The 72089-nt window shown below is 42.1% G+C and overlaps 1 protein-coding gene across 4 annotated transcripts; it reads right to left on the reverse strand.

Moving 5' to 3' along the window:
* Positions 1-21532: 21532 nt before the first annotated feature.
* LOC118385303 (T-box transcription factor TBX3-like) lies at positions 21533-31002 on the reverse strand. 4 transcript variants are annotated; one of them, XM_035772334.2, is made up of 7 exons: positions 29862-31002; positions 28652-28934; positions 28019-28183; positions 26943-27019; positions 26183-26340; positions 24612-25258; positions 21533-23439 (listed from the first exon to the last, which is right to left on the reverse strand). In XM_035772334.2, exons 1-7 carry the CDS (start codon positions 30260-30262, stop codon positions 22999-23001), a joined length of 2172 nt encoding a protein of 723 aa, XP_035628227.1. In that variant the 5' UTR covers positions 30263-31002; the 3' UTR covers positions 21533-22998. The 4 variants fall into 4 exon arrangements, with proteins under 4 accessions (XP_035628227.1, XP_035628228.1, XP_035628229.1 ...); XM_035772335.2 differs by having other exon boundaries at positions 28667-28934; positions 29862-31000; XM_035772336.2 differs by having other exon boundaries at positions 28019-28165; positions 29862-31000.
* Between the last annotated feature and the right edge of the window lie 41087 nt (positions 31003-72089).

Raw genomic sequence — 72089 nt, forward strand, 5'->3', positions numbered from 1 at the left:
AACCAGTTTATAATAGCAATAAGGCACTTCTGGGGTTTGTGGTATATGGCCAATATACCATGGCTCCGCGTTGTGTCGTGCATAAGAACAGCCCTTAGCCGTGGTATATTGGTCATATACCACACCCCCTCTTGCCTTATTGCTTAAGTATAAAGTATGCATGTGTGTCATCAGTAATTTTGAGGAAAAGGAAGATAAGTCACTATTTATAGATGCCAATTTATATATATTTCTCTCTGTTTTGCATTTAAATTCAGAAAAGGTTATGTTTTTTCACTTCTACACATGGTTTTGCTTACCTGAGGAATTCATGATACCAGATGCTCATTACACATCACATTACTATGCATTCAAGATGTCAACGTAACCAGACCGATTCAGCTATCTTCTCTGGTTGCATTTAGGAGGGAACGAAAGTCCAAAACAAGAAACAGCTTACCCACACTAAACACATCCATTTTCCATTCTCTGCTTGTTAGTGAAAATGTTTATAATCAACATAATACAATATGTGTTTTATTACTCTGACTAATCAAGCAGGTGTGAAATTAAGTTGAATTGTGTCAGTCTAAACAAGTAATCAGCAATGTAAAAACGATATAGATAGAACAACTGTCTCTATGGTAAAAACAACCTATTATTGACTCTAGCCTGAACCCCTCCTGAGGTCTCTTTAATGATTTGTTTGGACATATCTGTGACCATTTTTTTTGTTACTGTTTCCATCTTTATTTTTATGGCCTACAGGTATCACTTAAAGATGCATGTGTGACTTCATGCCATCAGCTGGTTAAGGAAGGTCAGAGGATCATGATCGTGCTGCTGAGCGCATTCTCTGATAGGATGTCATGAGGAACAATTGTGCTTCATATATTCTATTGCGATTATAATTATGGCCTTACATTCAATTCAAATCAAATTATATGCTGAATACAACAGGCGTAGACTTTACCGTGAAATACTTACTTTTACAAGCCCTTTCCCAATAATGCAGAGTTAAAAAGTAGAAAGAATTTGCACACAATAAAAAATGAAATAGTGAAACAATAAAATAACAATAACAAGACTATACACAAGGAGTACCAGTACCCAATCAATGTGCAGGAGTATGAGGTAGTTGATGTAATTGAGGTAATATGTACATGTAAGTAGGGGTATAAGGGACTAGGCAATCAAGATAGACAATAAACAGAGTAGTAGCAGCGTATGTGAAGAGTGTGAAAGTATGTCTATGTGTGAGTGTGTGTGACGTCAATTGCATGTGTGTGAGTGTGTTTTGTGTGAGCGTATGTAGTGTGTGTGTATGTACGTGTGAGTTGGAGTGTCAGTGTAGTATGTGTGACTGTGTGGGTAGAGTCCAGTGAGTGTACAGAGAGCCGGTGCAAGAGAGTCAGTTCAAATTAAAAGGGGTCAATGCAAATAGTCATGGTAGCCATTTGATGAACTGTTCAGCAGTCTTTTGGCTTGAGGGTAGAAGCTGTTCAACAGCCATTTTGGTCCCAGACTTGGCCATTTTTTGGACCTTCCTCTGACACCGCCTGGTGTAGAGGTCCTGGATGGCAGGGAGCTCGGCCCCAGTGATGTACTGGGTCATACGCACTACCTCTGTAGCGCCTTGCGGTCGGATGCCAAGCAGTTGCCATACTAAGCAGTGATGCAGCCAGTCAAAATGCTCTCAGTGGTGCAGCTGCATAACTTTTTGAGGGTCTGAAGGACCAAGCCAAATCTTTCAGCACCCTGAGGGGGAAAATAAGTTATCGTGCCCTCTTCACGACTGTGTTGGTGTGTTTGGACCATGATAGGTCCTTAGTGATGTGGACACCGAGGAACTTGAAGCTCTCGACCCGCTCCACTAAAGCCCCGTCACTGTTAATGGGGGCTTTCTCGGCCCTCCATTTCCTGTTGTCCATGATCAGCACCTTTGTCTTGCTGACGTTGAGGGAGAGGTTGTTGTCCAGTCAGCACCCTGCCAGGTCTCTAACTTCCTCCCTTTAGGCTGTCTCATCGCCGTTGGTCAGAGAGAGGTTGAAAATGTCAGTGAAGACACTTGCCAGCTGGTCAGTGCATACTCTGAGTATGCATCCTGTTAATCCGTTTGGCCCTACGGCCTTGTGAATGCTAACCTGTTTAAAGGCCTTACTCACATCGGCTAAAGAAAGCGTGCTCACACAGTCGTCCGGAACAGCTGGTGCTCTCATGTGTTGCTAGTCTCGATGCGAGTATTGAAGGCATTTAGCTCTTCTGGTAGGCTCGCGTCACTGGGCAGGCCTCGGCTGCGTTTCCCTTTGTAATTCATAATAGTTTGCAAGCCCTGCCACATTCGACAAGTGTCAGAGACTGTGTATTACAATTCAATCTCAGAAACTAATGTTATGCGCAGAAGATTGCGTACCTTCCCACGATTGTCAATATCATCAAAGCATCAAAGCCTTTCTCCATCATTTCCCTCGTGGGGTAATACTGTGCAACACTGACAGGTACATTTGCATAATGCTAGTTCGGTTCCTTTGAACTCCTGAGCTTTAACGTCACATTCTCTCTGATGTTCTCATACCTCGCCCAATCATTTTCTTTCTTCTCTAAGGCAAGGAGTACTATCAGTTGCCAGTGTTCTGTACATCTAGAACACCATAATACATGACCACTTATCACTATTTAACCTGGTTTTGCTTTGTCAAGACTACAAATGATCACCTTAGGGCTTCAGGAAAAGGCCTCTGCTGTGAATCTTGAACACAAGTTGAAATGAAGATTTTTTTCCCCCCTTTACAACCATTTTATAGTGTTTCTTCAAAATGTTCAAAAATGTTCTCAAACAAATATGAAGCTTGAATTTTTTAATCTTTTTTTTATTTTTATCCTACATCAATGTCAATTGGGTTCTCATCAGTTTAGACACTGTTTCCTGCGTTAGTGTTCCCTTTTTGTCAATCAAAGCAAAAAATAGTGTGGTGGGATATAGGAAAGGTACAAGGAGTTACATGTAGAAAGAGTCAGGCATGTGAAAACACAACACTTAGGCCCTAGGGCTCAAGGGGTTAATTCCATTCTCCTTATCTTGGCTTATATCAGTGAAGGTTTTCTTATGTTGATGTGCTGCCAGATGCAGCTGAGTGGATTGGGTGAGTCACTAGCGATGATAGATATTGTATCTAAGTGATCCATCAACCACTGTTGTCATGAGGGAGAGAGAACTTGTTTGTGTTGCTTATGTTGGCCACAAGTTAAGGTGCAGTCAAATCAAATCAAATTCAAGTCTATTGGTTGCGTACACAGATTTATAGATGCTATCCAACAGCGCAGTAATAACTAGAAATAAAAAAACGAAACAATACACACATAATGTAGAAATTAAGAAATATCAGAACGAGAAATGTCAGAGACCAGAATATCAATATATATACATATAATGGTGTGCGAAAATAGTAACGACAGTATATGAAAAGAAAAGGTATGTACAGTAGTAGTTACATACTGTAGGATGAGCCATGACTAGATTAAGCAACAAGGCACAAGGAGGTGTGGTATATGGCCAATATACCACAGCTAAAGGCTGTTCTTATGCATGACACAACGCGAGATGCCTGCATACAGCCCTAAGCTGTGGTATATTGGCCACATATCGCAAGCCCCCCCCCGAGGTGCCTTATTGCTATTATATTATATTTGGGGCGGCATGGTAGCCTAGTGGTTAGAGTGTTGGATTAGTAACCGGAAGGTTGCAAGTTCAAACCTCCGAGCTGACAAGGTACAAATCTGTTGTTCTGCCCCTGAACAGGCAGTTAACCCACTGTTCCTAGGCCATCATTGAAAATAAGAATGTGTTCTTAACTGACTTGCCTGGTTAAATAAAAATAATAATAAACTGGTTACCAACATAACTAGAGCAGTAAAAATAAATGTTTTGTCATACCCGTGGTATACTGTCTGATATACCACGGCTGTCAGCCAGTCAGCGTTTGAACCACCCAGTTTATAATACAGTATATACAGTGCATTCGGAAAGTATTCAGACCAATTTACGTTTTCCACATTTTGTTACGTTACAGCCTTATTCTAAAATGGATTAAATAGTTTTGTCCCCTCATCAATCTACACACAATACCCCATAATGACAAAGCAAACCAGGTTTTTAGAATAAACTGAAATATCAAATTTACATAAGTAGTCAGACTCTTTACTCAGTACTTTGTTTAAGCACCTTCGGCAGCGATTACAGCCTTGTGTCTTCTTGGGTATGACGCTACAAGCTTGGCACATCTGTATTCTTTTCTGCAAATCCTCTCAAGCTCTGTCATGTTGGATCGGGAGCGTAGCTGCACAGCTTTTTTCAGGTATCTCCAGATATGTTTGATCGGGTTCAAGTCGGGGCTCTGGCTGGGCCACTCAGGAACATTCAAGGACTTGTCCCTAAGCCGCTCCTGCGTTGTCTTGGCTGTGTGCTTAGCGTCGCTGTCCTGTTGGAGAGTGAACCTTCGCCCCAGTCTGAGCTCCTGAGTGCTCTGGAGTAGATTTTAATCTCTCTGTTCTTTGCTATGTTTATCCTTCCCTTAATCCTGACTAGTCTCACAGTCCCTGTCGCTGAAAAACATCCCACAGCATGATGCTACCACAACCATGCTTTACCATAGGGATGGTGCCAGGTTTCCTCCAGACGTGACGCTTAGCATTCAGGCCAAAGAGTTCAATCTTGGTTTCATCAGACCAGATAATCTTGTTTCTTATGGTCTGAGAGTTCTTTAGGTAACATGTTAAATTAGCCAACATATTTGACAACTTCTCTAATCCACTAACTAATTGTTTGGATTCAAATACCAGCACAGATCTTCCCACATTCTCATGTTATCTCTCCTTATCTCATCTCCCATCTACTGGACCAAAGGCTGGACCAAAAGATACAGAAATGCTATCACTCGCTACAACCAAGGATTCCTCAGAAGTTTTGAACATATTAACTCAACGCTGTGCAGTCAGCTGAAGAACAGCGTTATGCAATACGGGATCCTCCGGAAAAAATTCAGACGGCGAGGATGATGGTAGGAGACTTATTAACAAATGGAAGTGTGTTTGTGCACTCGCAATGCGAGCAGTACATCATGCACACCGGAGATGGAGGATAAAGGACACTGGTCTGTTCTGCAGGCTGCCACTCAGGCAACTTCCAAAGTCATTCAACTGCAACTTTTAAATGCAAGATCCATAAAAAACAAAAGCTTACTACTGATTGACATCATCACTGATAGAGGTCTAGACTTTCTCTGCCTACTAACACTTGGCATCAGCCGAAAAAGTACATATCCCTCAACCAATGCACTCCATCTGGCTACACCTATGTGAACTGTCATCGCAAATCCGGACTGGGTGGCGGATTGGCTGTATTATGCAGGACTGACTGTACTGTGAAGTTGACTCCAGTACCAGCTGTCTCATCTTTTGAATGCATGACTTCAAGATCACTTGATCCGTATCAGTACTGGCTGTGCTGATTTATCGGCCTTCTGAACTCAACTTTGACTTTCTTGATAAACTATCTGAGCTACTAACACTCCAGAGCCTCCTCTGCTATGCTGGCGCTTGGTGATTTCAACACACATGCTGACTCCCCTGAATGCAGTCTCTCTACTGGCCTGGTTGATGTCCTGGACAACTTTGGACTCCAACAGCAAGTGGACTTTGCCATCCACAGCGAAGGCCATACACTGGACCTGCTCTGTACCACAGGTGTGGATCTCGACACATTGGAAGGAACTGTGTCAAGGCTGTCCGACCATAAACTCACCATCCATCTTCATCCTAGATATTCCTCTTCCCACTCGGCTCAAGAAATTCTCCATTCAGTTTAGGAATCTGAAAACAATAAACACTGCTCGGCTTACTCAATCCATCGTCTACTTCTACTTCAGCAGTACTGTATCATTTTAATCATTTTAGTCAATAAGATTCTTACTACGTAAGCTTAACTTTCTGAACATTCGAGACGTGTAGTCCACTTGTCATTCCAATCTCCTTGCATTAGCGTAGCCTCTTCTGTAGCCTGTCAACTATGTGTCTGTCTATCCCTGTTCTCTCCTCTCTGCACAGACCATACAAACGCTCCACACCACGTGGCCGCGGCCACCCTAATCTGGTGGTCCCAGCGCGCACGACCCACGTGGAGTTCCAGGTCTCCGGTAGCCTCTGGAACTGCCGATCTGCGGCCAACAAGGCAGAGTTCATCTCAGCCTATGCCTCCCTCCAGTCCCTCGACTTCTTGGCACTGACGGAAACATGGATCACCACAGATAACACTGCTACTCCTACTGCTCTCTCTTCGTCCGCCCACGTGTTCTCGCACACCCCGAGAGCTTCTGGTCATCTCTCCCAAGTGGTCATTCTCTCTTTCTCCCCTTACCCATCTGTCTATCGCCTCCTTTGAATTTCATGCTGTCACAGTTACCAGCCCTTTCAAGCTTAACATCCTTATCATTTATCGCCCTCCAGGTCCCCTCGGAGAGTTCATCAATGAGCTTGATGTCTTGATAAGCTCCTTTCCTGAGGACGGCTCACCTCTCACAGTTCTGGGCGACTTTAACCTCCCCCGCGTCTACCTTTGACTCATTCCTCTCTGCCTCCTTCTTTCCACTCCTCTCCTCTTTTGACCTCAGCCTCTCACCTTCCCCCCTACTCACAAGGCAGGCAATGCTCGACCTCATCTTTACTAGATGCTGTTCTTCCACTAACCTCATTGCAACTCCCCTCCAAGTCTCCGACTACTACCTTGTATCCTTTTCCCTCTCGCTCTCATCCAACACTTCCCACACTGCCCCTACTCGGATGGTATCGCGCCGTCCCAACCTTCGCTCTCTCTCCCCCGCTTCTCTCTCCTCTTCCATCCTATCATCTCTTCCCTCTGCTCAAACCTTCTCCAACCTATCTCCTGATTCTGCCTCCTCAACCCTCCTCTCCTCCCTTTCTGCATCCTTTGACTCTCTATGTCCCCTATCTTCCAGGCCGGCTCGGTCCTCCCCTCCCGCTCCGTGGCTCGACGACTCATTGCGAGCTCACAGAACAGGGCTCCGGGCAGGTGTGGAGGAAAACTCGCCTCCTGCGGACCTGGCATCCTTTCACTCCCTCCTCTCTACATTTTCCTCCTCTGTCTCTGCTGCTAAAGCCACTTTCTACCACTCTAAATTCCAAGCATCTGCCTCTAACCCTAGGAAGCTCTTTGCCACCTTCTCCTCCCTCCTGAATCCTCCTCCCCTCCTCCCTCTCTGCAGATGACTTCGTCAACCATTTTGAAAAGAAGGTCGACCATCCGATCCTCGTTTGCTAAGTCAAACGACACCGCTGGTTCTGCTCACACTGCCCTACCCTGTGCTCTGACCTCTTTCTCCCCTCTCTCTCCAGATGAAATCTCTCTTGGACGGCCGGCCGCCCAACAACCTGCCCGCTCGACCCTATCCCCTCCCTCTCTTCTCCAGACCATTTCCAGACCTTCTCCTTACCTCACCTCGCTCATCAACTCATCCCTGACCGCTGGCTACGTCCCTTCCGTCTTCAAGAGAGCGAGAGTTGCACCCCTTCTGAAAAAACCTACACTCGATCCCTCCGATGTCAACAACTACAGACCAGTATCCCTTCTTTCTTTTCTCTCCAAAACTCTTGAACGTGCCGTCCTTGGCCAGCTCTCCCGCTATCTCTCTCAGAATGACCTTCTTGATCCAAATCAGTCAGGTTTCAAGACTAGTCATTCAACTGAGACTGCTCTTCTCTGTATCACGGAGGCGCTCCGCACTGCTAAAGCTAACTCTCTCTCCTCTGCTCTCATCCTTCTAGACCTATCGGCTGCCTTCGATACTGTGAACCATCAGATCCTCCTCTCCACCCTCTCCGAGTTGGGAATCTCCGGCGCGGCCCACACTTGGATTGCGTCCTACCTGACAGGTCGCTCCTACCAGGTGGCGTGGCGAGAATCTGTCTCCTCACCACGCGCTCTCACCACTGGTGTCCCCCAGGGCTCTGTTCTAGGCCCTCTCCTATTCTCGCTATACACCAAGTCACTTGGCTCTGTCATAACCTCACATGGTCTCTCCTATCATTGCTATGCAGACGACACACAATTAATCTTCTCCTTTCCCCCTTCTGATGACCAGGTGGCGAATCGCATCTCTGCATGTCTGGCAGACATATCAGTGTGGATGACAGATCACCACCTCAAGCTGAACCTCGGCAAGACGGAGCTGCTCTTCCTCCCGGGGAAGGACTGCCCGTTCCATGATCTCGCCATCACGGTTGACAACTCCATTGTGTCCTCCTCCCAGAGCGCTAAGAACCTTGGCGTGATCCTGGACAACACCCTGTCGTTCTCAACTAACATCAAGGCGGTGGCCCGTTCCTGTAGGTTCATGCTCTACAACATCCGCAGAGTACGACCCTGCTCACACAGGAAGCGGCTCAGGTCCTAATCCAGGCACTTGTCATCTCCCGTCTGGATTACTGCAACTCGCTGTTGGCTGGGCTCCCTGCCTGTGCCATTAAACCCCTACAACTCATCCAGAACGCCGCAGCCCGTCTGGTGTTCAACCTTCCCAAGTTCTCTCACGTCACCCCGCTCCTCCGCTCTCTCCACTGGCTTCCAGTTGAAGCTCGCATCCGCTACAAGACCATGGTGCTTGCCTACGGACTGTGAGGGGAACGGCACCTCAGTACCTCCAGGCTCTGAAGGCCCTACACCCAAACAAGGGCACTGCGTTCATCCACCTCTGGCCTGCTCGCCTCCCTACCACTGAGGAAGTACAGTTCCCGCTCAGCCCAGTCAAAACTGTTCGCTGCTCTGGCTCCCCAATGGTGGAACACACTCCCTCACGACGCCAGGACAGCGGAGTCAATCACCACCTTCCGGAGACACCTGAAACCCCACCTCTTTAAGGAATACCTAGGATAGGATAAAGTGATCCTTCTCACCCCCCTTAAAATATTTAGATGCACTATTGTAAAGTGGCTGTTCCACTGGATGTCATAAGGTGAATGCACCAATTTGTAAGTCGCTCTGGATAAGAGCGTCTGCTAAATGACTTAAATGTAAATGTAAATGTACAGTTCCTGGCTCTGTGACTCAATACAACAACACTGCCGTGGCTTCCATACTGGATGATGTTGCTCCTTTCAAAACCCGCCTGGTGTCTGTCTCCAAATCTTCTCCCTGGTACACTCTCTCAAAGTAACTGGCCGTCGTCTAGAGTGACAGTATAAGAAAACTGGTTATGCGCAGATGTATGAGCGACATCAGAAAGACTACAATCAGGCCTTAAATGCAGCTCAGACATCCTACTACTCCTAACTAATCAGCATCAGCACTGGTAACTCTACTGTGAACAAGCTCCTCCAACCTGTGAACAATTCCGCTACCTCATCCTCCCCGGAACGGTGCAATCAATACTTGTGCCTCTTCCAAATAAAAATGTTAAACATCAATAACACCACCCTGTCCTCTCCAGCCGTGGTATTTGCTGCTGATGTAACCAAGCTAGTTAGGACAAAGAGGCCCACCACTTGCTCAATTTACCCTATCCCCACCTCCCTTGTAAAGACCCTATCCCCTCCTCAGATCAAACTGGCGGCAGTCACACCAGTAATTAAAAGCCTGAATTTGACTCTGACAATGTCCAGAACTACAGGCCTATTTCCAACCTGCCATTCCTGAGTAAGCTTCTCGAACAAGCTGTTTCTAGCCAACTCCAAAACCATCTGGCCACTCACACCCTACTTGAGCCCTTCCAGTCGGATTTCAGACCTAGACACAAAACCTAGACTGCCCTGGTAAGGGTCACCAATGATCTCCACATGAATGCTGACTCTGGGACTGCCAGCATCATCATACTGCTGGACCTCAGCGCAACATTCAACACGGTCAGCCACACCATCCTGCTGGACCGCATGGAGAAGCTCCTGGGCCTATCAGACACTGTCCTGGACTGGTTCAGGTCCTATCTCACTGATCGCTAACCAGTTTGTAGTAATCCGTCCTAGTAGGTAAGACAGATTTGTGGTCCGACAGAGGCTCGGTCATGGGGCCACCACTGTTTTGTATCTACATGCTACCACTGGGAAACATCTTGAGGAAACACTGACTGGGCTTTCACATTTATGCTGACGACACTCAGTTGTATGTCTGCATAAACACTGCCAATGTCACTGCACTTCTGGTAAGCTGTTTGCAGGACATCAAAGTGTGGATGCAGTTGAGTTTCCTGCAGTTAAACTGCAAAAAGACAAAGGTTGTGCTGATTGGCACTCACACCATCATAAATGGCAGGGTAGCCTAGTGGTTATAGCATTGGACTAGTAACCAAAAGGTTGCAAGTTCAACTCCCTGAGCTGACAAGATACAAAATCTGTTGTTCTGCCCTTGAACAGGCAGTTAAACCCACTGTTCCTAGGCCATCATTGAAAATAAGAATTTGTTCTTAACTGACTTGCCTAGTAAAATAAAGGTTAAAAAAAACAAACAACAACAACATCAGAGGTCACAGCCTGAATACTGATTGCGTCAACATCTTCTCCTCCAGTCTGCTCTTGTTTGAAGCCCACATCAAGAGTGTGACTAAAGTAAACATTTTCCATCTTCGGAACATTGCTAGGCCACGACCTATGCTATCACAACCTGCAGCTGAGCGACTCATCCACTCCTTTATTTCAGCCCGTCTGGACTATTGTAAGGCCCTTTTTGTTAGGACATCTGCCAAGTGTCTAAACAGGCTACATTACTGTATGTCCAGAACTGCGTTGCACCTGTCCTCACCAAACCTCCCTCGGGAGGTTGAAGATGTTTGGCATGGGCCCTCAAATCCTCAAAAGATTCTACAGCTGTACCATTGAGAGCATCTTAACTAGCTGTATCACTGCTTGGTATGGAAATAGGACCTCCCTCGATCGCATGGCAATACACAGGGTGCTGCAGCCAGCCCAGTACATCACTCGGAGGGAGCTCCCTGCCATCCAGGACCTCTATATCAGGCAGAGGGAAAGGAAAGACCAGAAAATCATTAAAGACTCCAAACACCTACATTTACATTTACATTTAAGTCATTTAGCAGACGCTCTTATCCAGAGCGACTTACAAATTGGTGCATTCACCTTATGCCATCCAGTGGAACAGCCACTTTACAATAGTGCATCTAAATCTTTTAAGGGGGGTGAGAAGGATTACTTTATCCTATCCTAGGTATTCCTTAAAGAGGTGGGGTTTCAGGTGTCTCCGGAAGGTGGTGATTGACTCCGCTGTCCTGGCGTCGTGAGGGAGTGTGTTCCACCATTGGGGAGCCAGAGCAGCGAACAGTTTTGACTGGGCTGAGCAACTGTACTTCCTCAGTGGTAGGGAGGCCCAGAGGTGGATGAACATGTAGGGCCTGATCAGAGCCTGGAGGTACTGAGGTGCTTCCCCTCACAGCTAAACCATGGTCTTGTAGCGGATGCGAGCTGGAAGCCAGTGGAGAGAGCGGAGGAGCGGGGTGAATGCGGCGTTCTGGATGAGTTGTAGGGGTTTAATTGCACAGGCAGGGAGCCCAGCCAACAGCGAGTTGCAGTAATCCAGACGGGAGATGACAAGTGCCTGGATTAGGACCTGCGCCGCTTCCTGTGTGAGGCAGGGTCGTACTCTGCGGATGTTGTAGAGCATGAACCTACAGGAACGGGCCACCACCTAAGCCATAGACTGTTCTCTCTGCTTCCGGCAAGCGGTACCAGTGCAGCAGGTCTGACACCAACAGGCTCCTGAACAGCTTCTACCCACATGACATAAGACTGCTAAATAGCTAACAAAATGGCTACACAGACTTGTTGACTCTTGTATTTTATTCTTATTTTTGCACTGTCTCTATGTAATCACAGCGCCCTACACACTTACGCACACTGACACTCACTATCATTTGCTCACACACACGTAATATGCACGTACATTTATAATGACTCTACACACACACACACACACACACACACACACACACACACACACACACACACACACACACACACACACACACACACACACACACACACACACACACACACACACACACACACACACACACACACACACACACGCTGCTACTCTGTTTGTCATATATCATGATGCCTAGTCACCTTACCTCTATACATATCTACCTCTATTGATCCAGGATCCCTGCACATTGTAAATATGGTGCTGGAACTGACCATGTATGTAGTATGCTTACTTACTTTATTGTGCTCTTCTTATTTCTTATTTGTATATCTCCTGTGTTTTTGTTCTACCTTGTTATTTTTAGTACTACATTGTTATTGATCACTGTATTGTTGGGTTTAGAGCTTCCAAGAAAGGCATTTCACTGTACTTGTAGATGTGACATCAAAGCTTGAAACTTGAACTTGAAACTTGAGCATATCACTGCAATGCTGTTCAACCTCCAGTGTCTCCGTATGCTCATGCATTGACTACAAAATCCTGGTTCACACTTATCAAGCCTTCCACAGCTCTGGACCAAGTACCTGTCTGACCTCTTTCTACCCTCCTGCCCCCTTTGCTCCTCCAAGTCCGTCTACCTTCAGCAGACTAAAAACTATAGGTGACAGGGCTTTCAGTTGCGCTGCTCTGCGGCTGTGGAATGCACTTCCAGACGCTACTAGGTCTGCAGACTATGTCCTTCTTTAATGCACAGCTCAAGATTATGCTGTTCAGAAAATCTTTCAAGGACCTCTGGTAATTCGGTTCTCCTGTCCACTGGATGTGACAAGACCTGTTGTTTGTGTTCTGTGTTTTGGATTGTTTTTATTATAATGAATATACAGTACCAGTCAAAAGTTTTTCTTAATTTGTTTACTGTTTTCTACATTGTAGAATAATAGTGAAGACATTAACACTATGAAATAACACATAAGGAATCATGTAACCGAAAAAGTGTTAAACAATTTATTTTAATTTTATATTTGAGATTCTTCAAAGAGGCCACCCTTTGCCTTGATGACAGCTTTGCACACTCTTGGCATTCTCTTTTCAGCTTCATGAGGTAGTCACCTGGAATAATTTTCCAACAGTCTTGAAGAAGTTCCCACATATGCTGAGCACTTGTTGGCTGCTTTTCCTTCACTCTGCGGTCCAACTCATCCCAAACCATCTCAATTGAGTTGAGGTCGGGTGATTGTGGAGGCCAGGTTCTCTGATGCAGCACTCCATCACTCTCCTTCTTGGTCAAATAGCCCTTACACAGCCTGGAGGTGTGTTTTGGGTCATTGTCCTGTTGAAAAACAAATGATAGTCCCACTAAGCACAAACCAGATGGGATGGTGTATCACTGCAGAATGCTGTGGTAACCATGCTCGTTAAGGGTGCCTTGAATTCTAAATAAATCACAGACAGTGTCACCAGAAAAGCAACGTCACACCATCACACCTCCTCCTCCATGCTTCCCGGTGGGAACCACACATGCAGAGATCATCCATTCACCTACTCTCTGTCTCACAAAGCCACGGAGGCTGGAACTAAAAAATCTCAAATTTGGACTCATCAGACCAAAGGACAGATTTCCACCGGTCTGATGTCCATTGCTCGTGTTTCTTGGCCCAAGCAAGTCTCTTATTATTATTTGTGTCCTTTAGTAGATGTTTCTTTGCAGCAATTCGACTATGAAGGCCTGATTCACGCAGTCTCCTCTGAAGAGTTGATGTTGAGATGTGTCTGTTACTTGAACTCTAGGAAGCATTTATTTGGGCTACAATCTTAGGTGCAGTTCATTGATAATTTCTGATAAAATTATCCTCTGCAGCAGAGGTAACTCTGGGTCTTCCTTTCCTGTGGCGGTCCTCATGAGAGCCAGTTTCATCATAGCGCTTGATGGTTTTTGTGACTGCACTTGAAGAAACTTTCATATTTTCCAGATTGACTGACCACTTATTTTGTTATTTTTTTATTTAACAAGTCAAGTCAGTTAAGAACAAATTCTTATTACAATGAAGGCCTACCCCGGCCAAACCCTAACGACGCTGGGCCAATTGTGCACCACCCTATGGGACTCCCAATCACGACCGTTTGTGATACGTTTGTCATCAAGGCAAAGGGTTGCCACTTTGAAGGGCAGGTTAGTGATATTATCTCAAGAGCCTGTGTGTGGCGTGTGTGTGTGTGTGTGTGTGTGTGTGTGTGTGTGTGTGTGTGTGTGTGTGTGTGTGTGTGTGTGTGTGTGTGTGTGTGTGTGTGTGTGTGTGTGTGTGTGTGTGTGTGTGTGTGTGTGTGCGTGCGTGCGTGCGTGCGTGCGTGCGTGCGTGCGTGTTGATAGATGTGCCGATGAATCTCGCAAAAGGATAAGGCAACCTTTTGTCTGTGTGTGCAAGTGTGAATCATCTATCAGCAATGCCATAAAAATGTCTCAATGTTTACGGACGGCAACCAGCATCATTGGAAACAATATGTGCAAGTGTGGTTTGAGCAGCTGGCTGCAACATGGTCTCAGAGCTTTTTGTATTATTATGTATGTACATTCTCCATTTAGTATGATATCAGTGGAGGCTGCTGAGTGGAAAACGGCTCATACTGTAATAATGGTCGGAACAGAGCAAATGGATTGGCATCACACACCTGTTTGTTTAATGTACCAGTCAAAGGTTTAGACACCCACTCATTACAAGATTTTTTCTTTATCTGTACTATTTTCTACATTGTAGAATAATAGTGAAGACACCAAAACTATGAAATAACACACATGGAGTCATTTAGTAACCAAAAAACTGTTAAACAAATCCAAATATATTTTATATTTGAGATTCAGCCACCCTTTGCCTTGATGACAGCTTTGCACATTCTTGGCATTCTCTCAACCAGCTTCATGAAGTAGTCACCTGGAATGTATTTCAATTAACAGATGTGCCTTATTATATGTTAATTTGTGGAATTTCTTTCCTTCTTAATGCGTTAGAAACAATCAGTTCTCAAGGGACGACCCTGGGAGAGATGAGAAGCAGTTACAGGGAGTGAACATTTAATTATCAACGGAACAGGACAGGACAGCGTCTGGACATGAACACATAACGACATTAATGCAGACACAGGGAACAAACGGGGGAGCAGACAGTTATAGAAGGGGCAATCAACAAAGGGAAGGCGTCCAGGTGAGTCCAATGAGCGCTGATGCGCGTAATGATGGTGACAGGTGTGCATAATGAAGGGCAGCCTGGCGCCCTCGAGTGCCAGAGAGGGAGAGCGGAAGCAGGCATGACACAGTTGTGTTGTGACAAGGTAGGGGTGGTATACAGAAGATAGCCCTATTTGGTAAAAGGACAAGTCCATATTATGGCAAAAACTAGCTAAGCAAAAATAAGCAAAGAGAAATGACAGTCCATCATTACTTTTAAGACACGAAGGTCAGTCAATACGGAAGATGTCAAGAACTTTTAAAGTTTCTTCAAGTGCAGTCGCAAAAACCATCAAGTGCTATGATGAAACTGGCTCTCATGAGGACTACCACAGGAAAGGAAGACCCAGAGATACCTCTGCTGCAGAGGATAAGTTCATTAGAGTTACCAGCCTTAGAAATTAAAGCCCAAATAAATGCTTCAAAGAGTTCAAGTAACAGACACATCTCAACATCAACTGTTCAGAGACTGCATGAATCAGGCCTCCATGGTCAAATTGCTCCAAAGAAACCACTACTGAAGAACATCGAAAAGAAGAAGAGACTTGCTTGGGCTGATGAGTCCAAATGTAAGATTTTTGGTTCCAGCTGCAGTGGCTTTGTGAGACGCAGAGTAGGTGAACAGATGATCTCCACATGTGTGGTTCCTACCGGGAAGCATGTAGGAGGAGGTGTGATGGTGTGGGGTTGCTTTGCTGGTGACACTGTCTGTGATTTATTTAGAATTGAAGGCACACTTAACCATCATGGCTTTCACATTATTCTGCAGCGATACGCCATCCCATCTGTTCTGCGCTTAGTGGGACTATCATTTGTTTTTAACAGGACAATGACCCCACACACCTCCAGGCTGTGTACGGGCTATTTGACCAAGGAGAGTGATGGAGTGCTCGACCTCAACCCAATTGAGATGGTTTGGGATGAGTTGGACCGCAGAGTGAATTAAAATCAGCCAATAAGTGATCTTCATATGTGGAAACTCCTTCAAGACTGTTGGAAAAGCATTCCCGGTGAAGCTGGTTGAGAGAATGCCAAGAGTTTGTAATGCTGTCATCAAGGCAAAGGGTGGCTAATTTGAAGAATCTAAAATCTAAAATATGTTTTGATTTGTTTAACACTTTTTTGGTTACTACATGATTCCATAAGTGTTATTTCATAGTTTTGATGTCCTCACAATTATTCTACAATGTAGAAAATAGTAAAAATAAAGATAAACCCTTGAATGAGTAGGTAAGTCCAAACTTTTGACAGGTACTGTATTTGATACCTTTCCACCGATTCTGCTCCAGTCATTACCAGGAGCCCGTTCTCCCAATTAAGGTGCCACCAACCTCCTGCTTATGATATGTTACATTTTGTGGGGTATGCAGTGGTGTAAAGTACTTAAGTAAAAATACTTTAAAGTACTACTTAATTTTTTGGGGGAATCTGTACTTTACTTTACTACTTTACTACTTTTATTTCACTACATTACTAATGAAAATAATGTACTTTTTACTCCTTGGATTTTCTCTGACTCCCAAAACTATTAGTTATATTTTAAATGCTTAGCAGGAAAGGAAAATGGTCTAATTCACACACTTATCAAGAGAACATCCCTGGTCATCCCTACTGCAAAGAAAAAAAAATTATGCCACTTGGTTTGCTTAATATAACGATGTTTTTGTTATTTATACTTGTACTTTTACTTTTGATACTTAAGTACATTTTAAACCAAATGCTTTTAGACTTTTACTCAAGTAGTATTTTACTGGTTGACTTTCACTTTTACTTGAGTGATTTTCTATTAAGGAATATTTTATTTTATCAAGTATAACAATCGGGTACTTTTTCCTCCACTGGTGGTATGTATTAATTTGTGTTTGTCCATCACCCATTTTGTATGATGTGTTACGAATTACAATTCATATTAATAGTTGTGAAATTGCTAAATGTATGTTATGTTACAAATTCTAGCTAGGTGGCTAATGTTAGCTGACTGGCTAATGTTAGCTAGCTGGCTAACGTTATCTAGGCTAAGGGTTGGGGTTAGGGGTTAGTGTTAAGGTTAGGGTTAAGTTTAGCAGTTTGGTTAAGGGTTAAAGTCAGGGTTAGGGGAAGGTTTAGCGAAAAGGGTGAAGGTTAGGGTTTGGGGAAGGGTTAGCTGAAAGGGTTAAGGTTACGGTTCAGGGAAGGGTTACCTAACATGCTAAGTGGTTGCAAAGTAGCTAAAAAGTAGTAAGTAGTTGAAAAGTTACTAATTAGATATAAGGCTAAAGTTGTCCATGATGAGATTCAAACTCACAACCTTTGGCTTGCTAGACATTCACATTATATGCACACCCATCCACCCCGAACAAACCTACTTTTGTTTTTGCCTGCCTTATGTAACCGTCAGTCTTATGTAACCATACCAAACATAACATATCATACTAATTTGAGTGTCCCAGATTTACATGTATTGTGTTACGTCTAGTCTATGAGACCAGGCTGTTGAGCTGGGTTTGCTTGTTACTGAGAAAATAATTCACAACTTCAAATAAACTTTATTGAGATTGCAAATCATTTTTATTCAAACAAAGACACAGAAAAGCAGCCTGTACTTTAATTGTACATAAAAAATAGGCACATTTCAAATATGTTTCAGTGTAAACATCAGTCATTAAATGACATCTTTAGTACAAGATTAGTGATTCTTATTGTTTATTGTTGTGGGCCATTTTTTTACGGTAGTTGTACAGGTCTAACTCTATAAATGTTAGGCTGCATAACTTTCATGATATGGGGAGAGTGATAATAGCTGTTATTCATACCCATTTACTCATGAGCACAACATGACTATAACTTGTTTGTGTTGTATGTGGTGTACAAAAGCCAATCCAGTTGTGCATGCTCAAGCCATGCTCAAAATAAAGCCAAAGTGTTGTGGAAAATGCCACTTCTACCTGATGAGGGAGACAGACACCATGTAAAATGTCTGACTGTCAGACATGAAATTATAGCCTACAGTATCAATAGCCTACAGGTAGGCCTATGTGGCTCAATAATTAATTGAACGGGTTTATGTTTCAACTCGATTTTATTAATTGGGAATTGGGAATGAATGGTTTATTCATAAATCCACGCAGTTGACTTGTGAATCTTTGACTTGATGCAATAAGTCTTATTGGGCCTACATAGCCACTGAGCGGCGCTATAGAACTGGGAAATTACTTTTTACGCACTCAGGCTCTTTAAGGCTAGTAGTTTGGACATCAGACTGTCGGCCCATTGGCAAATCACCAGATGCAATGGTCTCTCCTATATTGTAATCAAAACATTCATATTGATGGTAGCGAAATACCTGGTTATTTTGTAGGTCTGTGGGGCACGGGACATGACACTAAATCCAACATTGAAGTGACCAGTATCACAATAGAAAGGTAGGCTATAGGATAATAACAATGTATTGTCCTTTAGAAAATTAGCTTTGCCCATTACAGACATAGCACAGCCTTCAAAACAGACAGATATAAAGACATCACAAGACATTGGCTACTGACAAGGCATGATTACAATATAGTGGATGTTGTGTTTTGATGAATCAACTGTTTTGACAATATCCAGGAACGCGCCAGCTCGACAGAAGCCAGTTCCGCGCGGGCGCGCAACAGGCGTCTCGCAAGAGCAAAGTGCGGTGGCATGCGCTGCTGCGGTGGAAATGGCGTTAGCAAGGACACGCCCGGGGCAACTGTGCCCAAGCTGGCAGGTGCAGGAGTAATGGAGATTCTATAGTATTAAATGGGAATGTAAAAGAGATAGCTAAAGCATACTCTTCCAAGGTCTGACGATCCCATTCACAGATAATTGAAAGTGATATCCCAGGTCAATTGCCTCGAATACATGGATAGATAGGCCTACATGTGGATATATGTTTGACACTGTATTGTTGAAGATTTCTACTTGCAAATATATATGTTGAACATCTACCCCCCCCCCTCTCTCTCTCACACGTATGCAGAGAGAAAGAGATAGAGAGAGAGAGAGAGAGAGAGCGAGCGAGAGAGAGAGAGAGAGAGAGAGAGAGCCCATTGCCCTTTATGGTTGTGAGGTCGGGGGTCCGCTCACCAACCAAGACTTCACAAAATGGGACAAACACCAAATTGAGACTCTGCACGCAGAATTCTGCAAAAATATCCACCGTGTACAACGTAGAACACCAAATAATGCATGCAGAGCAGAATTAGGCCGATACCCACTAATTATCAAAATCCAGAAAAGAGCTTACTTTTAGGTGGTTATAGAATTTAATTCTATAACCACCTAAAAGTAAGCGATTCCCAAACCTTCCACAACAAAGCCATCACCTACAGAGAGATGAACTTGGAGAAGAGTCCCCTAAGCAAGCTGGTCCTGGGGCTCTGTTCACAAACACACCCTACAGAGTCCTAGGACAGCAGCACAATTAGACCCAACCAAATCATGAGAAAACAAAAAGGTAATTACTTGACACATTGGAAAGAATTAACAAAAAAACAGAGCAAACTAGAATGCTATTTGGCCCTACACAGAGAGTACACAGTGGCAGAATACCTGACCACTGTGACTGACTCAAAATTAAGGAAAGCTTTGACTATGTACAGACTCAGCGAGCATAGCCTTGCTATTGAGAAAGGCCGCGGTAGGCAGACATGGCTCTCAAGAGAAGAAAGGCTATGTGCTCACTGCCCACAAAATGAGGTGGAAACTGAGCTGCACTTCCTAACCTCCTGCCCAATGTATGACCATATTAGAGAGACATATTTCCCTCAGATTACACAGATCCACAAAGAATTCGAAAACAAATCCAATTTTGAAAAACTCCCATATCTACTGGGTGAAATTCCACAGTGTGCCATCAAAGCAGCAAGATTTGTGACCTGTTGCCGAGAAAAGGGCAACCAGTGAAGAACACGCACCATTGTAAATACAACCCATATCTATGCTTATTTATTTTATCTTGTGTCCTTTACCATTTGTACATTGTTAAAACACTGTATATATATATATATATATATATATATATATATATATATATATATATATATATATATATATATATATGATATTTGTAATGTCTTTATTGTTTTGAAACTTCTGTATGTGTGATGTCTACTGTTAATTTTTATTGTTTATTTCACTTTATATATTATCTACCTCACTTGCTTTGGCAATGTTAACACGTTTCCCATGCCAATAAAGCCCTTGAATTGAATTGAATTGAGAGAGAGTTGAGTCGGGGTGGATACTGCAGTTGTTGCTTATGAGATACTCCTCTCGGAGGCGATAGCTCACCCTTGTACGACAACTCGAAAGAAAAGTCCAAAATCAAAATGTAGAATCTAACACTTGCAATCGAATCAGTTTATTACTCCACCAATATTGGACAATGAAACGAGGCGAGGTAAACATGACACGATAAACCACACCTATAGGTGTTTAGACGCTTCTGAATGAATAAGCATTCAGTATGACATATTTGAATTACTATAAACATAAGGTTATTACATGTATATGCTCATTCTGCATAATTATATTGTATTGTTGGCCATTTGTTTGTAGTTTTGGTGGCACCAATTATTTCTTAATTTCCAGCAAACAAACACATCGACATATGGTTTGATTATTTTCATTTGGCCAAAATGTTAACTATTCTCCTCTTAAATGTTCAATGTCTGGTTGAAAACCTTCACCACACACTAGTCTACATCGTGTCAGGATCCACCACACTGTTCAAAGTAATCATCCCCCTGCAGTGCTTTGTCAAGTAATTGTGTAGTTTGTGTAGTGTTCACTAGGTGGCGTTGCGTCTGGCATGCCAACGTGAAAGTCCTGTTCAACATTATTGCAGACGCACCGCCCCTTTCTGTGCAATAAAGTCGAGTAAGATATCCAAGGCGCCAGGTGAGCAATAGACAGAGCAATTGAGATACTCTTTGTGTCATGTTTACTCCTATTCCCTAGCGCCACAGCCGTTACTTATTAACCATACAATATACAAATAAAGATATGATGTTGTTAAACTCATGGCTCTAGGCGCAGAGAGGGCAATCAAGTTATTTTACATTCTTTAGGATTCAGCTTGGTCGAAATAATCAGTCAATAGGCTACTCAGCAGTCCCATAAAACACAAGCACACAAGACTCGCTCTGTCGCGGTCTCGTGTCCAGGAAGGAATTCCAGGTATGATAGCTTAAAAGAGTTTGAGAGGATCTTAATAGCATTTCTCCACTTTTTGATCATAGTCTAAACGCCTCTATCTCCAATTGCTGAAGTGGACAAATTGTGGCAACACAGATTTGGTTGGAGCAATTACCCCACCTTGTAATTTGTCCATATAGTTTCACATAATATAGTTTACATAATCTAAATAAACTGACACATGGAAACGTATGAAGACTGCATTTCAATATTTTATTGAAACTTTCAAGAACACATTGTTGATGTTGTAAACTACACAAAAATCGAATACAACATAACCCAATGACAACTTTAGAAACACAAAATAAACCTTCATATTTCAATAAGATTCTGCACTTTTACTATCAGGCGGCAATGTTTTAAAAAGAAAATTATTTTGACACACGTTTCTTTTCTTTTGAGAGAAAATTATTCATAATTTTTTCAAGCCGTTGGTGCAGTGTGCTATTTTTGAATTCGTCTGAACAGTAGCACTTAACACACCCAGACAACAGGTATAGGTAAAATGGCACATGAGTGTGTCCGCTAAAATAACTAGCTCTGTGGATATTTGGGGTACAGGTAAATCCATATTCAGGGGATATAAAATGCAGATGGCAAAACAAGGATAATATCCCACAAACTATCTTTACACGTGTATATCAACAATAAATTAACGACAGATCCCCAAAAACAAACTACTCTGTTCTATTTACACGCAATATCAATATGAAATAATTACATAAATATTTGTATATATCACTATTTACATTTATTATCAATATCACCTTTTCAATGTTATTTCAGATTTCCTTTGCCAGTTGAATACTTATGCTGGATTCGGCATGCGATTTTAGGACAGTCTCAACCACTCGCACATGAAGTTTATAACCTCGGTTCTGTTTTGGCCTACTTCAAACAATTGCCAGCGTATGTATTTCCATAATCCTGTGTTTATAAATTGACATACAGAAAAATTCGTTCGTAAAATCAATAACCGACGGCCAATTTATTGAATCCTTAGCAAAAGGGGAGGGAAGGGGTTTAATATTTTTTTTCAGATTGGTTTTAAGATCAGCCTGAATCATGTTTTTATCCTTACTCGTCTCATTTCAATTTGGTGAAAATGAACCCCCCCCCCCAAAAAACTTGAAAAAACTACAGTCGTAAAAGAGACATGTATGTTTTTGTAGGGCATGCAAAGTGTCACCTACCCTATGAGCATAATGATAGGCTTCAAATGGATATGCAGTAATACCTCAAACACAACAGTCTATGATATAAAAGGAAATTAATTCAAATAATTATAACCAATTCAGAGTGCATATTAAATCAAACAAATGTTGTTAACTCAGTAACCCGACATAAAATAAACTTAGAGGACACAGCAGCAACTTATCAAAGATCTGTGAGTATCATCCATGCCAACCTTTCAGTTTCAATACTTGTATGGTATTCAAATAACAGGACAAATTCAAAAGTGTTGTTTAATTTAACAAAAAAGAAATATAGCATACATTAGATGTGTAGGCTATATAACCAAAGTGCATTTCAAAATCTAAACTGTTCAATAGATCCGTTTTCTAAACCCAGATCCGCTAGAAGGGTGTCGTCATACTCGTCCTTGTCATCCTTATCATCGTTATTACCACAACAACAACAAAAACAACAACATTAGAATCTAAGGGGACACGCTTTGTGTTCTGTCCTGTTTTTGATCGAGTCCGCTGACCAAGCGCTGAATGCTCTGCAAGTCGTTAGTGGAATCTTTCCCAGAGCAAGTTTTTGGGGACAGGGAGACCGAGCCGGACGATATGGTGGACGACCGGCTGGTGACCTCCGAGGTGGAGTCCTGGGTGGCCGAGACTGGGCTCATGGCCATGCCGTCCCCTTTCAGCTCGGTGGCGCTGCTTGCCATGGAGGGGATGGCGGTGGTGAGCAGAGTGCTATCCGGAACGCTCATAGGGATGGAGTAAGGGCTGTACCTGAGGCGAGGGCGCACTGCGTTCAGGAAAGGGTGTCGGTGAACAGAGGAGGAGGCTGCGGAAGAGGCTGCCGCTGCCGCTGCCATGTACGTGTAAGGGTAAGGGAACAGGCTCCCAAATGGAGACATGGCCAGGCCCTGTGGAGAGAGAAGGGGAAGGATAGAAGTTTAACTTTAGCCTGCATCATTTAATTCAACAGACGCTAGCTTTGACGCACCATAATAACACAACCAAACTGGAAAAATAGGCTACACTTTAATTTGTCGCAATGTACTTGACCTCTGTTTCTGTATATCTTGAATGGAGGTCATGTAGCGAGTGAGTGTGAATAATGAATCCAGACACGTGAGAGACCATGAGAAATGTTATGTACCGTAGGCTTACATGACAAAGACTACTTTCACTTTTCTCATAAAGCGATTTACACGATTATGCTTTTCTGTGGCCATGAGTATTATGGTTTAGGCCAATAATGAGAGTGTGGTGTAGGGCCTAAGCCTATTACCAATACATGTATAGAATTAAGCCTTAAAATAAGCACAATATAAAGTTCTATGCTCCCGTAAAACGATGAAATCCTTCCGAGAATCAAATTGTCAAAACATTTAGTTGTTGTAGTGTTATGCGATATCTTAGACCCACCACCATGTGATATCGTGTTTTCTGCAGCTTTGCAAATAGTTAATTAATTGTTCATGCAAATACAAATGATTTATAGCCTGTTGGCATATGATGCTGCCCATTACGTAGAATCGTTTCTGCAACAGGTTTTTTGAAAGTAGGCTTAGATGGTAAAACAGTAAATCTGTGTATTTCAGATAAGTTGTTTTCCCTCCCCGAACCTGTGAAGTATTTTAAACATTTGCCATGTTCCTCTAAAACACAGGTTTAATGACTGAGTTCATATAAACTCTATAGCCTAAAACTATTGTTGCAACGCTTAGGTGGTCTCTTCCTAAATCCCAACATATGCTTTAAACAATTGAGACAGATAATATCCACACCTTCCAGGTAAAATCCAAGTAAACTTGAGTCCATATAAAACACATTTGGTTATTATTTATAACACAATTGTCTACAATATGCTCACACTTGTTGTGCCATTTAACGCCACAAGGAAAAAGCTATTAAAGCTAAATGGAAATGAGCCTATACTTTTTTCGTTACATTTACACATAAACTAATGGAGACAAGAACATATATGCTGACATATATAGTCCAGTAGGCTATATTAGTCCAAATGTAACGAAAAACGCGAGCACATTGGCATTACTGTAGGTACTGCTGGTGGTAATTAAACAGGTTTTACCTGTGATGCCAAGACATGTTGCTGCAGATGAAAAGGCAGTCCATGAGCTCCCGTCAGGCTTTGCGAGGGTGACGCCATACTGGCCGTGTCCATGGTGCTAACCCCTCCGGAGGACACCGCTGCCAGTAAGGGGCCCATGCCCGCGGCCATATTCGAGAACGCGCCTCCCATGTTAAACTGACTGGGGTGCAAAAGAAAGGGATGCGCGCCGCCTAAGTGATTGAAAAACTGCTGTCCCGCCAAACCCGGTGGAAATCCAAAATGATGCATGTGACTCTGGCTTAAGTGCGGACTGCTGTCAGTTTGAATAGTCAAAGGCATGTAGCTCTCCTTGCTTATAGACCTGCACTCGTCCACTTTGGGCTGGTCCCCGTTTGGACTCTTGAGGTCTTCTCCGGACCGAGTGGTGCTGGAAATAACGGTGATGGGGCTCTGTCGTGAGTCCGCCTGGCTTTTCTCAGTCCTCCGGGCGTTTTCCCGAGACCGGCCGGTAGAATCATTGGCACCGAATTGATGGCCTTTAGTCGGGCTCGCCTCAAGATCCTTCATATCCTCCGTGGTGGTTGAGATCTTACTGGAGTCCAGCCCATCTTTTAGGTTGCCATCTTTGCTCTCATCGTCGCTGTCTTCGTCACTCTCGCAAAAGTCTATCAGAAATGAGTCAAACGTTAGTGATAAATGAGGAATGATTATTAATTAATTCAGTTAATCAGGATTCATTTCGTTTTGAGTTTTATTCTTCAGATAGGCTTATACAATTATCATAGGCTAGGTAGGCTATAGCCTACGTAATGAGGGATGGAACTCATATGGTGATGACATTTTTCATGACTTTCGATGGTATAGGCCTATGAAGTGGAAATATTAATTTGCAACGAGACATATAATCAGTACATGTCTTAATTAGCCTATATCACATATTAACAAATAGGCCTAGTTTTTAATACATGCTCTTTTGGATGACATTAGCCTAATGTGCGTTCTGCCTACACTTTCTGGCTAATCGTGCTAAGGAGGCCTAATATTACGGGGCCTAATACTAATTCCATAATGTATTGGGCTACATTGAAATCCAGAGGCTACTTATTTTTTGATAAACCCTCAGTTTATTGATCACGTCCTCCAAATTGTCCTCGTTTTAACCGCCGTAATGGTGTGTTTTCACAATTCTGACGATTTTTTTTGTCGTTCAGATAACAGCCATACGTTCGTGACTATGCATAGGCCTACACCTCGACAGTTTGTTTTACGTTTCACTTTATTCTTTATCCAGTAACCTATATCATTTTGGCAGATATGTTATTCACTTGATTGCTAAATGCTTAGCACGAACACAAGAGCCATCCTGTAAATGTCAAATACAAGAATTAGCCTACATACACGTTATATAGTTTGTAGGTTATTGTTGGCGCAAGACAACATTCAATCATTTGTAGTGCGAACTAAATTCGAAATGTAGCCTACTTACTGGAAAATATTTTTCAGCCCACTTTTTTTTTACAAGCATAGGCTACTATGCTATGTGGGTCTGTGAGCTGTGAGATGCGGAAAGTAGCTCTGGGCTCAATTACCTTTCAGGTTGGGAGGCCCCGCCGTAGACACGGCGGGAGACGAGGCCTGGCCGAAACACTTGAATGAGCCCTGCTCGCCAGAGGAGTCGTCAGACGTCCCGTTCTCTTTTTTCTGATGGTCCTCGTATGAGCGAATTGACTGCAGGGCCAGCTGTTTCCTACATTAGGCACAAAAGTTATTGGTCATCACAACTATTCGTGTCAAAAACTAGCCAATCATTTATCCAAGGTAAAAAAAAAAACGTGGATTTCCATGTAGGCTACCATATATGCGTAGATGGCAAATTTTGGGGGCAGATTATGAAGATGCATTTTATCATTCAAGATATGTCTGTTCGAAGAAATCAAACTATTAAAACCCACTGCAGACAACTAATAACCCACAGACCAAACCTTGTTCTTGTTTACTGTTGTCAACATAGTTCAAGAAAAGTTTTTGAAGAGTTAACTATCAATAACGCTAAACTATTTCTAGAGGAGTTTCGAAATTGCATTTTGCTCTTGTGATCTCTTCACTCTGAGAACCATAACAATGTAAATACAACATAATAAGCCATGTCTAGTATAAATGTAGGTTGAAGGGATTGTCATATAATTATTCCCTTTTTGCAACTGTCGTGTAGGTCGTGTAAGTCGTGTAGGACGATCGTTTTTTGGAATTCACTAACATCACAGTCAGACTCCGTGTCCATAAAATCTGACTACAGGAGTCGTTACATTTCTGCAGTGCAGTAAGGGAATAGTTACTCCTACTCCTTACCTTTTCTCTCGTCTTCCATTGCCAGTGTCACGGAATCCTTTGGCAAAAGGATTATGGTCAATTTTCAATTGTGTAATCTGAAATAAATGAAAATCAAAGATGTTTCGTGGAAGTAAATTGAGTGATATTTATCCTCGTTTCTTTTAATCAACATTTCTCATAAGCCTATGTCTTCACAGCCTATGTTAACCCTTAAGTCCCAGGAAGTAGAATATATATATATATATATATATTATATATATATAATTGAGCCATCATCTGAATGATTGGAAATTATTTTATAATTGATTCACAAACTAGTTCTCTCTCTCTCTGGGCAGATCATCCGCTCTCACCCCTAACACTCAGATCCCCCCCCCACCCCCATTGCAGATATTTTATATCCACGTTATGTCAACTCTCGCAGAGCTATCACATTATTTTCCCCCATTCACTTCCTTTCGCCTTCTGCCCCTCCCATGTGCACATTTTGGCAGGATTTACAATATTCTTCAACCCATGCGGCTGCCAAACATTTACTGCATTTTTGCTTGACCCAAATGGGCAGAGGTAAGATTTAGCTAACATTTCTCTCTCAAAGAGCCACCATAAGATATGATTTTGATGCGGTGTGCCACGTGGAATTAAATGTTACTAACCAGCCAAGCCGGTTATAAACAAAATGCTCATTTTCTCTAACTGCACATTCTGTTCCCCCTCTCTTTCTCTCTCACACTTTCACTCCCTCCTTGCTTCTTTACTCTCTCTTTCTCACACGCACACACACATAAACACACACAATTAAGATAATGTATAACATGTATATGTATAACATATATCCCTGAGAATTCTGACCCATTCTAGCCTGGTTTGCTTAGTATGAAACACGGCATGAGATGACGTTTACATGTATCGAACACGAGAGCTTTTAGGCTTAACACTCAAACAAGATGACATTTGACATATTTTAAGATGGCAAATGGCGCAGTGCTATTGGCTATATACACTATTTGACAAAAAAAAGGAAGGCAAAATTCACTATCCAACTATTTAATGTATTTCATGAAAATAAACGAATAAAGTGTAATTCTCCCTACCTTGTCATTTTGATAGGCAGTTACTGCAATGAAATCCGTTTCAGGAAAAACGTAAGTCCTGAACGTGCTATAGGGGAGTTTGAGAATGTCGTTGGCTCTCACGATGTGAAATCGGGGCTGATATTTGTGCATGGAGTTCAGGATGGTCTGGAACAGTAAAGAATTCTAGATTAAAAAAAGATAAGCACACACTGATTTCTGCCTTCTGATGAAGATAAGTCATTTCATGTAGTGCTCAATCGTAGTTCAGGCTTACTTGGTCAAATGGAATGTATTAGAAAATTTTCCTGAATTTATTTCACCATCAGTGCATTTATCCCACCACAAAAAAAATATTAAAATAAAATAATAATAATATAATCAGTATAATTACCACATAGCTTGACATGATATACAAGTTGTGAAAACATGAAAAGATTAAGACCTCATGTTGGACACAAACCTATTCAATCGAAATGAGGCCTGTATATTTTGGTGAAGCCTTCTCAGCCCTCGGCCACAGAGAAGCAACGCCAATGGGGTTATAAGTATTAGACTAATAATAATACGTCTGATAATATCCTACGAATAACAAACATTACAACAATGCATGCCAGAAATGTTTAGAAGCATGCAAATAAGAAAAAAACATACATTAGATGAACTTACAAATCCATGCTTGTCGGAGATGTTATTCGTTAGCTTGAGTTTGTGAAAATTGACGACTTTTGACATCCACTGCTCGCCAGTAGCCGGACTGTCCGGGTGAATGTACATCCTCTTTGGCATTTCGGGGTCGGCCTTCCCTGCCACCATCCAACGCGAGTTGTGAAATTTATACCTGCAGTCATCGGCTGCAACTATATCCATCAACAGAATGTACTTTGCTTTCTTGTCCAAGCCAGTGCATCTAACTTTGAACGGAGGGAACATTCGCCTGTGAAATGGAATGAGAAAATCACTTAAAAACAGTGAACTAGCCTACTTGACTGAATAATGATAGCCTACACTCACACGAAACATACATTTTTGCATTGCTATTATACTATTTAGGATAATGACAATGTTATAATACTGCAAATACTACACTATTACAAATATTTGGCTACATTTATTTGTAGGCCTATAGCATACGTATATGCGTCAGCCATAAGATTGAATGCATGCAGAAATGATTCAATCAAACAGGGGCTTGTGCGAGGATACGAAACACTCCGTAGGCCTTCTAACACCCATGCCATACAAATATCTGCCGCCTATAAATAATACAAAATCGCATAACATGTACAGCATGCATTGTGCCATACTAATCCTTTGTTGTGTTAATAACATTTGTTATTACACGTTTTATCATGAAATATATAGGCCTACATGTTTCAGTTTACATCTTCAAACTACAATTTTTGTTGTTGTTGTAGTAGCGTAGGCCTACATTTTAAAATCGCTCACAGTTTGTTTTCATAATCACAACGAGTCATAAGATTGTCCAAGTTCAAATGTTACAGTCTTATGTGTTGTATAGTTTTATAGTTTGGGTTGGGCTTCATTTTTATCTCGTGTTGAGATTACATTCCCATGCAATGTGACTGTGACCATACAGATTCTGTAGATAGGACAGTTAGACTATGGTCATATTCTGCTGATTTACACAAATATAACCATGAGAAATGAATCAGTTTGAAATGAAAATGTTGGCCACGAAGGAGGTCCACTTCCAAGCACACAGCAATACATTTATTCCATCGAGAGGAAAGTCATCGTATTGATGATCAAAATGATCTTCATAATAACAAAAGGCAGACTAATGTATTTCAGCTACAGAACATAAATATGTCATATTAGAACACATAAAAGTGTACCTTACCTTCCGGATTTCGTGATAACCATTTCAGTGCCTCGCTTGTGGAAAGTTTCCCAAAGTTCCTTCGCTTCCAGGTGAACTTTCGGGTCGTCTTCGACCTCTTCTTCAGGCTCCAGAGTCTTCAGAGGCCTCAGATGGGCTGCGGCTGCCTGGTGCCCAAGCGATGAGAAGTGGAGGCCGGACTCCGCGGCACCCATCAGCTGGTCCATGATAGGCTTTCCCAGGGCGCCCGGGAGAGAGAGGGAGCCGAGAGAGCCGTTATGAGGTAGCGCCAGGGCCGGAAAAAAGGGAGGCTGGTGACCCAACATTGCACTCATGGCAAATTCCGGACCCCGGTGAGGTAAAAACGGATGGTATGCCATACTCGTTCCTTGTATGACTGGATCTCTCATCAGGAAGCTCATCCAAGTCCAGGCAGGTACCAAATATATGGATTTAGTTTAATACTATAGTCAGTCTATGTAGCCTTCTTGACGAGCAACTTGTTTGAAAGTCTTGAGAAATCCACCGTCACAACTACAGAAATAAGCATCCACTTATTTTCGACTGGGTGGTGTGAATGTTCTTTAGTGTCCTTCGCTGAGTTCCAACAGAGTGTCTGCAATGAGAAATGAAAAAACGCACTCCATTAATCTTCAGTTGTGATGAGATAAAGATTTTCTTCCGAGAGCACTTTTCTATGCGTTGTCTTGCGAACAATCTTCGAATTGAAGCAACGAGGGTGAGTCACTGCGTTTTAATTGACTGTTGCGCTATTTTCTTGATGTTGTTTACAATATCGCCATCCTTTTTAAAACGAATTCGCTCTCATTGTCTTTAGTCCTGCTGCAAAAGCGATGTGTTGAAATATTTCGATAGCGCGGAACAATTCCTCTGTCTTTACTTGTTCCAGACATGCATCCTCACACGCACGCACACTATTTCTTCCTCTCTCTTTCACGCACACACACATTTCAGTAAAAACGTATGCGGAGAAAGGAGTCCGTTGACGGCAGAGAGGTGGTAAGGTCCCAGCACGAAGATATTACTAGCGCTTCTGTGCCCCATAGGCTTGACACTATATGGATTTGTTGCATGTTAGGAGAAGCTGGGCTCTGTTGATTGGCTCTTTGACGCTTTCGGACCAATTGTGTGGCTTCGTAGGCGTGGTTTTAACAGGTCGGGTGGAGGGGACAGACTTCAGTCTTATAAAAAGGTGTTTGGAACTCAAACGCTGCCGTGAAACACCACTGCCCCAGTCAATGTTGTGTGAATATGTCAACGTCGTCAGAACTAGTGCGATAGGTCGGTCTGTAGAACACTGCGAAGGAAAAGTAGCCCGAGTCTCAGTTGCTTTGTCCATAAGAAATTACTGTCTCGTGTGCAGAGCGGCAGGGCTGGCCCGTCATCAAAACATTGACTACATTTTACTGTGAAATCGTGGAAGCTTTATTGTATAGGCTATATGGGATGAAGAAATATACACAATGTATCGTCACTGTCATTGATTTGATCATTTTGAATTGATTAGATTATCAGAAATCGTCAGTTGTTCTCCGTTGTAGTGATCTGGGCTACATACAACACCGGAAAGGAATGTTTGAACAACATGCAAGCTACCATTATCAGCACCATATTTGTGAAAAATAATAGTGCATTTGAACCGGTTGTCACGCGACGACCCGGACATCAGTTAACCTATAGCCGACAATGTTAATATTATGACAGTAAGCTTTGTTATTGCATATAATCTTTCTTGTTGCTTTAATCCGTCTCATCGACCAGCTTTAGTAACAATTCATAATCTATGTAGCCCAAGGTGATGCGTTTGATAGCCAATTTTGACCCGACTTTAACTTTAACTCTCCGAATTACAATATTAATTTGATCTTCAATGTGAAGAGATGACAGGGTGATTCGGTGTGCTGAATGCATGGCGCCTGCAGTGTGTGGTTATGTCTGTGGATAATATTGCCTCGCGCACTATAGAGCAGGTTAACATGAATAAACCGACATTAAAACTCTCCCACTCTCACTCTCTCTCTCTCAAACACCACTCCTCTCTCTTTTTCTCACTGTCCCCATGAGATAATAGCCTATGCATGCTGCTCATTGTGATATCGCCACGCAATCATGCCATATGCTTTCATAGAGATCCAGAGAGCTGTCGAATGTCCCTGCTCACGGAATTACAGCAGGCCTACACATTTTATATCTGGTAGGCCAAGTTCCTAATGGTGCATCAAGGGAAAGTAACATATTTACATTTACCATAAACATTTGCCTAATTTACATTATTATATGTTGGAATTTATGAACTGCTAGGCCTATCGCAGCTATAGCTAACCTCCTTTAACTTGATATAACGTGTAGTCTAATAAAATACAATTTCGAAAATACAACCCACTAAAACATTGGTGGTGGTAATTTCGGATCACATATCGGATCACATTCAACGCAAGTCTAGACCGCGCCACATTTAAAAAAATGGAACCTTTATTTAACTAGGCAAGTCAAATTCGTATTTACAATGACTGCCTACACCCGCCACGGACGATGCTGGGCCAATTGTGCGTGCCCCATGGGACTCCCAATAACTTCCCACTGGCCAAAATCTGATTGAATAAACGTTGTATCCACGTAATTTCAACAAAGTTGAATCAACTTGGAACATTTGGGGATTTTCAAAAAATCATAAATGTAAAGGTTTTCGTATTTTTTTCCCACTAAAATTGCAACTTAAGTCCAATGATATTGTAAAATGTTTTGTTGATTTCACATTGGATTCACCCGTTAGTTGAGTACACAACCAAATGTAAATCAAAACTAGACATTGAACTGATGTCTGTGCCCAGTGGGTTACCATCCAATCATAGTCCTACAAGGTTGAACTTAAAGGGTTTTGTCAATCTTCTGAGCTGTGATTTTGGACTACTATCCACTATTTCATTCATAAAAGTGCTTATCCTTTGCTACCAACACTATTGTTACTGGGGAACTCACCTATTGATATAGTCAATTTGACTGAGCAATCTAAGATGACTGCAGGCTGGTGACATGGTCCTTTGATTAGGCTACTTGATCGGATAAGTGCATGGGTAGGTGCATGAACCATTATCTGTCTGTACTGTATTGAGTAAATATATCTGAATGCCCCTACCCAACATTCTTACCAAGTCCTGATAACAGGAGAGGTGTTGTCCCGAGGGTTATCCCCATTCTCAGTTTGTAAACTCGTTTCCTTGGGTTGTATTAATGAAGTTTATCTTTAAAATTGGCATGCACTTATTAAGGACAACCAGTTTGCGGTTCCACTGTCCAGTTCTCCAGACTTTATGTGTCAGTGTAGCTTAGTTATTGTCAGTAGAGTGACAGCCTGTGTGCTCTCTTTTGTCAGCTGCTGCAGTATGTCAGAGCAAGGAAACTGTCCCCAAGCTATCCTGTGTGTCTCTATGCCTAATTAGGGGAGGGTAGCATAGATTGTGTATTGTAAGGTGTCAATATTTATTGAAATGAGGTAACTGCTGACACAATAGGCTTAATTTCAATTTAGCATTGATAACACTATAGGCCTATGGTAACTATGGCTAGCTCTTCTCTCCTGTCACCTTAGCCTGAGCATTCGTGTTCCCTTAAAATTACACATTGGACCTATTGTCTCCTTTGTGTGTGTGAGTTCAGGCCTGTGCTGATTACATGCGTATTGTTCTTTAAACACTCACACCTATTAGCAGCACATTTCAATTTAGTGGAAGGGGTCAACAAATAAGAAGCAGTGTTGACACAGCAGTACCCTTTCATTCACTGTGGCCACCAGGCTTAACCTCTAACTGCCTGTAATTCAGGCCCTGAAGCAAGGATATACATATTCTTGGTACCATTTGAAAGGAAACACTTTGAGGTTTGTGGAAATGTGAAAGGAATGTTGTAGAATATAACACAATAGATCTGGTAAAAGATAATACAAAGAAAAAAACAACCATTCTTTTGTATTTTTTTTGTACCATCATCTTTGAAATGCAAGAGAAAGGCCATAATGTATTATTCCAGCCCAGCTGCAATTTAGATTGTGGCCACTAGATGGCAGCAGTGTACAGGCAAAGTTTTAGACTGATCCAATGAAACACTGTATTTCTGTTAAAAATGTTGTATCAAGACTGCTCAAATGTGCCTAATTTGTTTATTAATAACTGTTCATTGTCAAAACTGTGCACTCTCCTCAAACAATAACACGGTATTCTTTCACTATAATAGCTACTGTAAATTGGAAAGTGCAGTTAGATTAACAAGAATGTAAGCTTTCTGCCAATATCAGATATTTCTATGTCCTGGGAAATTTTCTTGTTACTTACGACCTCATGCTAATCTCATTAGCCTACGTTAGCTCAACCGTTCCGTGGAAGGGACACCGATCCCGAATAAGTTTTAATTAGCTAAGCAATCCTGAGAGAACGGTCAATACACTATATAAGGTTTTACAGGGTTAGGGCTCTCAGGGAATCCAAGTGGCAATAAAACTGCAGACCTGACACAACTGATTGATGAGGTGGGGTTGTCAATGTTTTTATATCTACAGTGATAATGTATATCAAAATCAAAAAGCTATATATTCGTCTCGACATGCTCCAAAATCCCATTCTGTCTGCCTCGGTTTGTTTCCTGGCAGTGTACGGTACAGGGACAATAAGCAGTTTGAACCTGTTACATGCAGAGGTCAGTTGTCTGTATGCTCCTCCATACTGTTTATCAATGGCGTGTTTGCTATAGTGTAGTCATATACATTGATGTATAAGTATATATTTAGAGACAGTTACTGTTTTTGTTTCAAGAGATTGAGTCCATGTCATGCTGAGGCTATATGTTGATCTATTTATCAATGTTTATCTATTTATGTTGGTCAAAGTAATGCCCACAAACTATCAAGTAGCGTCTTCTCTCACTGGATACACACTTAGTCCTTTCCCTAAGTTATCTGTACGGTCAGCAAAATGTATGACTGGAAATAAGTTAGTAATACCTATGGAGACTAGAGCTATATTGGATCAATATGTTGTGGATTATTTGTATGTTTATTAAGTCAAACTTCTTAGACTCTCTCAGAATGGATCATGGGTCAGCCAGTGCTGAATTTGTTTATTTGCAGATTGTAAATGATAAATGGGGTCAGACATTATGGCACCAGCCGAGAATGGAGAACGTTGTTGTTGTTTTGGGGTATTTAGACACAACTAGATGTGATAGGGAGGGGAAGCATCACAAGGTTAGTCAGTTAAGTTGTGCAATGCTTGAAATTAGTATGCATCCAATATACATTTGTTGTACCTGTTCTTTAGTTATTGCAATGACAACATAGTAAACGTGTACTATTTACCCCATAGGTGTAAGTAATGTCACTGTTTTCAAAATGATTCATGTGGACTATTGGTCCAAATACAGAGATTGCGAAATGCACTTTCCAAAATCAGCTCCATGCTGGAAGTCAATCTGCTTGAAGCATGATAAACTCTCACCTGTCGATGAGCAAGTCAACCCTTGCTCTCAACAATTCTGGCAGTAACTTGTTACAGTTATTGCTGAAAAACATTTTTTGTTAATTAGGGGATGTGTTTATGGACTGTGTTTCAAAGTAATGCATTAACTTCAGTTCAGAGAGCAATAGAAAATGGCACTGAATATCCGTGCTCCTCTGACTAATGATGTACATTTAAAAATAAAATAAAAACGTTTTTTCAATGTACAATTGTAAGGCAACCAGCTGCAATATAATTGTGAGTTTGTTCAACATTTGGGCAGGTAGTTGAACCAGCACACAATCTCAACTTTTAATTTTAGGTTGAGTGAATATAGATTTCAACTTGAGAATGTATTCTACCATACTCATAATTCCCAGTGTGAAATGAGACTATTTTTGACAAAACATTACATACTGTGTATCATACGGCCTTTTTTGAGGGCCTAGTTACATCCCAACACAGTGGTCTGAAACCCCTGGTTTTACAGGCCACATAAAGCATGCAAGTCACATTTTGCTGGCTTGCAAAGTGATGTGTAATTCCTATTGGAATTTAGCCAGAGTGAGGATATACAGCAATTGGGGCTTTTAATCACCCGCAACCTGCAGTTAGAATGACTGCCGGAGTAGGGAAGATTGATTATTGAGACTACCTAATTCATATTAATTTATCTCAATATCTTCATTCAAAGACTCAATCATGAACACTCTTAATGACAGTTGTGGCTACTTTGCGTGATGTATTGTTGTCTCTACCTTCTTGCCCTTTGTGCTGTTGGCTGTGCCCAATAATGTTTGTACCATGTTTTGTGCTGCTGCTACCATGTTGTGTTGCTACCATGCTGTTGTCATGTTGTGTTGCTACCATGCTGTGTTGTCATGTGTTGCTGCCTTGCTATGTTGCTGTCTTATAGGTCTCTCTTCATGCAGTGTTGTGTTGTCTTTCTTGTCGCGATGTGTGTTTTGTCCTATATTTATATTTGATTTATTTATGTATTTTTAATCCCAGCCCCCGCTGGAGGGCTTTTGCCTTTTGGTAGGCCGTCATTGTAAGTAAGAATATGTTCTTAACTGACTTGCCAAGATAAATAAAGGTTAGATAAAAACCATTTAAAAATGAGCTCAAATTCTTGTCCTTTTGCAGTCCACTCACAACTCACAGAATAACGCTGATTAAGCATTTGGTTAAGTTGGCTTTTTTACAGTGTATGAGAGGTTGTGGTAGAAATGTCTGGCAGCATTTCTTTTATATTGAGGAAACATTACAAGAGCAGGAACCCAGTAACGGCATACTAAACCGCTTATATTCAGGTAATAACTACAACAAAACAGTACAAATGCAAGGATATCATCAACCTCTCCCTCAATGTGATCAAGACAAAGGAGATGATTGTGGACTACAAGAAAAGGAGGACAGAGCACGCCCCCATTCTCATTGACGGGGCTGTAGTGGAGCAGGATGAGAGCTTCAAGTTCCTTGGCGTCCACATCACCAACAAACTAACATGGTCCAAGCACACCAAGACAGTCATGAAGAGGGCACAACTAAACCTATTCCCCCTCAGAAGACTGAAAAGATTTGGCATGGGTTCTCAGATCCTCAAAAGGTTTTACAGCTGAACCACCAAGAGCATCCTGATGGGTTGCATCACTGCACGGCCTCCAACCGCAAGGCACTACTGAGGGTAGTGTGAACGGCCCAGTACATCACCGGGGCCAAGCTTCCTGCCATCCAGGACCTCTATACCAGGCGGTGTCAGAGGAAGGCCCTAAAAATTGTCAACGACTCCAGCCACCCTAGTCATAGACTGTTCTCTCTGCTACCGCACGGCAAGCGGTATCAGAGCGCAAAGTCTAGGAGCACCAAGAGGCTTCTAAACAGCTTCTACCCCAAAGCCATAAGACTCCTGAACAGCTAATCAAATGGCTACCCAGACTATTTGCATTGCCCCCACACCTCTCTGTTATTGTCTATGCATAGCCACTTTAATAACTATACCTGCAGTACATGTACATAATTACCCCTATTACCTCGACACCGGTACCCCCTGTATATAGCCCCGCTATTGTTATTTACTGCTGCTCTTTAATTATTTGTTATTCTCATCTTTTGCCTTTTTAGGGATTTTCTTAAAACTGCATGGTTGGTTAAGGGCTTGTAAGTAAGCATTTCATTGTAAGGTCCACACCTGTTGTATTCGGCGCATGTGACAAATCAAATTAGATTAGATTAGAAATATTTATTTGCCCTCTGATTGGTTTGCAGTCACGGTGAAATACAAGTAGTGAAAAGAGTAGACCGTAGTCATATCTGCAGGAATACCCAAGTTATACTGCAATGTACAAGGCAACTTTAATGCAGTGGATTGAGGGAACAGTGTCAACAGACATTAGTAGGCTATTCTCCCTGTAGCTGTGCAGTGGATGCCAGTGGTAAATGCCTCAGATGTGGGCCATGTGTGAAACTCCTAATTTTGCCTTCTTTGCCACCACTCACCAGCTGTTGGGCACAACTCAGATAATCCCATTTAAACCCCCTATAGTCGATTTGTCGATTTCCGCGCCCCTGAGGAAATCTAATTAGCGTAATACAAAAATCCCCATTAAAAAATCTGTCAGTTTAAGCTAGAGATATCTGCTTTTTTTTTTTAGCATGGGCTGTGTCTCGTCTCAATCCACTGCATCCACCTATGTCGCACTTCTGCATCTTCTGTGAGCTAGAGTAGTGTTAGAGTGGTGTTTGTCAGACCATGAGACATCCCGAAAATCAAAAAAAAGGTCCTCTCACAAAATTGTCTGTAGTGTTTGAACGGTTTGACCGACAAAAACGATTTACATCTATGGAAAGATGAGACTCTGACAAACACAATGATGTTCAAAAGTACCAGGAGACTCGTCTGATATCGGTGCAGCCGATCTGCCAACTTCTGTCTGTGGCATCCGAACCGTTTGGGCTACACACTAAGACTCTCACGAACATGTACATGTCGGTTGTTTTGCTCCAGGACGCCCACAGGCCTCACAAGACTTGTCTGAAGGTCCCCAGGTACCAGTTGAAAAAATGTATGGAAGTGTATATGGAGATTGTGTTGTTCCATGTGGTGAATGTGTTATTCAATGCGTTCGTATGGGCTCATTTTTTAAATATTTGTTTAAAATTCATGTAGCTAAATGATCCTTGCTATGACCTTCTCAAACACAATTCCATATAGCTTAGTAGAACCCCCCCCATGTATATAAGAGACACACTTCAGAACAAACTAAATGATCCTTGGTATGACCTTCTAAAAGTAATTATATAGGAAGGTCTATAGAATTGATGTCCTATGTCCATTTAGTTCTCTGCCATAGTAATAGGCTTTGTGCTTGACTGTGTGGGTTTATAGTATATCTGGACCCTATAGGGCCCTGGCATTGAATCTTTATCCAAGACTCTCTGTTTTTAAGTTGAGAGCAAAATGTACTCTGAACATCGAACCAGGGACTGATTTAGACCTCGGACACCAGGTGTGTGCAATTAATTATAAGGTAGAACAGAAAAGCAGCAGGCTCTGGACCTCGTAGGGTAAAAGTTGAATATCCCTGCTCTAGAGGTTAAGTGGGATAAGAGCGTGGCTCATGTCAAAACTCGGGCCCCCCATAGTTCTGGAAAATTTGCAATGGGGTCAGATTGGATTAGTGTTTTTTGGTATTTACATGGAGACGGAGACCTTTGAAATGGAAAACCATGGGCAGAGAGGCAAGTGCTTTGTAGTCTGAGGGGCTAAGGGGGACCATAGCAGATTTTCATTGATGGCTTGAATACTGCAGAATACATGTCTTTCTGCTCTAGAATTCACCATTCGGAATAGTGCATATTTACATGAGTATTGAGTTCACTCCCAGTTGCTGGGTAGATATATCAAGTAGGCTACATTGCTTAGCATGAATCCACTCCAGTGTCTTAAATATGTAGGCTAGTGGTCACAATATTCCTCCTGCAAACCCAGTCTGAAAAATACCATACTGTATTCAGCTGCAGGGTGTCGAGAGGGCTTGGTGGCAGTGGCCTCACTAGCTAACCAACTCTCCCAGCCTTGGGTTGAATCTAGCTGCCCATGTCTCTGGTGCAGTATGTATACCTGCTCAGAGGGGTTTTCTGGTTCATTATGAGGAGGATTCCAGAATCTCCCATAAGTGTTGAATTGGGTTGAGATCTGGTGACTGAGACACACACACACACACACACACACACACACACACACACACACACACACACACACACACACACACACACACACACACACACACACACACACACACACACACCGACACACACACACGCACACAAAAAAACAGACAAACACACACACACACACACACACACACACACACACACACACACACACACACACACACACACACACACACACACACACACACACACACACACACACACACACACACACACACACACACACACACACACACACACACACTTTAAATCCCCCATTGCTCCATTTTGACCCCTCTTTCAAAGTCACAGAGATCTCTTCTTCTAGCCATGGCATTTGTATACATGATCATAAACATGATGGGATGTTAATTGCTTAATTAGCTCAGCAATAGAGTAATTTAGGACTTGTTTCTGACTAGAGAATTACAATCTATGCAATCCTACATCAAATGTGTCCCAAACTGAAAACAGTTGTATTTTTTTTTAGAGAAAGTGTGAATCGACAAGTTATTTCATTTTCTGATAGCTTCAAAAGCGATAATACGATATTAAACAAAGTGACACGTTGATAGCAAATTATATGTTTTTTTAAAAATCTAATAGCCAAAACACATTTTTGGAGGAAAAAATATTATTTTCACAAAGTTTTTGTTATGTTTGTATTTATAACTGAATAGCCTGATTGTAAAATACTAAATTACCTGCTGGAAAAACACCGTGAAGCAAGTGCCTCATGTTTTTAAACGTTTCAGTGCTTCATCAGAAAAAAAAGGTGAAACCCCATTTCTCATGCTTTTGGGATGCGTTTTAGTGTTCATTGGGCTCTCTCTCTCTCTCTACCACTACATGTAAAGGATAGCTTGCAGGCTAGGTTACAACACTTGATTCATTTTGGATATGGATTATTCAATCTATTGTGTTTGGCTAGACGTGCTTTTGAGTTGAGTTTGCGGTTTAACCCAAATGTTTTGGAAGTTGCCGGCCAGTTTGTCTTCCTTTGCTGAAGCTTGGCCCTCTGTTACTGGGTGAATCCCTCACATGCTCCTCTGTGATTTGGATAGATACCCTTCCAAACTTTTCAGCCGTAGTGCCTTCTGAATGTTTATTGGTAATTCATCTGGGCATTCATCCTTGGGTTATATTATATAATTCAAGAAGAAATATGCAGTTTATATTCTCACTGCATTATTTAAAAAACAATTATGCCACATCTATGAATTTGTACAACATTGGCTAACACTGGCAGCAATGGTTAATATTATAAATAATGAAAAAGGCAATATGTGATGGTTTTAATAAAAGCTTTAAAAATGCTCACCTGATTAACGAAGTTGGCTAATAAAACAGTACATAGGCTACACGCCCATAGGCATAATTCTATATGCAACACTATATGGCATAAGGAACTCGGAACCAACTGTCGTTTTTAACTTTGGGATGCACTGCTGGCGGGGTTAATTCCTGCGCTTATACAACTTTTGAAAACGTGAACATTCTACATGCTTTCGTTTATATGTTTGGCATATCATTAGTAATTTTAGACGACAAGTTACTTCAACTTGAGATTAAAATATTTTTTGACATTTTTACAAACAGCAAGTTCTCTTTTTATAACAGAAATATGAAACAACATAACGAAATGTAATGGTATTTTCAAAGAATGCAGCACACCAGACCTATCTAGGCCTATTAAATAAAATATGTTAAATTAAATGAAAAAAATGCGGGTTGTGTAAACATTGTCATGACTCATGTGTACAGTTGTTTTATTTGGGGATTTCAGTGGCATAATCATAAAAGTCAGCAGGCCAACATTTACCCCCGACAAAAACATAACTGCACATTTGAAATTATGAATAGGTCTACTCACACACGAACACATCAAATACGTGCATAAATATCTTAATTTGTTTTACAAAACGGTGGTTTGTCGTTTATACCTATAGAATACAATAGCATATATGATTGGTTTGTTTAAGTTATAGAACATTTGTAAAAGTCACATTGCACCAGCTTTTCTCATTGGATCACTGCATTTTATAGGCTATCGTTACTTGGTGTGTCCAAATGTAAAGATGTCAGAGTCTCGTGACGTTTGAACATGAGGCTGAACATACCTACTGGGCAAATACTGGTTGAATCTACGTTGTTTCGTTTCAACCAATAATCAACGTGGAAAACCGATTGGATTTCCAAAAAGTAATCCATGTAAGGGAATTTCGTATTATTTTTCACCCAACTTTTAATCTAAATACAATGACAGCGTGATATTTTTGGTTGATTCCATGTTGAATTCACGTGAGTTGACAACTCAATCAAATGTAAATCAAAACTAGACGTTCAACTGACGTCTGTGCCCAGTGGGTATTTACAAAGTTAGACAATACTAGGGAACCACATGAACATTTAAATAAGAAGGATGTGGTCAGGAGTTGTGCTTTCATTTATTGAGGTTCCCACAGATGTTTTGCATGAAGACATTTTGGGGGTAATGAGGGGGAGTGTTTGAATGTAAACTGAAGCTGGTTGGACTAGCATCTACTGTAAAGTCCAATCGAATAGGAGGGCAGGGTCTCCAGCCACTGTTGCAAAGGTTTAAAACATTATTTGCTGGGGGAAAAACGTTTGACTGCCCTTTAACCTTTAAGTTAACTGTTATGTTGATATCATTGGTTGTCATGCACATCTGAACAGGTAATAACAACTTCATTACAAACTACACGTTAGAATGTTATACTGGACACATAATGACAAGCATGGTCTAATGCGTTATTGAGTAAATGCAAGCATGCATATTCCTCAACAATTTAAGCAACTGCAATTGTCAAATAAGTTTATGCCACTATTTTAAATAATGACTGAAATGTATTGGAAATAAAACTAGCTTATGTAAATGTGTAAAACACATGATGTAAAACACCTTGTTGCTTCAATCCCAGTTCCTATTTGTAGAACCTGTAATTTCTAGTTTTGTGTTAAATGCTATGTTCTCTAGGCCTATGGTTGAGTGCTGCGCACATATAACGCAAACATTCCTTTCCGTGTTGAATGGAGCGCGTGTGCATTCGGATGGATCTGGTGCATATATAGGCTACAAGACACACGCACACAAACCATTCAACCAACCAATTAAAATCCATTTGTGAACAAGGAGGCAGTGACAAGCCTGTAACCTTTCCGCATCAGGGTCATCCGTCCAAATGATCCTGGCGACTGACTGTGGCCCCTGGACCTTTGACATAGAACACAAATTAATTGGTCGCTGTATTAAGAATAAGGTGGGATTGCAGTTAATTAGTCGAGAAATGAGGAAGATTGAACATTAGGCATATATGATTTGTTCTCAGCTCCTCGTTTGTTCGTGGGATTTGGGGTGGATCAGCTTTTGTGCGCAACAAATGAGAAGTGAGTAGCGTGGTGCGGATGTACAGTGCCGTTCTGTGAACTGGCGACAGGCCTGATTCATGGGAAAACTTAAAGGAGACCCGCGTTATCACAGGACCTCATTATCTAATGTCTGAAACCATCTTTTGGGAACAATCCCTAATCAAGAGTGGCACAGACCTACATTGCTGCATGAGCCTTGGGTGAAATGTCTCTCTCTCTCTCGCGCGCGCACACACAAACACACCCAGGTCCATGGTGCAACAATACAGAGGGGCTGGATAGGAGATCAACACTTTTGAGTTAAGTGTTAAAGATAGGTTGATCATGCTTTATTCATGTATCATGTGTGTTTGAGAGAGAGAGACATTGTCAAGGGTGAGATAGACCAATGTAGTGGCAGCAACAATGTTATGCTCTTAAGTATTTTCGGATTTTTATTTAGCTCTTAGTTCATTTATTTACATGTTCACTAGTCTAATTACACTTGAATGGGAAGATAAATATTGTAAAATGTGGTCTGAGTACACAAAACACTCTCAAAAGTTACTATCTTTAAATCAGTTTTCCAAAAGAATAGCTAGCGCATATGGTCCAAAATAAAGCAGCAATTCCTGTGAAACGGATTGTGTTTATTTAGGCTAATACGAACTGTAGTAATCTTTGCTCATAGATAATACATTGCTCATAAAACATCCATTGGCTAATGTCCATTATTAACAAGATAACAACCATGAATATTATTTTAAGGCAGCTATGCGGCCAGTACACCGCCTTTAAAAAACAAACAAACAAACACATAAATTAGACAAATGATGAACCTCCAAATATGCAGCCTATCATATTGTCCTTCTTGGTACAGGAAAAAAAGGTGGTTCATTTACTTGGCCATAAACCATTTATTTACCTTCAGGTGAGTGTCGCAGGGAGTGTAAAGTAAAGATGCCAGAGAGATTTACACCTGTCTCTCTTCTCAAATAGACAGCCATATAGTCTACATAAATGGCCGGTGGAGCCAGGTTGTCTGGGCTCTGCGGAGACACCTTCCCCCGAGTCTGGATTAAACAACATCATAAAAAATGTCCATCAATACGAGCACTGTAAACAAATTATTATACTGGATGCCTGGCGCACCACTGCCATGTTTAAAGGCAAGTCATTTAAATGGAGGCAAACAACCATGTAGCAGCACAAATCGCATAGCCCCGGCGACCAGGGCTCTCTCTTCCTTGTACTTGTCAGTCTACCCCACCGCTGTCATGCGTGCACTACTCGCACTCCGCTGGGCACGGACCGGCTCGTCCCGCCGCCAAGTAAATAGTGAAGAGTGTTTGATGTCATGGCTATGTGTTTTGGAGTCTCCAGTCTGTTGCGGGTCACTTGTTTCAAGATAAATCTCGTCGAGACAGCGTCATTTCTCGACAAACCTTTTATTTCTTGGCTTTTAACCTAGCAAAGCTGATTTGGACTGGCTTGTTGATGCATGGTATTTAGTCTTTTTATTTCTGATATTACAAGTAATAGCCTATGTAGGCCTAGCCGTATCCCCGTTTTCAGTTTCTGAATAAAAATAAATACATAATCTAAAAACTAAACGCATATATGGACATTAACATACATTTGAACGTTTCATATGCGTCACTCATCTAGGCCTATCCTATGCACGTTTAGAGTTTAATTGAATTCCATCGATTTCATGTTTATTAGTGTGATAAAAACACTTTGTATGCTCAGCACAATGTCAAACTATTTACAAACATTACCCTGTCACTTATAATAGCAAATCTCGTTTGGAAATGTTTTCTTCCTTTATGCTATTACTTAGCCTCTGGTTTGGCGTAATACCCCTATCATAAAAGTTTGCAAATATTTTGATTGTAACTGGATAGTAACCTAATTTAGAGGAAAATGGCCATTTAATTTAAGAAAACAATGGTTCATCCGAAACACAGCAATAGTTAATTGTTGACATGCTGAAATTAAATTCGCATCATCCTGAAATGTTACATGTGAGACTTAAGACATCATCAGGCTACAGATTAGAGACTCAGTTGCCTAACAAAGAGAAATCAGACTATTTTCGTGGAATCGACCATTGGCTATTACTGCAGGATGACAAACTATTTGGCTATAGGCTATGCTGAGGCTATAAAAAAATCACCCCAAAATCCAAAATCCATAGTTTATAAGTAAGCCTACTGTTTAATATAAATATATGTTTTATAAGCCTATAATTTGCAAATCAATGGCATGTAACCCACTCAGCATTTCAGTTACGTTTGCTGTCAATTTTACCTATTTATGTCAAGTGATATGAGTGATGTATCCGCGCACATGGGAAATGGGTCGTTCCACTAATTCGGTACCTTTTGAGATGTAACTTGGTGCAACAACAACGTTAGATTTCACCTCATTTTAGTATTCTGTCATGAAGAGCACATGTTCAACTTAATAAAAAACATGTTTTCCCATCTCAGAGAGTTCAGTTCATGTAAAAGGGTTGTAAACAGGTTTTTTAAACCTTAATATTACTCACTAATCATGGTTAAATGGGTAAAAATCTTCCTGGAAGTTGCAGATGGGGTATAGAGGGACATGTCAGAATGCTGAATTTGGCACTTTAGCAAATCTTTATTGATATAAAAAAAACTCAGATTTATTGAATTCTCTATGTGGTTTATATTTAGGGATACTTCCTTGAATATATCACACTTTTGAAATTCAATATTGGTGCATTTCTACTTAAAATATCAAAAGGACGCAAAAGGCACTCATTTCGTGGAATGACCCGCCAATAGGTCCAGGCTCTGGACTAATAAGTATGTAGGCTAGGGATGTTAGAACATGTTGAAGCATCCTACAAAGACTACAAAATGGTTGTGCCTCCCCCTCTCGCTTTTGTTTTCGGGAGGCAAAGGCTGAATGCAGTGTTGGTTCCCAAATCCTTTAACCTGGTGAAAACAATTAGCAGGATTAGAGAGGACATGGTCTGATCATTAGATCATTACGCTGCCCTAATGTTAATCCTCAGGGAGATCACTATTTGCTAACATTACACATTTAGTCAAAACCCCACACAACCACCCCAAGGCTCAACAGTGTTCTGGCTAAAATTTCCTACAATTTTCATTGACTATAATGTTGCACAAATAACCTAAATTGTAAATTACATCATCCCCATCATTACTTCATAAGAATACATTATTATGCAGCCATAATGCATGTTATTCTGAAGATCAACATTTTGGGGAGTGTGCAGCCATTCAAACTGCAGATAAGACATCATGCAGTTCAAGCAATACAACATAATGATAAATGAAACACTGTGCAATGGGAGCACACTGCATGCTGGTGACAACAAACGCTTAGCTTTGTACCAAAACCCCAAGAGTTTGACTGTAGAAAAGCCTAGAAAAGCCATTCTTAGCGTGTGCTAACCATCTAGCGTGTGCTCCCACAGTATTACAGTAGGTTGTTGACCTGAGATGTCTGTGGTGCCAGCCAGAGTTCAGACACTATCGGTTGGTTCACCGCCTCATTGCTCTCCACCCAGGCAAGGCGGCTCTGGGGAGAGGGAGCGGGAGCTGGAGAGGGAGCTGGAGAGGGAGAGGGAGCTGGAGAGGGAGAGGGAGCTGGAGAGGGAGAGGGAGCTGGAGAAGGAGAGGGAGCTGGAGAGGTAGAGGGAGCTGGAGAGGGAGAGGGAGCTGGAGAGGTAGAGGGAGCTGGAGAGGGAGAGGGAGCTGGAGAGGGAGAGGGAGCTGGAGAGGGAGAAGCAGTGGATTTCATGCCCCAGATGAAGATAATCTTCCATGACGTGTAATTGGCAGTGTGAAAGTTCCTGATATCTGACAGCAATTAGAGCCTGCTAACAGGTTGCTCTAAAAATAAGGAGGAAGATTATTGGACGTCCTTTTGCTTTCAGCGTTCACTCATTAGCACATCTATGAATATCTTATCACAGGCAGAGTGAAATGATATAGGAAATGGCTTTTGTAACGACCTCTTCGGGTTTTTACTACGTTTTATGACCTTTAAATGGATTTGTGTTTTTAGCTGACCCTGTGCTTCTACATCTGCATTGCTTGCTGTTTGGGGTTTTAAGCTGGGTTTCCGTATAGCACTTTGTGTCATCTGCTGATGTAAAAAGGGCTTTATCGATACATTTGATTGAACACTTGATTTTATCGATGTTCTTCACTGATGTTGCTGACTCATAGACTTCCCCTGCATGTGTGATAATATCATTGTCTGCTGGTGCTTTTAAGGTTCCAGTCCAGACCTGTGTTAGTTGAACTCATGTCCATAAGGCAGTCATGGACATGTGTATTTTTATTTTTTGTTTAAAAGCACACTTTTTCTATAAGCATCACAGTGCTTTATGTGGTTTGTTTATGTGTTGTTTAGTTAAACTGCTTTTACATTCTTATTTTTTACACTCTTATAAGTGCTGTGTTAAACCCTGAAAAGCATCCCATGTTTTTGATACACTTAACAAATGATTGATTGGGTTGCTGATTAAGTAGATCATCATTATCAGTCACTCTTGATAATGGAAGAGTTTTTAGTTTAACGGTCCAATGTAGTCATTTTTGTCTAAATATACAATTATTTCTGGATAACAATTAAGTACCTTACTGTGGTTGTTTTCAATTAAAATGGTAAAAAATGAGCAAAACTAGCCTCCTCGCAAAGAGCCATTTCTCAAGGAAGAATTTTGCGAGGACTGTCTGGGAGTGGTCTGAGTGGGGAGGGTAAAACTGAAAACTAGTTGTTATTGGCAGAGAGGTTTCGAACTCTCTTTCATATTGGTTTATTATTGGTGATGTCAACAGGCAGGCCAAAACTCCATCCCACCAAAGCAGGCAAAACATTTCAGGCGGTCTTTTCAAACAGCTCTTACACTAAAAAGGGCATAATCATATTTTCACAATTTCACAGTATTATTCCAAGCTCATAGTGTGGAAATATATACAAAACAGGAAAATCACATTTTTGACTGCATTGGGCCTGGTATTTTGTGGCAAATCAAATTAATTTAAAGTTAATGGTCAATTACTTGTAAATCTGGAGAATCCAACATGTATTCTAATTTGAAATGAATGCTGAAAGAGAATTGATGGAGGATTAGAATTACTAAAATGAGAATGACTGAAATGATAAAAAAGAGTAAGTAAAAATTACTTAATTGCTTAATTCATTCATTCATTCATTTGTTCATTCATTCATTTGTTAATTAATCTCCCCTTTCCCTCTTTCTGACATGGGAGGATTTGTATACATAACTTGGAAATTACAAAAGGAAGTGTTCCATCTAGGGCAGCCCATCAGGGAATACAGCCTATGAGGCTGAGGGAGCACAAAGAGAGCAGTGATTTCCAAAACGGCTCTGCCATTAAAATGACAATGGCCAGGCCCCTCTGCTGCAGATAAAAACATTAAGAAAAAATGGAAGAAATCCGCATATGTGATTTGTTGTTGAATCTGGCAGGTGCTAAATGAATCTTGGCTTGTCAGATTTTGAGGCCTTTCTATATTTTATTATGGCACAAGGCAGAGATAGAGGGAGAGGGAGAAAGACATATTACCAAGAGTCTCCTGCTATCTCTGGGGCTCCCCTATGGAATCTTTGGTCCATGACACTGTGAATATACCATAAAACTTAAATGAATAGCCCAGGCGTTTATTTGCTTCAATCACTAGGTGCTTATCAGAGGCAGCTTTCTATTTGAGGCGTTTCTTTCCTTAATGCAAACAGTTTTTGCTCAATAAAATGTTGAAAAGACTTATTGTGACCAGTATGTTCAGTATAAACATTACAATAACAAATCCTTTGGAGATCAGACATGCAAAGACTAGGCTGCATATCATACACCCCTGATTTCGCGCTTCAGCACCATTCTCTCAACTCGTTGTGCCTCTTGTATCCACTGTAGTTGAGCCGACCATGTCAAACCACACTGCCGTCTCATCCATGGAAATGATGTTGCTCTCCTTTATCATCTTTTGCTCAGTCTTTATGGTACTCACTGAAGTTCACTCATAAACGTTTCAATTAGACCCTGCGTTTATTTAAAACAAGCGTTTATATAAAACAGGCGCTTATTTGCAGAAATGTGTGCCGATGCCCAGCTATTAAAAAGGACAGGCAGCTATTTGAGACTAGGTGTTTAATTGAAGTTTTACGGTATACACGGCACCTAATCATATTTGTTTAAGATGGGTTTCCCACAGAATACATATTTACATTTTTTTTAAGGAGGTACTGACAGAATATGTGGTGATTTAACAAGTGGGAGAGTTTACTAATTGTGACGTGTAAAGTTAGAGGACAGAGAAAGTAGTTATAAAGTCTGTATGAACTAAACCAGAAGCATTGGAGTACTCATTTATCCATAACAGCCACTTCCTCAATAAGAACTCTCTCTGTGTGTGTGTGTGTGTGTGTGTGTGTGTGTGTGTGTGTGTGTGTGTGTGTGTGTGTGTGTGTGTGTGCATGTGTGTTAATGTCAATAATCATCATCTTCAGTTTTTCCTCATAATGAATGATACATTAGCTTATGTTATTTTTTTGCTTAGACTTATTGGCAAATTAATGCAATATAATTGATTAGTCAAATGTATTTTTTTTTTTGCCTTCCCTTGAAATGAGTATTTTTCTCTCAAAAACCCAGACATGGTCGACATGACAAGGCTTTTCATGATTTCAATGTTTCCAAAACGTATAGCGCCTATTTATTCAGCTGTCTGAGTGATCTGCCTTTTAGGCCTACATTACCCAAATATATTAGAAGAGGGTTTGCAGCAATCTAAATGTCTAAAATGTACATGTTCTATAATTCATTGATGTCAAAGGTGTTGTTCACGTCGATGTTCGTGACATCCCGCCCTACCCTATACTTTCCCCTCATCTATCTCGGATGGGAGGATTTTTTTCAATAAATAATTCACCACTGATAGCCAGCACTAATGCCTACATGAACAAATCTCTCGGTTACAGCCGTCTTGGGAGCAAGCCAGACCAAGAGCATATTTACTTAATAAACAAATACAGGGTTTGACTGGATCTGGTTTCACTGATGGAAGGTATTTGGAGGCAGCCGGTGAAACGGCATCCTTATAGTAGGTTTGGCTTTAGACTATAGTCTTGAGGTTAGGGTTATCCACTTGCAGTAAGTAATATGTAAATGTAATGTTGTATTGAACATGGGTGGATGGTCTGTCCCATACCTATACATATCTCTGTATAATTGCGCATAACACATTTCAATACAAGAATACTAATACATAAAATTAAATGTAATACCTTGTTACCTGACTTGGTTTGTCAGGTTATAACCTTGCTTTTCTGAATGGATTTGAGAAAGCCAAAAGATCATTGCCCTGCATTTAGCTGGCAAATTATGTTACACAATCAAATACGTGAGACACAGTTTTGTTTGTGTATCAGGGACAGGGCGTCATATTACAAATATTAGAAAGAAGAACGTTTTGGTAACTGAAATGTACCTTGTAGGTTCTGATTTCAATCATTTGTGTTATTTTGCTACGTACACATTTATCAGAAAGATGAACTAGGTTTGAACTGAACAATTGGATCTCGAATTTGTTTCATTCTAATATTTATAACTACAGTATATCTTAAAACCCTGTGGTTAGTAGCCTAAAACCTATACCACACATTATTTAATGTTTAATAGATGGGAATTGAGTGGCTATACACATGTTCTGGTCTGGTGCATCTTTACAGATACCGGGCTGTCTCAGTGTTAGAGTGTTACATAAACCACATGGTCAGGGTGACCAGCAATCTGATCCAGACATGATTCTTCTGGCGTGGCCCTTGGGGTGAAGTTGCGGGGTGGGTGTGTGCTGTCTGTGTGGATGAGTGGGGGTTACGGACATGGTTGTTTGCCATTAATTTAGTCCGTCTGTGTGTCTTCTGCAAGACTTGCTACATAAAATATTCAAGGTCCAGTGAAAATTGATCCGCTGGTCTGGAGTCAGGCTTTTCTCTCTCTCTCTCTCTCTCTGGTCATCTCCCCCCGGAGCCTTCCAGAAGCTGTCAGTAGAAGCTAAAGATTAGATATCACAGGATGACCAAGTTCAGGGCCCGCTGCAGAACCGTCAGTAGAACTGAGCTCTAGTGTGGTTGTGATCAATGGGATGTTTAGATATCAAGGTCCACACCCACACATTAAAGCCACTCTCTGATTGGATACTGCATAAACATTCTGACCACCATCCTAGAGCCTCCTAGCCTCTTTTCTCTTGAGTGAAACACATCAGTAAATAAATAAATGTAATATATAATAATAGAGGCAGTAGGGAAATGTAGCATATCCTATATGCCTCTTGGTAAAGATTGATGATTGAGTTTCTAGCAACATGTTTACAATGACAAGTTCTTTATACCTCTATTTTGAAACATGTTTGTAATCTCAGGTTACTGTATCTTAGTGTAATATATATAATATATATATAATATATATATATATATAATATATATAATAATAATATATATATATATATTTTTTTAAACATTTTCTGACACAATACACAACACAACATCTGACGCAAAGGCTCAATAACACAGGCCGGCATGTGTACTACCACAAACAAACAAACACACACACACACACACACACACACACACACACACACACACACACACACACACACACACACACACACACACACACACACACACACACACACACACACACACACACACACACACACACACACACACACACACACACACACACATCACTGCTACAAATCCTCTCGTTCTGGCAACGCCTCACTTCTAATCAAAGGCTTTATTCACTAAGGCTTAAAACAAATGAAAATATAGAGTACACACAACCCACTCTCACACACACACGCACACACACAGGCACACACTCACACACACACACACACACAGGCACACACACACACACACACATATATATATATATATACACCACCCAAATACCATTGTGTCACCTACCCAGAGTGCAGCTGTTACGTGCTCCCCTAAATGTCTGCAGCACTCCACCTCACAATCTGAGTGCGCGAGGCACTGCACCCGGACTAAATGAAAAACAATCTGAGGAAACCGGGAACAATCATAGGCAGGCTCCAGCAGGCTGCCATAAAAAGAAGGCTGCTCCTAGCGTTCAGCCCACTCTATGGACTGATGAAAGATCAATGGGCAGACTGGGCAGCCACTGTACCCTCCAGTGCACCACTGCGCCAGGAATCAAGCTAATACAAAAAGATGGGAAAACCCTTACACTCTATGGATATTTGAACAGTAAGGTCATGTTTTTTTTTAACTCACTCATACAAACTGAGACTGGTTGCAAACGAGCTTGACATATTTGAGATGTTTAAATGTTTTCAGCCCGTGGATCATACTCTAAACTTTTTTGAATCCCCATTCCCCAGCCCTGCAGCCACTCTTCAAGCAGCCCCTGGATGGGAGCAGGAGGATTAATGGGCAGGGCTGTGATCGTTGCAAACATGCAGCGGCAGACAAACAAATCATGTTAAGTCTCTGCTGCCATGGCTGGCAGCGAGCTCAAAGGAGCTCCAGAGCTTTGCCAGGGAGGAGGGGGCACTGACTGTTCCCAGGGAGGGGGTTGGTGAGCCTGGGTAGAGGCTCTGCCACTGACACCTCTGCCCCTCCTGGAAGGAATGCAACACAGCCTCCTGTGGGAGGGAGTGAGAGGAGAGGAGAGGGAGGAGTGGATGAGAGGGAGGGAGAGAGGGAAGGAAGGAAGGAGAGAGAGCTAGACAGACAGAGAGAGTGGGGAGAGAGAGACCTGCCCATCTCACGGAGAGAGTGTCTCAAAACAACTTTGCAAAAGGCCCAATCCTGCCACTCATCGGCCTTTCACAGTGCTGAGAGCACCACAGGGGATTACGCAGGAAAACAAACCCAGCATTATGCGTGTTAAATACCACTCTCACTGTGCTGCAGTGGTTATCTTAATTACATCTAATTTTTTAACCCTGTGTCTGTCACTGATGAAAGCGTTGAAGGGATCAGAGAGTGAGAGTCAGGAGAAGTGGTTACACGCCTCAGATGTGTTGAAGTAGGTTGTCAGAACGTTGTGCTGCCGATGAGGATTAGAGCTTTTTGGATTTGTAAGGTAGACAATGGAGGTTTAAATCTGGTATTTGTTTGGGAAGGTCGTACCCATCCTCTAGGGTCTGGTTCAACGTATCACATTTGACTGATTTTGATGGTACTACACTATTCTTTGCACTGTAAAGAACGTTAATGAATATACCCCTGAGACGGCACTGATTTATCTCATGAGAGCGTAAGTCTCCAGTATAATTTCTGTGGATATTCTTTTAAAAGATAAAAGCATGAAGTTGGACAGTGAAATTAATGACAAAAATCTTTAAAAATGTTCAGACCAAGGGGGTTGTATAATAGTTCTATATTACCTCCTCTCGGGATGGCAATATTTATTTGTGAAGCCGTTGAGAGGCAATTCTAATGTGTAGATTGCATTCCTGAGTGCTTGCTACAAGCTCTTTATGGCTATATGTCAGGGTGAGGAACACATTTTGTCAGGTGGAGATTGGGGTTCGGGAGTTCATTTACAGTTCATGCCGGAGCATTCCGTGCAATCTTTACATTTTCATTCATCCTCACTCTTCGCTCTTAATTCCTAATGTCTTTCACAGCGCAGCTGAACTTCACCACATTCATTTAGTTTTGATATGCAAATGACTGTGACCAGTAATATCTCCACTATAGTGTATTTACTTTCAAATAAAATAAAATCACATTTTATTTGTCAAGTACACATATTTAGCAGATGTTATTGCGGGTGTAGAGAAATGCCTGTGTTCCTAGCTCCAACAGTGCAGTAGTATCTAACAATTCACAACAATACACACAAATCTAAGGTAAAATAATGGAATTCAGAATAGAATACAGTATATGCATATGAGATGAGTAAAGCAGTATGGAAACACAATTAAAGTGACTAGTGTTCCCTTATTAAAGTGTCCAGCGACTCCATGTCTGTATATAGGGCAGCAGCCTCTAAGGTGCAGGGTTGAGTAACCGGGTGGAAATAGGCTCCTTTTAGACAAGGAGTTAATGTAACTTTTCAGAGCAAGCCTCCAAGCTGCAGATTCAAATACCTGATAAACCCATGATTTCGACAACACTCACTTTATATTATGTGAAATCTATATTTGCTGATTTTGTAGATTGAACTGAATAGTGAGTGTAAAATCACTGGTCCGAAGTGTTGTTGGATGAGTCTTTAGGGTTGACTGGACACGCTCCAGAGTTTCCAACCCACTCCCTGCCACAGCTACGCCCGTCAACCCTAATGTCTAAAGTCAGTTTTGTAATATGACTCATCCATTAGTAATTTAATTGACAACGTGAGTTTATATTTCAGGGTAAAACTCACAAAAGTAGGCTATAATTTGTCTTCATCATTACATTTTTACCAAACCCTTTTTAAATGTACAGATATGACTTATTTTGTGTTGGCTTGTAACTTCAAAATGCTATTTTATAGTAAGTACCTAGGACAGACAAGTTGATCAATAACTTGTACAAATCTTACATTTCTCACAGGTTATGTCATAGATGCTGACATCAGACAACCGGACAATCACTTTTAGTGGTTGAACAAAATGATGAATGAACATTGTCAGGGTGAGAGACAAGTGTATTTTGTCTTTGTGTGGAAGAAATGACGTTTTATTAATTGTTCATTTACTTTTTGGAAACGCAACAGCAATACCTTGCAGAAGGTTAATGATCATGCAATTGTCAAACATATATTCATTTAGCCATGTAATTATTTGAGAACATATTTTTGTTCTACCTTAACGACCTGTTTGGACACATACAATAATACAATGACTGCCTTTAATGATTTATCTCTCAGAATTACTATTTTGTCCTATAAAATGCCATTCCACATCACAGTAATATTTCACTGTACTTCTGAAAACAATATATATTCAAAAATGTTTTATTTGATTTCTTCTAGAAGAGACTAAAAAAATCTCCCAGAACATTTTCACTACTTCTTGCAAACATTTGATGGTTCATCGTAGGATGGTCTCATTACATTGCAGGCAGTGGTAACAATTGTTGTCTGGCTATTTCAGATCCAATTGGATGATTGCGGTGATATTGGCCTCGCATAGCTCAGGTAAAAGAACAGGCAACATTCAAGCCTGTGCCATTTCATACGAGCAATTGGGATAATTATTTGTGTTCTCCTTCTCTGTCTTGAGATGGCAATGGAGGATGTCTAGGATATAAGGGAGGATTCTCAACAATAGGCCCAGCTGAAATAGGCAATTACACTGGCATTAGCCCTGACATACAAAGTTGATGAACTTAATATAGCACCGAGAACAGGCTACGGGTATATTTAACTAATAGGTGTACTAATGATGTTCTATCAGTCTCAAAAAGGTCATATTGAAGTCAAGCTCAAAACAGTCCATCTTTATCTCTAGTCTTCTGCAGCTCTGTCTAACCAGTAAGGCTTGTTCATATTTACAAAATGGAGGTGGAGAGGCTTGTGGAGAGGACCCTGAAAGCTCGGCAGGAGGGGACTTTGGTCCTACACAGAAGCAATCATACCAAATGGCATGTCATAAGGGCTCTGATCCACTATCCTGGTCCTCTATGATGTTGGGTATGATACTACAAGCTCTTCATAATAATAGTGTTATACGAGCCCAATATCCATAGCGGTCACGCAATTCAGTGCAGAAAACCTGGAAGTCGTCATAAGCGATAATCAGGAATATTCATAACATTGATTCCTAGATACTATTATGTAGATCCTCCATCAAAGAGTTGCAATTGTTATGATCTTTGGCAGGTCCATGTCATGCATATTAACATAGGCCTACTTGTTATTGAGTCAATGTGAAGTAACTCCTACCTTTTATCAAATTTTGTTACATTATTGCTTCCATGCAAAAACAAAGTACCAGAGGATTTTGGTTAAAGCTTTAACTCTCCCCCCAGCTCTCAGCAAAAGCAAGCTTTAACCCAGTCCATCTGTTAGCCTAACTAAGGTGGCAAGGCTAGCTTATTGCTAACACATGTGACCGGGTGAGTCTCTGTATGTGCTATGGCCAGTCATAGTCATCATCAGATCCACAGATGGAGATCCAGCCGCATTAATGCAGGCCCACGGCCTGCTCTTGTCCCGACGTTTGGGACGGGAAGCAAAGTAGCAAACATCTGGGTTATTTTTTATGTTGTGGACCTTTCTTCTTCACTCTGGTGCCCTGAATGAGGTAACACAGTAACACACGCTTTGAGCTACAGAAGAGGAAGTGCTGCCTGTGCTGTTCTGTTCTGTTGTGGCCATGGGACTTCAAAGGGGGATGAAGCGTCAATCATCCCAGAGCAGGAGGTACAGAACCTGGTCAATAGCAGGGAATGGTCCCCTAACAACTCATGTGGGGGAATATTGGCCCAGGTTCAATGGTGGTGAAAGTACAAGGGCTTTATATAGTAGGTAGGCCCGAGGTTAGGGTTGAATGGTGGTGAAAGTACAAGGGCTTTATATAGTAGGTAGGCCCGAGGTTAGGGTTGAATGGTGGTGAAAGTACAAGGGCTTTATATAATAGGTAGGCCCAAGGTTAGGGTTGAATGGTGGTGAAAGTACAAGGGCTTTCCAGTATATGGTAGGTACGTAAGTCTGAGGTCCCCACACTAGGTGTAATATTAGGATGTTAGGATTAAGTAGGGAAATGGACTCAGATTCAGGTCAATATTGTATTATTTATTTCAGGAGGAATTAGACAGCTATGTTTACACCTGTTTTGTGTTGATTTTTTAGGGATCAGATTTTCAACAAAGCATGTTTGAAACAATATGCCATTCATTGTATTTTCTTTACATTGTTAAAAATGGTTTGGTTTTAGTATATTTATGCTGCAAAAAAGGAGAGACCGTTGTGGACTTATCCTGGTAAACAGTTGATTGAGTTTGATCAATTAGAGTGCTTAGTGAAATGAAACAGTCCCCATGTAATTATATACGGTATCCTGGTTTGGACACTATTACAGTGACGTGCCCGAGGCTTAATACAGCCCTCTGTTAACCTAAGTTCACTTGCATATTGATGTTTTCCTTCTCTTGTCTCTACATCAGCAATATATTTAATGGTCCCATTCTACCATTATTCAGCAGGAGGTGGACGAAAAGCAATGTAAACATGTCAACAATAGAGCAGAAAGGTTTACCCATCTAGGGTGAAGCAACTGGATTTTACAGGGTGGGACCACACACTCAACATCAAAGTGGAGAGGATAGTGACATTCCTTTTGTCCTTGTCAGCCTGTTCAGATATAAAAACTACAAGGAATGCTGAGAATTAGAACAAGTCTGCTGCATGTCAGGGGTCTATTGGGGGATTTGAGGTTGTTTTCAGTCTTGATGCACTGTAGTGTAGACTGAACGCTACTTTAATGGCCTGATCCATTGTGACTGGAGTGGTTAATTGATGATCCGCTCATAAATCTGAGACTCATGGCTTGCTCTACTTTCCTTCATTCACTTCCTCTCTCTCTCTCTCTCTCTCTCTCTCTCTCTCTCTCTCTCTCTCTCTCTCATTATTGAAATCTGTCTAATTGCTCAGTTGAAATGTATCTAATAAAATGATTCACAGTCAGGCACTGGGAACTGTTGTTGTTGGCTGCCCACCAACACCGGACTCTCTGGATGCCAGAACGGAGGACTTTGCTGCAGATGTGCCGCCTAATTGCAGATCCCACCATGCGGAAACTATTCTCCACAACCATTTCAAAGTCTCTTCAATAGGTGTCACTGCAAGGTTAAGCCAACTTCAAAATGGAAGCCCTGTTTCCATTCCCACTGCGGAACTGATTGTGCTGCGGTGATTGCATATCCTCTGAAAAGGAGGGAGAGAGAGGAAGAGACAGGCAGAGAGAGGGAGCGGGAGAGAGAGAGAGAGAAAGAGATGGAGAAAGAGAATATTCACTACAAGTTTAACGGTCTGGGGCAGGGCTGACATCCCTTTGTTAGAATCTTACCCTGGTTGGCAGTTCACAGTTTGACCTTAAAGAGAGGGCAAGTATGCACGGAACATTGCTTTGTTGATGAGTGACTGGCATGTTCATATACAGTACTGTATCTTTGAAGAGTGCGTCATATACAGTATTCATTACACAAGCGTATATAAATCTTCACACTCCCATTTGTAGTTTTTCAATGCCATGTTCTAAAGTTCTTAAAACATTTGGAGGGCACTTATACGTTCTATTCCTCTGAAGATAAAAAACATAGATTTTACTTAGTTGTTTCCCAATGCCACAGTACACACAAATTGATTGACCAAGTAAGCTGAAATGCCTTTGAATGTAATGAAGGAGAGGGTCATTGATTCAGTGGCCTCTCAGGAGCCGGGGCTGCTTCAATACAACAGCTGAATGAGCTACCAGACGAGACCTCCTAATGGCCGCTCCGATAAGACCAGGGTTGCGTTCCTAATGACAACCTATTCCTCATATAGCGCATTACGCTTGGTCAAAAGTAGTGCACTATATATGGAATAGGGTGCTATTTTGGATTTACACCAGGACAACTAATCACTACAGAGTTCCTCTTGCCAGATCAGATTAATCTGAAGAAGCACATTGTTTGGGAACACGGAGCTGCCAGCCGTATGTGTGGCATCTGTTTGTGATCCGCTTCATGACTGCCACTCTCAGAAAAGCTTGCTTTCTCTGCTGGCTACGATCAGCACAGAGGATACAACCATATGTTGGCTAGGTCGTAGCATGGATAGGATGAGTACATAGGAAACACCAGTCTGTTGGATAGGTCGTAGCATGGATAGGATGAGTACATAGGATACACCAGTCTGTTGGATAGGTCGTAGCATGGATAGGATGAGTACATAGGATACACCAGTCTGTTGGATAGGTCGTAGCATGGATAGGATGAGTACATAGGATACACCAGTCTGTTGGATAGGTCGTAGCATGGATAGGATGAGTACATAGGATACACCAGTCTGTTGGATAGGTCGTAGCATGGATAGGATGAGTACATACGATACACCAGTCTGTTGGATAGGTCGTAGCATGGATAGGATGAGTACATAGGAAACAACAGTCTGTTGGATAGGTCGTAGCATGGATAGGATGAGTACATAGGATACACCAGTCTGCATTCCCAAACAAAAGCCCTGGATTAACACTCTCTGAGGCCGACCTGAGTAAGACTCTTAAACGGGTCAACACTCGTAAGGCCCGCAGGGCCAGACGGTATTCCAGGGCGCGTCCTCAGGGCATGCGCAGACCAGCTGGTTGGCCTCTTCCCAGACATTTTCAACCTCTCCTTGTCTCAGTCTGTCATCCCCACGTTTCACGCTGACTACCATTATTCCTGTTTTGAAAAACTCTAAGGCAATGTGCCACAGTGACTACCGCCCTGTAGCAGTCACATCTGTAATCATGAAATGCTTTGAAAGGCTGGCCATGGCACACATCCACTCTATCATCTCAGACACCCTGCACCCACTTCAAATTGCATACCGCCCCAACAGATCCACGGACGACGCAAACTCAATTGCACTCCACATGGCCCTCTCCCACCTGGACAAAAGAGAATGCTGTTCATCGACTACAGCTCAGCGTTCAACGTCATAATGCCCTCCAAGCTCGTCACCAAGGCTCTGGACCCTGGGACTGAACACCTCCCTCTGCAACTGAATCCTGATGGGCCGACCCCAGGTGGTGAGGGGAGGCAACAAAACCTCCTCCACACTGACCTTCAACACGGGGGCCGTACAGGGATGTGTCCTGTACTCCTTTACTCCTTGTTCACCCACGACTGCGTGGCCACGCACGACTCCAACTCCATCATCAAGTTTGCTGACGACATGACAGTAGTAGGCCTGATCACCAACGGCAATGAGACTGCCTACAGGGAGGAGGTCAGAGACCTGGCAGTGGGGGGGTCAACATCACACGTCAGCAGGCCCGCTGTGGAGGGGGTCAAGAGCTTCAAGTTCTTCTGCTTCCACATCACTCACTGATCACCTAACGGTCCTCTCACACCAGCACAGTCGTGAAGAAGGCAGCATGGTTAGGCATATAGTTAGCAGTGTGATTAAGGTTAGGGTTAAGGTTAGGGTTAGGTTTACATTAACCTTTTAAGAAGATAAATTGTAGAAATAGGCGGTATTATTACGACTTTGTGGCTGTAGTAACTAGTGATGACCTAGAATTAGTTTGACCTGAATTACTACCCTGTTGACACAGGCGGCTTCATCAACAACGGCAATGTGTGTTATGTGAAAAGTTGTATTAAAAAATGGCAGGTTTGATAAACTAGTAGGTTAATTACCTAACCAATCAGATACAAGTAGTAGAGTAGATTTTGGTTGTGAAGTAAATGATCAAAAACTTTGTCATTTCAACCCAAAAAATATATATTTACTACTTGGTTGTCTATTGTATCATCCTGTCACAGGCCTTCCCAGTCAACACCACCTCATAAGATGAGGAAGTACATTGTTTATGCTGAGAGTTGTCCAGTTTGCAGCCGAACATGCAACATTGAGAAGACCAGCAAGGGGACCCTCAGCATCACATAGACATGCCTTCACTGTGAGCATTCCTATAAATGGAACAGGGTGGACACTAGAATCAGGTTGGTGACATTAGACCTGGTCAAAGGTCAAAACAGTTTAGAGATTTGTCCCAATTCACCTTCATAACATATAGCCTGGTGGAACCAGCCTGATTGCTGCATTTAGCATTCTATTTCACTTCCCATATCATGATTCCAAGATGGCGTATCAGTGCAGACGTGTTTTGTTCGTCCTCTAGTGTACTTTTGTATTTTCAGCCTTTTTTGTACATATTTCCATTTTATTTTCAATCTCTTTTCCATTTTAAATCAATTATACCCTTCAGTAACCTGCCTCACACATTGTGATATGGAACCGCACATTTTTTATTAACCTTATAGCCAGAACCACCTAGCCATCAGAAGCTAGCCATCAGCAGCTAACCAGCTAATTAGCCACAAGCTATTTAGTCATTGTTAGCCACTGCTAGCGGCCTTTACCTTCTGCCAGCCCTTTTTTTTTGCCTGGATAATACCTGCCAGCTCACCAGTATCGGACTGTTTCTCCACTACAACGCCGGATTCCTGTCATAAACCCTGGACCATTACTCTTGATTTTCACAGCTAGCTAGCTGCCACCGAGTGACCCAGTACCGAAGCTAGCCCTGAGCCAGGCCAGGCCCACCTCCCGGCCTACTCCACCCAAACACGGCCAGAATCCACTACTCCACCGGATTGGATCGGTAAGCTCTGGATCTTGGCACAGGATCACCACTGCTATCAAGTGGCTATAGTGGCTAACACCCCTGCCCCAAAGCTAGCACCAGTTAGCTGTGAGCCAGGCGCATCTCCCGGCTACCAAATTAAATTACTACAACTACAATACCGCTTTCGCCACCTGGCTTGGATCCTTTGTCGATACGGCGCCCCGCCGCACCACCACAACTGGTCTGCCGACAAATTACTCCAGCCGCTGTGCCTTCAACCGACCTCTGTCGGACGTCAGAGCAGACTCTTCTACTCGCCCCGGCCTGCTAACTTTAAACGCTGTGTCGCCTGCGTGCTAGAGTAATAGCTACTACTCAGAGGCTCCCCTGATCCATCTATTGCCGTTCCTTGGACCCTATGATCACTTGGCTACATAGCTGATACCTGCTGGACTGTCCATTAATCACGGTACTCCATTCTGTTTAATCTTGTTTATCTGTCGGCCCCAGCCGCGAACTCAGGCTCTGTGTGTAGTTTACTGACCCTCTCTGCCCATTCATTGCCATTTTACCTGTTGTTGTTGTCTTAGCTGATCAGCTGTTGTTGTCTTACCCATTGTTATCTTAGCTAGCTCTCTCAATCAACACCTGTGATAACTTATGCCTCGCTTTATGTCTCTCTCAAATGTCAATATGCCTTGTATACTGTTGTTAAGGTTAGTTATCATTGTTTTAGTTTACAATGGAGCCCCTAGTTCCACTCATCATACCTCTGATATCTCCTTTGTCCCACCTCCCACACATGCGGTGACCTCACCCATTATAACCAGCATGTCCAGAGATGCAACCTCTCTTATCATCACTCGATGCCTGGGCTTACCTCCGCTGTACCCATACCCCACCATACACCTGTCTGCACATTATGCCCTGAATCTATTCAACCACGCCCAGAAATCTGCTCCTTTTATTCTTTGTCCCCAATGCTCTAGATGACCAGTTTTGATAGCCTTTAGCTGAACCCTCATTCTACTCCTCCTCTCTTCCTCGGACGATGTGGAGGTAAACCCAGGCCCTGCGTGTCCCCAGGCACACTCATTTGTTGACTTCTGTGATCGAAAAAGCCTTGGTTTCATGCATGTTAACATCAGAAGCCTCCTCCCTAAGTTTGTTTTACTCACTGCTTTAGCCAACCCTGATGTCCTTGCCGTGTCTGAACCCTGGCTTAAGGAAGGCCACCAAACATTCTGAGATTTCCATACCCAACTACAACATTTTCCGTCAAGATAGAACTGCCAAAGGGGGAGGAGTTGCAATCTACTGCAGAGATAGTCTGCAAAGTTCTGTCATACTTTCCAGGTCTATGCCCAAACAGTTCGAACTTATAATTTTAAAAATGAACCTCTCCAGAAATAAGTCTCTTACTGTTGCCACCAGGTATCGACCCCCCTCCGCTCCCAGCTGTGCCCTGGACACCATATATGAATTGATCACCCCCCATCTAGCTTCAGAGTTTGTTCTGTTAGGTGACCTAAACTGGGATATGCTTAACACCCCGGCAGTCCTACAATCTAAGCTAGATGCCCTCAATCTCACACAAATCATCAAGGAACCCACCAGGTACTATCCTAAATCCGTAAACATGGGCACCCTCATAGACATTATCCTGACCAACTTGCCCTCCAAATACACCTCTGCTGTTTTCAATCAGGATATCAGCGATCACTGCCTCATTGCCTGTATCCGCTATGGGTCTGCGGTCAAACGATCACCCCTCATCACTGTCAAGCGCTCCCTAAAACACTAAAACACCTTTCAAATAGACCTGGCCCGGGTATCCTGGAAGGATATTGACCTCATCCCGTCAGTTGAGGGTGCCTGGTCATTCTTTAAAAGTAATTTCCTCTTAGATAAGCATGCCCCTTTCAAAAAATGCAGAACTAAGAACAGATATAGCCCTTGCTTCACTCCAGACCTGACAGCCCTTGACCAGCACAAAACATCCTGTGCAACTGTTCAGGGAAGTCAGGAACCAATACACGCAGTCAGTCAGGAAAGCAAAGGCTAGCTTTTTCAAGCAGAATTTGCATCCTGCAGCTCTAACTCCAAAACGTTTTGGGACACTGTAAAGTCCATGCAGAACAAGAGCACCTTATCCCAGCTACCCACTGCACTGAGGCGAGGTAACACGGTCACCGCCAATAAATCCACAATAATCAAACATTTCAATAAGCTTTCCTCTACGGCTGGCCATGCTTTCCTCCTGGCTACTCCAACCCCGGCCAACAGCTCTGACCCCCCTGCAGCTACTTGCCCAAGCCTTCCAGCTTCTCCTTCACCCAAATCCAGATAGCAGATGTTCTGAAAGAGTTGCCAAACCTGGACCTGTACAAATCAGCTGGGCTAGACAATTTGGACCCTCTCTTTCTCAAACGAAATGCCGCCATTGTTGCAACCCCAATTATCAGCCGGTTCAACCTCTCTTTCAGACAGAGTTCAGTGTGTCAAAACGGAGGGCCTGTTGTCCGGACCTCTGGCAGTCTCTATGGGGGCACCACAGGGCTCAATTCTTGGGCCGACTCTTTTCTCTGTATATATCAATGAAGTCGCTCTTGCTGCTGGTGATTCCCTGATCCACCACCACGCAGACGACACCATTCTGTATACTTCTGGCCCTTCCTTGGACACTGTGCTAACTAACCTCCAAACGGGCTTCAATGCCATACAACACTCCTTCCGTGGCCTCCAACTTCTCTTAAACGCTAGTAAAACCAAATGCATGCTCTTCACCCGATTGCTGCCCGCACCCACCCGCCCGACTAGCATCACCACCCTGGACGGTTCTGACCTAGAATATGTGGACAACTATAAACACCTAGGTGTCTGGCTAAACTGTAAACTCTCATTCCAGACTCATATTTAACATCTCCAATCCAAAATCAAATCTAGAATCAGCTTTTTATTTTGCAACAAAACCTCCTTCACTCACGCCGTCAAACTTACCCTAGTAAAACTGAATATCCTACCGATCCTCGACTTCGGCGATGTCATCTACAAAATAGCTTCCAATACTCTACTCAACAAACTGGATGCAGTCTATCACAGTGCCATCCGTTTTGTTACCAAATCACCTTATACCACCCACCGCTGCGATCTGTATGCTCTAGTCGGCTGGCCCTCGCTACATATTCGTCGCCAGACCCACTGGCTCCAGGTCATTCATAAGTCTATGCTCGGTAAAGCTCCGCCTTATCTCAGCTCATTGGTCACGATAACAACACCCATCCGTAGCACACTTTCCAGCAGGTATATCTCACTGATCATCCCCCAAAGCCAACACCTCATTTGGCCTCCTTTCCTTCCAGTTCTCTGCTGCCAGTGACTGGAATGAACTGCAAAAATCGCTGAAGCTGGAGACTTATATTTCCCTCACCAACTTTAAACATTAGCTATCTGAGCAGCTAACCGATCACTGCAGCTGTACATAGTCCATCTGTAAGAGGAGCCTCTTAAAGAAGAAGTTACAGGTCTGTGAGAGCCAGAAATCTTGCTTGTTTGTAGGTGACCAAATACTTATTTTCCACCATAATTTGCAAATAAATTCATAAAAAATCCTACAATGTGATTTTCTGGATTTTTTTTCTCCTTTTGTCTGTCATAGTTGAAGTGTACCTATGATGAAAATTACAGGCCTCTCTCATCTTTTTAAGTGGGAGAACTTGCACAATTGGTGGCTGACTAAATACTTTTTTGCCCCACTATATATATATATAAAATGAAATAAAAAGGTGAATGCAGAGATCAGGTTGGTTCCACCATGCTAATCATAACATTGATAATGTTATCAGTGCCCTATGTGTGTGTGTTTTGATGTGTGACCAACCAGTATTTTTGATCAGGGGCCAGGAGCTGATCTACACTGCCATGCCCATCAATGGGGCACCTCACCTCCAGCCTCACCTCTATTTCTACAGATGAAGAGGACTGTAGATGCCAGCCTCTGTCTTTTGATGAGACCATAATTAGGTAGGTTTTATCTGACCAGTTCAATCTTCAACATAGTACCTGTTTGTGTATCAGATGTGAGCTGTTCTAACTGCCGTTGTTGATAGAACAGTGATTATGGGTTCTATTTTCGGCTGGCGTTAAGGCAGCGCTAGTGTCAAATGGACGTTAGTTTGCAACTTCGTCATGTGAAAACTGGGGCACTGGCATTTTCCAGCCCTAACGCCAGGTTTGGCAATTTATCTGTCTAACATCAGCACGCTTGCGCTCAGATGGGAGGGGTGGGAATATTTGAGGAGTGTCCTTAAAAACATGATTTAAGTGTTAATTTCAGGCAGCGCTGGTAGGGATATTAAAGACCTATCAAAAGCTGGTTTTAGCGGCAACGCAGTTGGTTATAGCAAGAATTTTGCCAGCGGAAACACAGCCTATCCAGCCATGAAGCACACTGCCCATATGTGCATGGAACAAGATGTAATTTGGTCACGGTATACTTCATATTTACAAACATAAAACACAAATGTGTTTTCCCCATTTTGTTTTATTTGATTAAAAACCAAGCATAGCCTCTTCTGCTCTCAATGGAGGCATTTAAAAAAATGTGTCCTGCCCAATTTAGTCAAGTAGGCTTGTTAAGATGTCGATAAAGTGTTTGGCTCTTGAGACTGTTTGGAAATACATTTTCATCAAAGCTTTATTAAATTAGAAAGTTTGAGAGAAGCACAACAGTGAGCTGACATTCCCTTATTGTCTATGTAATTATTTTAGACATGCTTTGGAACTGCGTAAAACTCCCTCCATGATGTAGTTCGTAGCATGGATAGGATGAGTACATAGGATACACAAGTCTGTTGGCTAGGTCGTAGCATGGATAGGATGAGTACATAGGAAACAACAGTCTGTTGGATAGGTCTGTTGGATAGGTCGAGCATGGATAGTCTGTTGGCTAGTACATGGATAGGATGACACCAGTCTGTTGGATAGGTCGTAGCATGGATAGGGTGAGTACATAGGATACACCAGTCTGTTGGATAGGTCGATATAGGATGAGTACATAGGATGACAAGTCTGTTGGATAGGTCGTAGCATGGATAGGATGAGTACATAGGATACACCAGTCTGTTGGATAGGTCGTAGCATGGATAGGATGAGTACATAGGATACACCAGTCTGTTGGATAGGTCGTAGCATGGATAGGATGAGTACATAGGATACACCAGTCTGTTGGATAGGTCGTAGCATGGCTCGGATCAGTCTATTAGGTTTGTCTTAGCATTACCCCAGCGATATTCATCCACTTGAATATTGCCAGCCATTCAGTCCTTAGTTCTAATTGTTTATTAAGAGGCAAGACCTTCGTTAATCATCACATCTCATACCTTAATAATGTGTTGTTAAATACTTTTATTCATGTTGGATACTTTCAGGGATTGAGTTACATGGCTAGCCAGGATCCAAATGAATGTAATGCATACTGTTGCTATCTTACTTCTTACTATTACCTGGTTGTTGTGAACAGGCTTTGTGTCTCTTGTGTCTCCATGGTACTCATAGGTACTAGGCTACATATGGGTCCAGTGTGTCTGGCCTTTTGTGCATTGTACCGTACGTAGACATGAGTACACCTAACAGCAGCTGTCTTTTTTTCACGTGTGTGTGTAGACTCAGGTTGGCTGTGCGTGTGTGTCTGTGTGTGTGTGTGTTTTGTGCATGTATTTTAAATGAAGAGTCTGGATGGAATGTTTTTGTGCATGTTTTAGGCTACTACTACTGGCTTCCGCTGTAACGTGTATGTAGCATTTCGCTACATTTCCCATGCATTGTTAGCATTTCACTATACCCGCAATCACATCTGCTGAATATGTTTATGTGACCAATAAAATTGTATTTGATTTGATTAGTCCCATGGATTGTTTGCAGTGACCAGAGTGGAGGTCTAGTACAGTCAAGTCCTCATTTTCCCTTCTGCCTGGCATGTCGTTGTAGTATGTGTGTGTCTCTAGCCTTCTGTCAGGCAAGCCTTGGCCACATCTGTTTGTCATGTTAGCACTTAAGCGCCTGCAGGCACTGGGAAACAGACAGGAGACAGGGTGCTCTCGTTTTTCTCTCTCCTCCCTCCCTCTCTCTTAATTGTATTTGTTTATTAATCCATTTTCCGCCCACTTTTCCCTGTTGTTTGTGTTTTTGCTCCAATGGGCTTTTGCTCCGTCGCTGAACCTTTAACCGGCAGACACTGACCTTTCAGTAGATGCCAAAAGACTCTGTAAGACAACCCCCCCCCTGGCCTCTGAGTTCCCCCTCAGGCCATCTCCCCCAGAGATCCTAATGGAGTTAGTATAATGTCTGCACAGCGCCAGTCATAAAACTGATTTGGAGCTAAAGGTTTCGCAGAGAACACCACTCTGCCTTGCTGTGCAAAAAAAAGGCAGACATTAGAAAGAGCGGGGGGAAGACGGGGTGAGGTGGGGGGGAAAGCGGCGTAACTACGGCAATTGCAGACAATCTAATTGGTATTGACATCCTTGTCTCAGAACAAATTTGACATCTAAGGGCAAATCATTCTATTTAGTCGCTTGAATAGTCTCTGAGGCGAAGCGGCGCTACAATTGCCCAGCAGCTCTATTCTGGCCGCCACGCCCATGGATGCTGCGATCGATCCTAATCCAATTCTGGGACGAGGAAGAGAAAAATGAAAATAAAATAAAAAGCACGGTTAGGGTATATATTAACAAGGGAGGCACAATTCTGGACAGTGGGCGCCACCCATAATGCACTTCTGCTGCAGTATTGTAATGCCTAGAGCCACTGTAATCCCCTTCAGAAGAGGTGGCTGATGCCTCAAAGAAATCTGCTGCTCCAGCTAAAAGGAGTCTCTGGCCGCCAAACCACCCTCATTCTCTTAGAGGCCTGTCATGAATGAACCGTTCTGATTGTATTATCCTCACTCCCCTGAGAACTCATCTCATCTCTTCTGTTGTTGTTGTTGCTGTGACCGTCAGAGAAAGAGTGGAGTGGTCTTTCCATCAGAAGAACACACAGTGCATGATAGACTCTTTCTTCTTGGTCAAAGAGGAGCAGTTGACTATGCTCTCTCTCTCTCTCTCTCTCCCCCTCTCTCTCTCTCTCTCTCTATTTTCTAAGTTACAGCAATGTGGGCACCTTTCAATGTGGATGGGCTTCAGACATATATAGAGTGGTTCATTCATTGTTAGGGGTTCTTGTTCTGGGCTATGAAGGAAGGACATATGGCCTCCTATATATGAAGTATAATTGGCCTGCCTAACCTCATATAGAAACAATGATTATGCTGCCTTGAGATGAACAGTATGTGAGTGAATGCATTTGAGTAAATGTCTTGGAATTTGAAGAGGCATTTACACACGTGTTCAGACTGTAAGTGTTTGAAATTCTAACCCTAGTGTTAAATTGGATTGTGTACCAAGCACACACTAAACCTATAGACCTCACAGGGCCCTTTGGGAAATACTTGCAAGAAATCAGTGTCTTTGGAACTCTCTTTGTGTACTCTTCAACTATGCCATGCATAGTTATATATATATATGATTAGTGGTAAAACATTTTGGAAACAAACTCTTCCGATCTTGAACATTTTTGATTGAGGATCGACTTTGTTTGCTAACACTGTATCAGTAATCTTGTATCAGTAATCCAAATAAAATATATGCATATATACACCAGTATACTAAGAATGACATGTACAGCAGTAGATATATTACAGCGAGTTACGGTATGTTATTAAGAATCCAGTATATAAATACATGCTCTGTATATATACAGTGGGGCAAAAAAGTATTTAGTCAGCCACCAATTGTTCAAGTTCTCCCACTTAAAAAGAGGAGAGAGGCCTGTAATTTTCATCATAGGTACACTTCAACTATAACAGACAAAATGAGAAAAAAAATCCAGAAAATCCCATTGTAGGATTTTTATTGAATTTATTTGCAAATTATGGTGGAAAATAAGTATTTGGTCAATAACAAAAGTTTATCTCAATACTTTGTTATATACCCTTTGTTGGCAATGACAGAGGTCAAACGTTTTCTGTAAATCTTCACAAGGTTTTCACACACTGTTGCTGGTATTTTGGCCCATTCCTCCATGCAGATCTCCTCTAGAGCCGTGATGTTTTGGGGCTGTTGCTGGGCAACACGGACTTTCAACTCCTTCCAAAGATTTTCTATGGGGTTGAGATCTGGAGACTGGCTAGGCCACTCCAGGACCTTGAAATGCTTCTTACGAAGCCACTCCTTCGTTGCCCGGGCAGTGTGTTTGGGATCATTGTCATGCTGAAAGACCCAGCCACGTTTCATCTTCAATGCCCTTGCTGATGGAAGGAGGTTTTCACTCAAAATCTCATGATACATGGCCCCATTCATTCTTTCCTTTACACGGATCAGTCGTCCTTGTCCCTTTGCAGAAAAACACCCCTAAAGCATGGTGTTTCCACCCCCATGCTTCATAGTAGGTATGGTGTCCTTTGGATGCAACTCAGCATTCTTTGTCCTCCAAACACGACGAGTTGAGTTTTTACCAAAAAGTTATATTTTGGTTTCATCTGACCATATGACATTCTCCCAATCTTCTTCTGGATCATTCAAATGCTCTCTAGCAAACTTCAGACAGGCCTGGACATGTACTGGCTTAAGCAGGGGGACACATCTGGCACTGCAGGATTTGAGTCCCTGGCGGCGTAGTGTGTTACTGATGGTAGGCTTTGTTACCTTGGTCCCAGCTCTCTGCAGGTCATTCACTAGGTCCCCGCGTGTGGTTCTGGGATTTTTGCTCACAGTTCTTGTGATCATTTTGACCCCACGGGGTGAGATCTTGCATGGAGCCCCAGATCGAGGGAGATTATCAGTGGTCTTGTATGTCTTCCATTTCCTAATAATTGCTCCCACAGTTGATTTCTTCAAACCAAGCTGCTTACCTATTGCAGATTCAGTCTTCCCAGCCTGGTGCAGGTCTATAGTGTTGTTTCAGGTGTCCTTTGACAGCTCTTTGGTCTTGGCCATAGTGGAGTTTGGAGTGTGACTGTTTGAGGTTGTGGACATGTGTCTTTTATACTGATAACAAGTTCAAACAGGTGCCATTAATACAGGTAACGAGTGGAGGACAGAGAAGCCGCTTAAAGAAGAAGTTACAGGTCTGTGAGAGCCAGAAATCTTGCTTGTTTGTAGGTGACCAAATACTTATTTTCCACCATAATTTGCAAATAAATGAATAAAAAATCCTACAATGTGATTTTCTGGATTTTTTTTCTCATTTTGTCTGTCATAGTTGAAGTGTACCTATGATGAAAATTACAGGCCTCTCTCATCTTTTTAAGTGGGAGAACTTGCACAATTGGTGGCTGACTAAATACTTTTTTGCCCCACTGTACAGTGTATCTAAAATGCAGCGTAAACTAGCAGATATATTAGAATGAGCTATGTGAAGAATACAGTATATGAATACACAGTGTGAAAAACAGTATAAAATAAACAATCCCGTGTTTATGTCTTTATATACATGGGATAGCAGCGTTGGCCGAGTGTGTTGTTGCGTGTGTTTGTGAGTATGGGTGTATGCCTGTGTGTGAATGTATATGTGAGTACAGAGTCTGTGTGTGTGAGGTGTGTGTGTGTTATGTGTGAGTCAGTCTATTTTTCTCAAATCATATCAAATTCTATTGGTCACATACACATATTTAGCAGATGTTATTGCGGGCGTGGTGAAATACTTGTCTCCTAGCTCCAACAGTGCAATAATATCTAACAATTTACAACAATACATACAAATATAAAAGTAAATTAATGGAATTTAGAAATATATAAATATATCTCTTATTACAGGAGTACTACTTACCAGAGGTGTGGACTCGAGTCACATGACTTGGACTCGAGTCAGACTCGAGTCACAAATATGATTGTGGACTACAGGAAAAGGAGCACCGAGCACGTCCCCATTCTCATCGACGGAGCTATAGTGAAGCAGGTTGAGAGCTTCAAATTCCTTGCTGTCCACATCAACTACAACGAGAATGGTCCAAACACACCAAGACAGTCGTGAAGAGGGCACGACAAAGCCTATTCCCCCCCAGGAAACTAAAAATATTTGGCATGGGTCCTGAGATCCTCAAAAGGTTCTACAGCTGCAACATCGAGAGCATCCTGACCAGTTGCATCACTGCCTGGTACGGCAATTGCTCGGCCTATGACCGCAAGGCACTTCAGAGGGTAGTGCGTATGGCCCAATACATTACTGGGGAAAAGCTGCCTGCCATCCAGGACCTCTACACCAGGCGGTGCCTAAGAATTGTCAAAGACCCCAGCCACCCCAGTTATAGACTGTTCTCTCTACTACCACATGGCAAGCGGTACCGGAGCGCCAAGTCTAGGACAAAAAGGCTTCTCAACAGTTTTTACCCCCAAGCCATAAGATTTCTGAACAGGTATCCAATGGCTACCCGGACTATTTGTATTGTGTGCCCCCCCCAACCCCTCTTTTACGCTGCTGCTACTCTCTGTTTATCTTATATGCATAGTCACTTTAACCATACATCCATGTACATACTACCTCAATTGGCCCGACCAACCAGTGCTCCCGCACATTGGCTAACTCGGCTATCTGCATTGTGTCCCACCTCCCGCCAACTCCTCCTTTTACGCTACTGCTACTCTCTGTTCATCATATATGCATAGTCACTTTAACCATACCTACATGACAAACTACCTCAATAAGCCTGACTACCCGGTGTCTGTATATAGCCTTGCTACTCTTATTTTCAAATGTATTTTTACTGTTGTTTTATTTATTTACTTACCTACAC

Source organism: Oncorhynchus keta, chromosome 6, assembly GCF_023373465.1.
Source record: "Oncorhynchus keta strain PuntledgeMale-10-30-2019 chromosome 6, Oket_V2, whole genome shotgun sequence".
NCBI lineage: Eukaryota > Metazoa > Chordata > Actinopteri > Salmoniformes > Salmonidae > Oncorhynchus > Oncorhynchus keta.

What these genes read in the sequence shown, in the direction of transcription:
- LOC118385303 (XM_035772334.2), bottom strand. Translation starts at nt 30,262, where the DNA reads ATGAGCTTCCTGATGAGAGATCCAGTCATACAAGGAACGAGTATGGCA. An exon ending in GATTTGTAAGTTCATCTAAT is followed by an intron (nt 28,184 to 28,651) that starts GTATGTTTTTTT and finishes TTTTTAATCTAG; the next exon opens with AATTCTTTACTGTTCCAGAC. An exon ending in AACATGTCTTGGCATCACAG is followed by an intron (nt 23,440 to 24,611) that starts GTAAAACCTGTT and finishes CTCTCTCCACAG; the next exon opens with GGCCTGGCCATGTCTCCATT.